Source organism: Artemia sp. Qi Xiang Cuo, chromosome 3, assembly GCF_049724085.1.
Source record: "Artemia sp. Qi Xiang Cuo chromosome 3, ASM4972408v1, whole genome shotgun sequence".
Lineage (NCBI taxonomy): Eukaryota > Metazoa > Arthropoda > Branchiopoda > Anostraca > Artemiidae > Artemia > Artemia sp. Qi Xiang Cuo.
This window is the reverse complement of record NC_142796.1, coordinates 2,683,430-2,747,855: the sequence shown is the minus strand read 5'-3', so window position 1 is coordinate 2,747,855 and position 64,426 is coordinate 2,683,430. Positions and strand designations below refer to the sequence as shown.

At 35.6% G+C, this 64,426-nt stretch overlaps 2 long non-coding RNA genes across 2 annotated transcripts; one reads left to right on the top strand and one right to left on the bottom strand.

Annotated features, from left to right (window-relative positions):
- Positions 1–7,596: 7,596 nt before the first annotated feature.
- Positions 7,597–49,641, bottom strand: LOC148953652 (uncharacterized). Its single transcript, XR_016141591.1, has 2 exons — positions 49,533–49,641; positions 7,597–7,782 (listed from the first exon to the last, which is right to left on the bottom strand). It is a non-coding gene; the product is annotated as an uncharacterized LOC148953652 (long non-coding RNA).
- On the top strand, positions 11,815–48,433 carry LOC148953653 (uncharacterized). Its single transcript, XR_016141544.1, has 3 exons — positions 11,815–11,859; positions 17,021–17,274; positions 48,146–48,433. It is a non-coding gene; the product is annotated as an uncharacterized LOC148953653 (long non-coding RNA).
- Positions 49,642–64,426: the final 14,785 nt, after the last annotated feature.

Below are 64,426 nucleotides of genomic sequence, written 5' to 3'. Positions count from 1 at the left end.
ATTGATTCTCAGTCTCTTCTTTAACGACCGAAGGCTATCAGTAAGGATGAGTACGTAATTATGATAAAATCTCCCAATTGTTATTACAGATTTTTACAGAATGTTTCATTTTTGATATCCTCTCAACCCTTTCAAAAATTAAAGATATAACAAAACGATCAGGCAGATCAATTTTTTGAATAAATACCAACCTAATTTCAAGCTAAACTTAACATGTTGACTTGTGAAAATAATATTTTATAGAATTAAAACCGACTCCCTCAAAGTAACCAATGTTTAGCAGTTTCTTCCGTTTTCTTATGTAAAATGAAATGTATTCCGACGAAAAGAACGACAAACGACAAATAAAAATTAAACACAAAACAAAAAAAAGGAAAAAGCTGGAAAGGAGACAGCTACCCATTCTAACACTATAAGACTATTATATACAAATATGAGACTTCAGATATCAAACAGGTAATGGTGACGAGCTGTAGGCAAGGAGCGACTTGGCTTAACACCAAAAGAATTGAATCTCCATTTTGATTCCAAATATATCGAGTTCATCAAGTTAAATGATACCCATCAAAACTTATGTGGGAAATTTGTCCAATTTTCGGAAAGGGGAAAAATACTCCAAAAAAGTGAAGGGACCATAATGAAAATAACACAATTAGATGCAGCATATCAGAGGACCTTATTGCAGAGGTTTCATGCTCTTATATACAAAAATCTGGAATTTACATTTTTTTCTGCCCGAAGAATGATCACGGATGCGGGTTTATTTGTTTTCCCCCCAGGGGTAATAGCATTCGACCAATTATCCTAGAGGATCGGGAGAGGGCTCCTCTGATCAAAAATAAAAGTTCTAATGCCATTCTACAGTGACCCAAAACATTAGAGGGCAATCAGCTCCCCTTCTACGTCTCTTTTTTTCCAAAAAAAAACCGAAAAGCATCATATATTGAGATAGACATTTTATTCAGCATATTTAAAAGGTCAAACCAGTAAGCCTTTGGGTATTACTTGACCCCCATAGTCTGTGAGAAATAGCTGTAAGTTCTGCAGTTTGGCCCCATTCACAGAAAATTTTACCTGGTAAAATTTTACATGGTAGGAGCAACATTAATATGGACAGAAATTAACTTATATATAATGGTGGGACTGTCCCGTTTTCCACCCTCCATCTTTCTGCTAAATTTTGATTTTTTTTTTTCACTATTTTTTCCAAAGACTTTTCAAACGCAGGCTCGTTGGAATTGAATGATAACTATTTTTAATAAATTTCCAGACTTAAGCTTAAAGAGCGAGGGTTGAGGAAGAGACAGCCCCCCACCTCATATATGAATAATTTCTGTTTGTTTTAGACTTTAATGTTGCTCCCTACTTTCAGTTGAAAAAAAGTTGGTTTTTGTAAATTTAATACACGTAAGATAACATATTGATACAGGACCATTCAATGCCTATTGACGCATAAGACTATGAGATACAAACAAATAAATCTACCTGTTCGAGGGCCTGATGTTAGAAAGGAAACTATAAATCGTGCGTGTTAATATGGGCTCTAGTCCTAGTGGAATAATTTCTGTATTTATCTTGAATAAAAGCAGCAGTATTTTTCAATTTACAATGTCTCGAAATTAAAAGTCGAATAGTTCTTATCAATCTTTCGGCCAATGCAGTCATCACGGGACTGTGAGTATGATAGAGCATTATATTATATTTCAACAATACCTTTCTACATGAAGATTAACGAATTCACTACCACAATCACTTTAAATTTTTCTATAACTATCTTTTTCAAGAATACTATCTATAACCTGAGCGACTTCAACACCTCTCTTTGTCAGCAATGGAATAGCATATGCATAGCGACTAAAGGCACTGATTACAGGTAGATTATATTTGTAGGGTGTATTTTGACGTCTTTGAATCTCATCTAGAGTTAAAGGATCTGGTTTCATTATATTCACCAACATTTTCATAAACATGTTTCAAAACTTCATCCGTTTTGAACGCAAACACGTAGTGTAATGTCTGCTAACCTTTTGCATACTAAAGGATGGTGATAAATTGATACCAATACGTCTTTGCTTTTGTTTAGCCACCACCGGTGTTATCAAATCAATGTTTTTACTACTGCTACTGCTAGGTGTACTAGTATTTTCCAAGATTGATTTAAAATCTTCTTCTTCTTTTTTTAAATGGTGTTGGTGTTGTTAGAGGACTGTCACTATGTTCATTTTTTTCAGAATTTGCTTATTGGTAACAAGACTTTTCGGGAAGATTTATATATTTAAAAAGATGTAAAGATGATTGTCAAATAATAAAAGTCCTTTGCGATTTGTAACCATATCATAAATTAAATCAAGTAGATTATAATATTTCCCTTGAATTATAATTCGCTTCCCGGTGCTATCGACTTAAACAGGGTGATCTTGATGACTACCACTTTCCAACATGAGATATGTTAATACTCGTTTACTCTGTTCACGATATGAGTGTGGCAGTAGGTTTCCAATAGCTGACACTATTGAATTCAATTCCTCCTTCTCCTTTGATTGTGTTGTTGTTGTTGTTCCAGCAGCAGCAGCAGCAGCAGCAGCAGAATCTTGAACAGATGTTTCCTTTTTGGGATCAATGACACTGACATTGACTGGTCTCTCACGATAAGGTTTATGTTTGTCCACTCGGCGAAGTGCATATTGAAGTAAAATTAGCTTTTTATCATCGGCAATATTCTCATCATTAATGAATTACCTTAGATTGTTCTCAAAGTGGTTGACTGGTGAAGGAGCGAGTTCTATTTGGGTCAATTTGTAGGGTTTAGCCATCTGGAGAAAACTGTTTACAAGTTCTGCAATTATTGGCAGTAAAAGTGAAAAAAAGCTACCGCCTGCCTGGAGAAGACGTTTTCTTTAAAAACCCTTTCCTTTGTTTTTGCAAGCCATGGCATGTACAATAGAATGATGTTGCTTTGTCTGTTGTCTAACACCTTCTGGCAGTTGAACATTTTCCTAGGTTAAATTTAAACAAAGTTCAGATATTAGATTAATAAATTCTTTGTCAATGCCATGTTTGAGTATGGCTTTTCTAAGAGCTGGTTTGAAAGTGCTTAGAACGGAAAATAAGTGTCTATTTTTATGTAGTTTCTTCAGTAATTAGGCTTCAAATTTAATCTTGATTTGACATGAGCCCCCTTTTCCTGGAAAGTGAACGAAAGTGAAAATTAAGGGTAGGATCCACTGGCGAAACTGTCAGTGCTCAGTGACCATTTTGAACTTGAACGGACCGTGAGTAGTAGAAACAGAGGTGAAAACTTTAACAATGAAAAGATTAGAGCACCATTTTTCTGCTAAGAATTCTAAAGACAGAACCGAGTTTACAGATGGGAACTCACATGTTGGTACCGAAACAGGACAGATAAACGAACAACGAGTACTTGTAGTTTTAGTGGTAATATTCGAGCTAGAGATGTAAATGAGAAAGAAAATGACCAAGGTAGCCCTAGTAGTAGCAATGTGTCCAGTGTAGCTCATACAGTCAGTGTCAGCGATGTTGGTAGTAATAGTAGGCCTACTACAAAGGGCAAAACATTTCAAGCTAGCTGGACTGAAAAGTACCACTGGTTACGAATCGACACTACTAAGAACGATGCTGTGTGTACAGTCTGCACAGAAGCAGTGAATATGAAAATGTCCCTTCCATAGGCTTCTCGCGATAAAGACTTCTTTGGCACATTCATAACGAAAAGGTTCAGCAACTGGAAAAAGGCGCTCGATCGCTTTAAGTCACACGAAGCTTTGGCATTTCACAAAGCAGCTATCGTAACCACAGGCTCTTTGCACCGCGGCAATGACGTGAGTCATCAGCTAAGTGCACAACACAAGCAAGAATCGCATAACTCTCGTTAAGTTCTGAAGCTCATATTCTCGTCTTTGAAGTACCTTGCCTCACAAGGAGTACCTACAAGAGGTAAGCAAGAAGAGTCTTTGAATTTCCGACACCTTCTTGAACTAAGGGCAAATGATGTTCCAGGTTTAGAAAAGTGGCTTCTCAGACCAGAAAAGTACAAGTGGTTGTCACCTGACATTCAAAATGAAATATTAGAGGATATGTGCCATGCTACCCTTAGACTTCTCATAGATCCAGTGAAAAATTACAAGTATTTTGGAGTGATAGCTTGACGAAACCGCTGCTGTTTCCTGTAAAGAACAGATTTCAGTTTGTCTTAAGAACTGTTGATGACAACCTCAACATAAGCAAAAAGTCTTTTGAATTTTATGTATCTGAAAACACAAAGAGTGAAACACAATTTAAGTGCTTGAGGGATGTCCTTTGTCGTTTCGGTCTTTCGTTACAAAATTGTCGTGAACAATACTACGTTGGTGCTGATAACTACAGTTTCTGGTGAAAGCCCAGGAGGGAAGAGCCTTGTATGCACATTGCCGTGCTTACAGTCTGAACCTGGTTGCTCAGAATGCGGTGGAAACTAAAATCAATATGAGGAATGTTATGAACATGGTTCAGAGATTTATCGCGTTTGTTAGAGGTTCCCTGAAAGGGTTGTCAAGTTTCAACAGCGTAAACCTGGATGAAGGGGTGGCACTCCGACCATTCTGTCTAACTAGGTGGATCTTAAGAAATCACTCTATCATGGCAATCACTAGCAATTACTCCGAAATAATTCACTGGCTTGACGACTTCAGCAATCACCCAGAGAACCGTAAACAGACAGCCAAATCTGATGGATTTCTTGAGACCTTCACCAACTTTGATACATTCTTCAAGCCAGAAATTCTTGGCATTATGTTTATTGCAGTAGAAGACTCCAATACTGCACTTCAAAAAGCACTGCTTTACTTCAGAGAGGCAGAGGAAATGATTGATTGCCTCTATAAGGTCTTGGAAGGTATGAACATCGCTTTAAACTGCTATGCGAGGCAGCTGTCTCATATGCAAACTTTCTGTGTCTCAATGAACCAAAGCTCCCGAGAAAACGCATAGTTCTCAGTTGCTTTGATGGAAGTGGTACTCATTATCATCCGTCTAAGCCTGAAGATACTTATCGTAAAATTTTCTATGAAGCTATCGATTGCGTACTGATGGGCTTGACTACAAGATTTGAACCAAGCCATATAACTCAACATCTCTCCAAAGTAGAAGAGTTCATCATAGGTGTATCTGACGTTTCGTAGGTGCAACACTTCTATAAAGACGATTTTGAGGACTACGCCCAGTTGCAGCTGCCCCGAGACATACTCCTTGTTAGAGCTAAAGCCAACAAAAAGGAGATCCAGAAATTTGATGATGTTGTCAGTTTTCTGAAAGAAAATGACTCCCTTGCCAAATTTGCTCACCAGATGGTAAAGTTAATTAGGGGAACACGGGGTGGAACGGGGTATTAAGTCTCAGATTATTTTTATTAATTAGAAGGAGTCAATATAAAAAGGCTACAAAATTTCATAAGAGTACATTGTATTGTTGTAAACAAAATTTCACACTCATATTGTAAAAAGTGAACAAAATTATTATTTATTTAGTAAAAATATAAAAAAAGGTCAAATACCCCGTTCCACCCCATATCCGGGGCAGAACCGGGTAGTAGTTAAACTAGTATATCTAAATAAATAAAAATGTTATTTGGCTTTTTATTTATTTTGATTACGGGAACAAAACTATTTTGAACATATTCTTTCATCAAATTAATATGATTCTGATTTATTAAATTAATTAATTAGTCTGATTAATACAAATAAAACTATAACTTGGTTTTTTATCCATTTTGTTGAAGGCAACAAAACTAGTTTAAACATATTGTTTTATCAAATTAATCTCATTTCGAATTATAATAAAATTCACATACAAGGTTAGCCTCATCGTCTTCGCTATCAATTCCCGCACGGGAATTGTCATTTTTTTACATATGGAACAGGCAAACCAACCCTCAGTTGACCTTGAGTAAACTCACAACAATATAAACATTCACAGTCGGAAAACTCGTCAAAATTACTGCCGTAAGTTTCAGGTTGTTTCTTTATCTTCTTGTTTTTTTCTTGGCACTTCTTCACTCTTATTCAGGCACTTTCCCTTTGTTATTAGAGTTTTCGTTTTGTTTTCTTTCTTAAAAAGTATCTTCAATGCTCTTTCTGTCTTGGCAATCTCCTTTTCTTTTTTTTTGGCTATTATAGCATCCTCTAACTCTTTTTTGCATGGTGAATCAGTTATAACTGCAGTCTTTCCCCTCCTTCGATTCATCCTTTTTGCACTTCCACTGGCTCTTGTAATATGAATAAAATTTTCAGGTGAAACAGTAAATGCAGTTAGAGAGTCATTCTTGTCAGTTGTCATCCAAGAAGATCCATGAGTAGCCTTGTCATCCATGTTAAATTGAATCTTTTTAGCTAGGGTGCCATAAAAACCAACGGTAGGGCTAGAAACTGTAACATCTTCATCCCTATCACTACAAGTCTGGGGATTTTCTTTATCAACAGATGAGCCAGATGAAGATTTTCCCACTTGTTCTTTCTCTGTCGTTGGAGGTTCCTCAATCACTTTTTGGGTTGAAGGTCCAGCGTGTTTGATGTCTGCAGTGTCAGCTAGTTGGAAATCTGAATCAGAGGATATGGCTGGGTTAGACGGCAAAATTCCTGTTGCTTTAAACCCTTTAATTGCAGTATTCATAGAGGAGCTCTGGATAAACGCTGATCCGAAGAGCGTTGAAATTTGAAATAGTGCTACGACTTTCCCTGGGTTGTAAAGGAGCCACTTTCGAAGCTTGTCATCATAGTGGAGGCTCAAAGACATCATGAAAGACACATCAAGCGGTTGTAACTTGTGAGAACAATGCGGGGGTAAACAAAGCAACGAAACGCCACTATCTCTTACGTAGTCTATGACCTCTAGATTCTTGGTATGGGTGTAATGTCCTTCTAATATGAGAAGAAACGGAAAGTCCTTTGAAGCCTTAGAAAATGCTACAAATTTTTTAAACCATATTAAGAACAGCTCAGTGGTCATCCCTCCAGTGCTGTGAACCTCAGCCCAACTCCCTGGAGGTAGTTCCAGCTCAAACTCCTTCTGCAGTTTCTTCCTCGGAAAAACTAACATCGGGGGCATGGATCCACTTGGAAACATGACAATACAGCAAGTTACGGTGTCCCCATTTCTGTAGAAGCTATTGCACCAACTTGTCGTTTACCCTTACAAAAAATGGTTTTTGAAGGGTTCTTAGGGTTCACTGAAACACCGGTTGCATCACAATTAAATATCTGCGACGCTGTAAGTTTGTATTTATCTGCCAATTGAGTGAGTGGCGAAAAAAAAGTATCCACAGCCACTCTATTAAATCCCATAACTCTTGCATCAGATGTTGACTCTGGCTTACGAATAGACAGAATAGGACTTCTCTTAAAAAATCCGTTGCCCCAGTCTTAACCAGCTATTTTATTTTAAAATCTATGAGCTATGCCATTTCTTTGAGCTAACTGGTATGCTAGGGTACGTAAGTCCTTCGTTGTCAGACCAAATAACCGCGCCTCCATAGTTTTTAAGTACTTCACAAGCTCAAGTTCCTGTTCTTGGGTAAAAACGGCTTGAAATTTCCCAGCAGTTTTATCAATCAGTACTCAAGATTCTCCTTTTTATCTTAACATATTTTTCAAGAGTAGTTTGAGGAACTTCAAACTCATCAGAAGCCTTCAGGCAGCCACATCGACCAGAAATAACCGCTTCAACAGCATTGTTTGTCACCTCAATAGACCAGGATTGTCTGTTTGTCTTTTTCTTATACACACGGACCATCTGAAAATAAATTAGGAAAAGTTACTGACGCAATTTTAACGACTAGTCAGATGACAATAGTGCGAGGCGGAATGGGGTACTTCCCCATTCTGCCCCACTCGTTCCACCCCAGGAACACGCCTTATTATTCGGAGGTTATGGCCACGCAAAAAACGTCAAGCAAAGAAACAATAAGGTGACTAAAACAAAGCCCATTAAACATACTACAAGTATGACTAGCTATAGTTGTAAAAAAAAGAAGCGTGTTAACCTTACCTTGATTACAAAATCAATAAAAGTTGCAATCCAACAGCAAATAACTAGACGACAACAGGTTCACTCATCAAACGAAAGGAAACCAAACCAACATGAATGCCGCAGTTTAGCTGTACCGAGCTGGAATAGTTGTAGCTATTGCCGCTGGGCGCAGTACCTTTCTTGTCTTCTGAAAATGGCCTACCCCGTTCCACTCCTTATCCCGTTCCACCCCGTGTTCCCATAAGATAGTGTTGTGTATGCCAGTTTCAAACTGTACCTCAGAAAGATCGTCTTCAGGCCTCCGAGGGCTAAAAACATATCTTCCGTCAACCATGACCCAGGAAAGACTGAATCATTTAGCTGTTTTTTCAGTGCACAGGGAGGTCCTAGAAAGTGTTGACTTCAATAAACTCAAAGACGAGTTCATCAAGCGAGCTCAAGTTCGGATGAATGCGTTTTCACTATCCCATTAGATGATGCATGCGTTAGAACTTAGAAATAAAGGAACTCTTAGTATTCGACCGACCCTTAGCATTGGTGAGTACCAATTATTCACGGCTTAAAGTCGAGAGGAAATTGTGGCACCTTGGGACAGGTTCAGTCTAAACAGAAATATTTCGCCAATTAACGGCGAGATTATATTCATATAGAAATTTTGATCTTATGCTAAAAGTATCTAGCTATTATCAGAAGAAGGCCAAAGAAGCCTTTAATACAGTGTTAAAATTTTAAACTTTTGCTTTTATTCTTGCTCGAGGAGTCTCGATGTTGTACTTCGGTTTTTTGTTCAGACACAAATTTTTTTTTTTTTTACCTCATCTCTACGCTTCAAGCTTCTAACCCGAAACTCGGCTGTGAATTTAAGAGACTTACGAGATAAAACAACATGTAAAAATACACGTCTCATCTGACCCACATCTCCCCTAAGGCAAACACGGCTTTTATGTTGCTTTGTTTTTGGTGCAAGGGCGCCCCCCCTCCCGGTGAAATCGAAACCATTCGCCTATGCTTATGGATACTGTACTACATTTTTTAATTTATGGTCTTTACTAATTTATGGTAGGATGAGAAAAAGAGTGCTATGGCAAAAAACAATTGCAATGAAATTTATTTGTTGCACCATTCCTTTTTTCCCGGTATAGGAGAATCATTACTGTTTCAAGAATCATAGTCTCTTTAGACAGTTCATTTCAATGAACTTATTCAGTTCATTTCAGTGTGTTATTCCTTTATTGTTTCTATAAAGCTTTAAAATAACTAAACTGCAAAGCTGGAAGTAAGAAACTCTTAAGCTTTAAGGTTTTTTGCCCACCACAGATGAAGGTACTATCTACATAATTACAGTATCAACGTAATCCTTTTTATCAGGCACCTCAATTCTAAGTATTATATACGAAGCGTAAATTTGCTTTAAGAATCAATATCCTATGTGCACAAAACACTGATAGAAGCTACCCACTGTTATTAATAATATATTCAAAATATAACACTTGCATTCAATTTAGCCCAGAGGCTGCCCAACTCAAGATTTGTAATCTTGCATTTTCCTTAAACTACTAAGCCGTCATGCTTAAACTTAGTAAAGGGAACAATCTTTGACTAAATTAAAAACTAAACACCGGTTTCTATAATAATACAGAGATATTGATTTATATGAATTTCTGTGTTTGAATTTCTGTGTTTCTGTAGTAAGTATTTTGTGTTCTGCGCCAACTATTTTTCATTCTGTTAGAACAATTTTAGAGTTGTGTAATGAATTTTTTTGTATTTCTTAAGAGTAATTTCTGTTTTGTAGGGATGATTTTGGATTATGTTTGAACATTTGTATATTGATTTATATCCTAGAAGATTTAGTGTTCCAGGATAAATAGAATAATTAGCTGATTTAATATGACCCTCCTAAGAGGGTTTAAAATTTAATAAATTAATAAACGAATGCATTCGGCCAGGGCCGGTTTCGGCCTATGATGGGGAATGATCCTATTTATTTTTTTCGAAATCTTTTCCTTGGTTTCTTTCTTTTGGGCCTTTATTCACAGAAGTTACTTGTTGGGAACAGACCGAAGCAAAGCGTAAGAACGACAGATCTTCTGAATATTCAGTGCTTAGATCCTTTGAGAAGAACCCAAATAGAAACGGGAACCGGCGATGTTTTTATTAAACAAGCGGAGATGAATTTTGCCAATTTCTTTCCAAGCTTTTTAGAATAAATTTTAGAAGCTTTTTTTAAAGTAATGCACCCCCCCCCCCTCCAAAAAAATCTTGAGTTTGATACAACTCCTGTTAGGCCTCCGGCACTAAATTAGTTTGGTGGTTTCTAACGTTACTAGAGTAACCTGCCCCATAAACGACAATCCATGAAAAAATAGACCCGGTTTTGTCAAGCAGCTGATATACCTTCGTTCAGAGGACTTAATAAATAATTCTTCTTAATTGTATAGGCTAAAAACTGAACAGTAGTCCCAAAGCTAGTATAATGAAAACAACAATAAGAACTCTTAATCAAACTAGAAGAATTACCTTTCCCTATCAGGACCTCGTTAAATGTACCCCTAAAAATGTAATGATAAAGTGGACCTTAAGAAGAAATTTGTTCATTCATGTGGCTAGAATGACAACTGACGTATGGGCTACAGAAGAATAAGCAACTAGAGATTTAACTTAAGATTGTCGACTATTGGTGTTGGTAATCTTTCTATCTCTTCCTGATTTCTCTGTTTTGTACCAATTTTTCTCTATCAGATTTTCAATTTTTTTTTAATAATTATAACTTGGAATTTTAGCCTATTTTGTCCCCTAAAAACTTTTATTTTATCTAATATTGATTTATGTTTGATAATATTAAAAAAAAGAACAAACCCAGCTCTGTTTTTTTTTGTCTTGTATAGTTTATTATAATATTTGTTCCTCTCCATGAGGTGCTTCCACAATTGGATTCTGGCACCTGTTCTTCCTCTATTTCAATTCTAATAAAAACTTCTAAGACTTCTTGATAAGCTTTTATGGTTCATTATATAACTAACCTATTGTATGATTTTTATAGAATTCCCCTTCATTTCCTTCACACAAAATTGTTCTGCGCTTGCGTTTTTTTCCCCGAGCCAGGCTAATTCTTGGGAAGAGCAAGCCGTTTATGTTTGATATGCATAAAGTGCCATTAAGAGCAATATTATGAATCCATCATATATTGCACTTAAATAAGAATTCTGAATGGCTAAAAATTCATAATTAAAGTACATTTTTTACACTTTAATAAGGAAATAGCGACGAAGACCACACTGCCTTTCCATAACAAATACACTTAGACACAATAGAAAAAATGTTCTCAGCACAGTGGAATTCAATTCAGAAATTTTCGGCTCTATGTCCAAGGGCCGTCCTCAGCATAACACAAAAAAAAACTGTATATATAAGACTTACATTAAAATGCAAACTTTAAAACCAAAAATGCTTTTAATTTTTTGAACCTCCGAAAAATATACTTTGTCCTTACTCCCAAAGCCCCCCCCCCTCCTCTCTTCTCCTTAAAGACAAATACATATTTTATTGGCTAGAAAAATAACAGATCTTACTCAGTTTAATAAACATGTAAGTTTAAATATATGCAGCTAACAGAGTCAAGGAATTATAAAAGTTTAAGACAAATTCTTTAGCATAAACAATGTGGCTGGGGAGATTAAAACATGAAATAATAGTAAGCATCTTTGAAAAGTCAGGTTAAACGAGTTTGAATGAAACAATTTTTCTTTTGTTTCTTCTTTCTGTTCGTTCATATAATGTACTAGTCTGATTCGAGTTCTTGTGAAGTGAACATTAGGTGAAGAGCATCCCGATTATTTAGTAAGTCCTACTTTGGATGATTTTGGATTGGGGTTATGAAAAAAGGATACCATTAGCTTCTCTGTTGACTTTTCTTTCCAAATATAATTGCTATTGTTGTTAAAAGTCTCGCAGTAACCCAGCGTATGTTTTTTTTTTTTTTTAATTATTAGCCAATTTTTTTCAGTTACTTAATACTTGACTTGACTTGACTTGCTTTATTTACTACTAAATACAAAATAAACTATATACAAGCAACCGCCCGGAGAAGGCTCGAAAATCCTGATGAAAGACGGCTGCAATCGTCTAATTCTCAACCTCTCAAAATTCTAATTCTCAAAAAAAAAAAAGACCTGAAAAAATAGTAAAGCTTTAGTGCCAAGAGCATAGGATTGGGGATAGCGATGACCCCCTCACATAGAAATGTCACTTTTTCTTGGTCTACATCTTTAATGTTGCAATTTCAATTTGATTTTACAAAAATAGTGTATTTTAGTTTATTCCGCCACATAAGATTCGCGAAAAGAGACAACAATCGTAAAAATGGAAGTTCTTAAAACTCAATTTTGTTCCTGGATTTGGTACCCTAAAGTTTTAAGGGATTTGAAAACAGTGGTACTGATTGCTAATTTTTCTTATGGTAAATTTGATATATATGAAAATAAATCAAGCAATATAACACACATGTTGGTGCCTCCATCTAAACAGTATATCAGAGAGATCTGCCGAAACTGTTTATCAGGGGAGTAGAAGCCAATAGTATGTATAGAAGAAAATGGTTACCCCGACTTTGGATGACTTTGGGTTTTGAAACTAGCAGGCTGCTATTGTGACCTTGCATCCGAAGTGGCACGAACCAAATTACCAATGGTCAACTTTTCAAGAACCCTATGAGTGTTCTCGGAAAAGTTTTTGACAAAAACTTACTCAGTCAATTCACTAACATAGAAGGAAAAGAAAAGAAAAACTTTATGAAGGTTTCAAGAGAAGATTAGTTTCAAGAAAATATTAACAACAAAGATAGGAGGGTCAACCCTGGTAACCCCCCTCCCTCTGGGTCTTCCTAGAAAACTTCTTGGCAATAAATCATTCGCTTTCAATTCACTGGTAGAGAAGAAAAAGAAAACAAAAATCATAGCTTGTCATAATTCATATAGTTAAATAAAATTTTACTAAAATCGTAAAAAATAGGCAAGTGCCTATCTCCTGATACTCTGCCCTCGGCCGAATCTAACAAATTTGTTATCCTATTTTGATTTACTTAATAAGACTATCTCTACATGACCATTACGCAAAAAATATGGGTTGTAAATAAAATATGGTTGCATATTCAAATGCAGTATAAAAATACACACAATCCCCCACTGCCATCAGAACAAGGGTTTTAAGTTTTGCACTGGGGGCATATAAGGTTTTTATGGAAAGATTGGTCGTAGGAACTTTGAAGGGGGCTCATTGGATTGGTAATCAGAAGTTCTAGTGCCCTTTTTAAGATTCAAAGTGATCAGAGGAAGGATGACCTCGCCCCCCACGCCCCACACAAAATACACACCATATTACAAAATCTTTCTTGAGGATTTGTCAAATTTCTGATGCACCTTGTTACCTTTAATTCATTTTTTATTCATTAAATTCAATCTCAGTTCACTCTGTTATTCTCTGTAAAAGTTTGATTTTATATCTGATTATAAGTCTTTGGCCATCAAATGAACATTTACAATTATATAATTATTTATTTAGTACAATTATTCATTAAGTAATATAATTTAGTACATTTACAATTAAAGGAAACAAAAAAATTGAAAAACGGGAAATAATAAGACAGTGAACTTCAGCAGAAAAAAGAGGTATTTTTCAATGAAAACACTCCAAGAAAGGTATCTTTTAAAATCTAGAGTATTTATTCAGATATACAGAATAAAGTAATGGGGATTAGTTAGAGAGCTTTCTTAAGCTAGAGAGAATAGACAACATTTTTTTTCATAAATTGTCGCTAGATATACAAATTAAAGGTTTTAGCGCAAAATAATTTTTGCCATATAATTACAGTGTTGAAAAAAGGCGACTATTATTTTTATATAGCGTAACAATAATGGCCTTTCCTACTAATTGAATAGGTAACTGTCTGTAACTCAAAGGCAGTTAGTATTATTATTAAAGTCACCTTTTGCAACGGTATCTGAAGTACTTTCGCCTGAAGCCTGAAGGCAAGCAAATACATTTCATTAAAGAGATTGTAAACAGTCAGAAAGCCTCATTAAAAAGGCGCCAATTTTGTAAAGATAAGATTCAAGGAATCTAAGATAAGAAATCAAGATAAGATTCAGGATTTGATTAAAGCAAGGATGAGGACAAGGCGAGGAATGTTTGAGGCGTAAGGATGTTTTTTATATGAGTGAACACAATTCAAAGAAAATTCTTTGGTCCTCTCAAAATAGTATGTCCTGCTTTCTTTCTATTTTATGACTGTCTACTGGTAGGTTCAATCGCTAGTTGACAAAATATATACCAATTGAAATTTTTCGTAAGCAGCAATAATTTTACTTCTGGCGAAAAAATTCCTAATTTGAGATGGAATGCACGGGTTTTTTCTTTCTCCTCTGTGGACCAGCCAATTATTTTCCAAGTAAAAAGTGACCTAAACAACAGCATGATCAAGGAGATACATTTTTAAAGGCTTGAAAATATAAAAATAAGTAATTGATAAAAAAAATTTAAAGGTAAGAACGAAGAACAATCTTGGCCGAATATTTCATTTACTAAAAAAAAGAACAGTTAAAAATAATGAAGTATTAATCCGTTCTTGGAAACACAGAGAAATCACGTCCTTTTCTCTAAATCTAGGACCGTATATACTACGCAGAGAATTTGGGCTGAAAAATCTTATTCTTTAATTTCAGTTGAAAAACTTGTGTTTTATCCTTTTTCTGGCCGTTTTTTAAATCAGTTCAAAAAACAACCCCCTGAGGAAAATTGCCTCCAGAAATCCACCCCCCCCCCCATTTTTCATATATTTTTCAATAGCAACTCTATAATTCATTTCCGAAGACATGATTATTGGACCTAAATTTAATGCTGAACAAAATAAATATCTCGCATTTTGATTGAATTTGTTTGATAGCAAAATAGCGTGGGAAGGAAGGCTAGAAGCAATCCAATTTTACTGGCCAATTAATAAGCGCACTAGAACTTTGAACTTTTGTTTGAGTAGGCCCTCTCCCAAACTTCTAGGAGTATGGTTTGGAAACGATCACTCATGGGAAAAAAACAGGTATCTGTGATCTTTTTCCTGACAAAAATGCAAATTGCAAATTTTGTAAAAAGGAACTTGAAACATCTACAGTAGAGTTTTCTGATATGGTAAATCGGACGAGGAGATTTACATTCAGATCCTTGACTTTTGGGGATGTTTCATTCCTTTTTTGAAGGTTAGGCAAGTCTTCTCAGGCTCGTAGTTCTGATTGGTAAAATTAAACTGAATTAATTTCACATATTTGGAATCAGCATTTAAAGCCAATTTATTTGATCTATTTAATTAAAAAAAGAAGTTCTCTCCTGAAATAAAAAGCAACATTAAAAATTATAACGAGCAGAAATTATTCCGTATATGAGCGGAGCTACCCCTTCCTCAACCCTCGCTCTTAATGCTAAAGTCTTGAAGCTATTTAAAAATACTTGTCGTTTAAATTAAACGGTTCTTGTGTTTCAATTTCAAATCTGGGAAAAAACACAGAAAGCGTTACATGATTTGCCCCCCCCCCCCCAACCACGCCTTGTACTCCCAGCCGGAGGCATCGAATCAGGAGATTGGTACCTGTTTATGGCAGATCATTGGTTGGCATGCAAATGTTTTCTTTTTTGTGTGTGCGTGTTTCAGGAATCGTTTCTTAAAAAATTACGACAACAATTATACTATTGCATCAAAAGCAAGGGCTGAGAAAATTGCAGCCCACCTCATATTTAATAATTCTGCTGGTTTTAAGCGTAATCTTATTCCTTACTTTCAGTAAGAAGAGTTTTTTTTATTTCCGTCCTCTTGTTAAATTTCACCAGGAAGTCCCCTTCCCCTTTAAAAGTTCACCTTGAAAATTTCCCTTGGAAACTTTCCTTTTCATGGAAATTTCTCCCTCTGGAGAAGTTTTCCCACGACAAAAGCCCCCCAAAAATATTTCCGCTTATTTCAAATAAATATTTTATGTCAACAATCTACAAATTGTTTAGCTTATATCCCTTTCCCAACAGACCATGGGGGTTGAGCCATCCCCAAACGCATAAATATTGGACCTTTCAGAATAAAAAAGGGCCATGGTTATCCCTTCGCTTAAAGGAGGTCTGAAGATAGATCTTTCGAGCTAACCGATCTTTCGATGACCGATTTTGATGTTGTCTTTGTTTTCAAAGCCATATGAAAAGGTCATACATAGAAAATTGTATGACTATCTTAATCATATGGATTTCTTGCGGAAACGCAGTTTGGATTCAGGAAAGGCCATTCTACAATGCATGCAGTCCACCATCTCACAGCCTTTGTTAACTCTGCGCTTGAACGTAGGGAGCTGGTGCTTTCAATTTTCATAGATTTTAGCAAAGATTTCGATACTGTTGTTTTTAAGATCTTATTGTGCGATCTTATTATGTGCGATCTTGTGAGATCTTATTGAGATCTTATTTATAAGATCTTATTGCGCGGGCTGCGTTGCTTAGGTGTTCAGGATGTATCTTTGAATTGGTTTGAGTCTTATCTTGGAGGGAGAACGCTTAGAGTGAATGCTGATGGCTGCATATAAATAACGATGTAATGTATTACAATAGTGTTATGCACTATCGAGCTATTATAAGCTATTTATTATATATCCATGAGATATTATGAATATTATGAGCTATTTATTATCGTCCTTTTCGTTAGAAGTGTAGTTTTGTATTTTTCAGTTTTCTTTCTATTTATTTCCTATACTTCTCTGTGTACATTTATGTATGTATAAAGGGCATAAATAAACTTATATATATATATATATATATATATATATATATATATATATATATATATATATATATATATATATATATATATATATATATATATATATATATATATATATATATATATATATATATATATATATTTTGGTCTAATCCCCAGAAAATGCGTGTTTTTCATCCCAAGCTATATTGTCTTCCGTAGGGTAAGACATACCAGTAGCTGCAGAGACTGGAAACGAAACATTTTTGGAATTACTTACCGACTGGTGCACGTGTTCACTTAATGTTCTTGTCACATGAAAAGATATGCTTGAAGGAGTAAAAACGTCAATTACACAACTTTTCACATGGTTAACAGACTAGATTATTGGCTGACAGACTGCGCTTGTCATAGGACCTGGTACATTCGTAGATACAGAAAAAGGGAATATAAAAGTGTTCAGATACTGTTTTACTGTAAGTAAGTTTATTCACCAATAAATACAATTCTGATTTGAAATACAATCCTCTAATTACCCTTCGAAAGGCTCCATGGCCAGGGATACTAAGGGGATATATCCCTGGTGGACAAGACCTACTTGAATTATTATTTGCTTTTTCTTATTTTTTTTAGAGTCAATGTATTTTTTTTTTTTAATTTTTAACATCTATTCAGGAACCTATATCTGCTGTTTGTTATCTTGGATTGAACGTGAAATTTCTTTTCTTCGTTGGCCTACTGATGTAAGTATTTTTTTTTTTTGAACTCATGTTCTAGCCCAGAGATTTGTTTCTTTGTGAATTATGTACGAAACCTTTTGCTAGGGAATCCTTCCCCCCCCCAAAAAAAAATCAATTTAAGAATTTTTATTCACCGAATTATTGATACAAAGTAACAAAGATTTTCAATCAATTTAAAAAAAAATCAATTTAAGAATTTTCATTCACCGAATTATTGAAATAAAGTAACAAAGATTTTTATTAAGTGACAGAAGCAATATACCAACAATACGCAAACAATATATATATATATATATATATATATATATATATATATATATATATATATATATATATATATATATATATATATATATATATATATATATATATATATATATATATATATATATATATATATATATATATATATATATATATATATATATATATATATATAAGCCTTATATAATCTGATAAGCCTTAAACTGCCATAAAAAACGTTAAGAAAATTTCAACTCTAACAAAGAGATTTATAAACCATAACAGAGAACTGAGATTAGCCGCTATTTAAGGGCTTAGCAATAGATCTTACAACACGACGTTGCTATTAAAATTTAACATATGCAATTTTGACGATAATAATACCATAGTTGTTAAAGGCTAGCAAAATAAAGTTACAACTAAATGTGTTTTCAATACTAGCTAACACGATTATATACATTAATTATTCGCATTTTTGTAGTCCTTTTTTGAATAATACCAGGTTTAACAGTTATAATTCATTGGTCCAAGGTTTATCGTTTTCTAAACGAAAATATATAATAATAATAATAATAATAATTTAATTACCCACCATCTACAAAAAGATTATAGTGGAGCACAACAAAAAAGAAAAAGGAAACCAACTTACAAAAAAATAGAAATTAAGATAAGAAACTCAAACAAATGCAGGTGAAAAACGACGTCTCATCAATCTGACTTTGAACACTGAATTGTCCCGAATGGTCGACCATTGCTTGGATGGCTCCGGAAGTCCATATTTTTCCAGTCGAGAATTCCGGTATCGCTTGGATATATACAGTAAAAATTTTGCATACTTATAGTAGCACTTTCGGATTTGTTCTCAGAGTCTATCACTGTCAGCACATGGGCTGCAGCGGCAAGGTAGATAGCACGTAGCTGGCAAACTGAACGATAAATTGAGGCTAGAGATTTCCTGGAGTAACGTCCGCGATTCGGCACTAGAGACCCGTAAGCACGTTTAATGGCGGTGGTTTTTTGCTTGACTATGGATTGCCTGGTTTTACCGATCGTTTCTGCAATCACGATACCCAGATATCGTAGCTCAGACACTGCAGGGACTGCATGATTGCTGAAGGTCCAATATCCCCTTTTAGGTGCGTTGAAGGTTAAAAACTCGCATTTCTCTATATTAATAGATAGCCTGATAGAAAGAAAGTCACTGTGGAGTCGACTCAGGTTATCCTGTAAGTCAGCTTTCGATCTACTGAGTAGAAGGACATCTTCAACATATGCAAGGTAAGACAGGTCGGAACCGTGAATTAGAAGGGAGGGCGAGATACGGTCCAGAATCTTGGAAATCGGATGGTTCAAAATGAGAGGACTAAGAACGCTCCCTTGCCTCGCGTCTCTTTTGATTTTGGCGGGATCTGATGTTCTATCTTTCCATTTGGCAGAAACAATTGAATTTTCGTACCAGAATTTCAATGTTTTCACTATGATCGCACTTACACCACTCAGCAGTTGAGCATTCATTGCTTGCATGTGGTTGACGTTGTCGAACGCTTTTGAAATATCTATAGTACACATATAGAGAGGCGACTTGTTTCTCTCTGAGTCCATATGTACGTTAGCAAGAAGGTGAGGAGCCTCTGGACAACCGAAACCTTTCTGGAAGCCAAGTATAATCCCCAAAATCTCCAGCATCTAGTTCAGACAAAATCATATGCTCATAAATGTTACTCAAGATGAAAGAGACTGTAATGGTTCTGTAAAATTTAGAGTCATTGGGATCTTTTCCTTTCTTGGCGATAGACGTGGTGACTCTTCTCAGGAAACTGTTTGGTACATAATCCCTGGTGATGCACATATGGAATATCAGCTTAAGGTGGGAATAGAAACTTTCAGGTAAGTGCTTGAAATGTTATGTTGGGAGACCATCGCCCTCAGTCCCATTTTTTCATTTGGAAATTCCATTTTCAACCGTAATTTTGATCGTTTTCAGCGATATGGGAACAGCACAGCGCTGTCCCAAGAAGCGTGCAAGCCAGCTGGTAACTTTCTTTTCATACTGGTTGGTTACGACAAGATTCCCGTCTCTGTATACCGAAGTATAGTAAGAGTGCCAGTCATGCAGTGTCAGGGAAGTATTAGGTGCATGGTCGTCCGGTCTAATTATAATTCGCCATGATTTCTTGTTCTCAGTGAACTGTTGCCCGATTATACGGTACTTTTTCATCTCAGTTTTGTATTTGCATTTTGTACTCCGTTTCAGCTCGAATAAAGTCCCGCGTAACGGTCTTCCGCAAGCAATCCAAATGTTTAGTCACATTTTAGAACGTCGTTTAGACGTCCGGAGTTCGATGGAATCGGACCACAGTGGTTTGTTTGTCCCAATTTTAACTTTTCTTGTAGGAACCTCTTTTGATTTGACACCTTTAAGAGCGAGGGTAACTTGATGATAGTAAGTGTTGAGTTCAATAGAGGCTGCCATGTTGGAAGGACAAGTATAGAGTAGATGAAACGGAACCTTTATGCAACTAAGGACCGAAGCAACAGTGGCAATATATAGGGCAATATTACACTTCTGCAAGTTTTGCTTGTAGACCAACCTTCTGGAACAGGCGCTATTAGTGCTCTGTGCTGAATGCAGGTGGAACGAAATTCCGGCATGGTCACTAATCGGATCGTCAGTACACACTATAACTGGGAAGCCAGGGATGGATGTGGACAAAAGTACATGGTCAATATTTGACGTATGAACACTAGTATAGGTGTACAGAAAATCCAGGGACTTCGGCCAGATATTATAAGAGGCTGTGAGGCAGTTTAGAAAGATATCAGACAGGATATGGTCCTTGGTAGGGTCGCAGTTGAGGTCCCCAGCTATTAGCCACTTACTCCTACTACGCTCAAGAGACTCCAAATGTCGTCCGAGGGCATCTGCTGCTTTTGCGAATTTCGTTAGAGAGACAGCATTATTGTAGTTAGTGGGCATGTATACTTTGATGAACTCGAGTCCCTCAGCAGAGACACATAATGGATTACTGCCTCTAATCGAAGGCTTACGCAATAGTGCCTTCCTAGTGTATATTTCCAGGCCTCAGGACGGACGCCCTACTGTTGATCTTTTGAGCTGTATGAAGACATCGTGATACCGGTATCTGTTTAGTAAATTTGAATTCAGTCCAGAAATCATATGCTCCTGGATGAACATGACGTCATAAATCTGGAGAAGATCGTCTGTGACTTTTTCTTTATTGCAACAACCATTGGTATTCAGACTAAGAGCTTTAAGAGACCTGTTCATTGTTTATTCTTCTTTTTCAGAATTTCTCTTACTTAAGGGCATGTTAGACTGAAGCAGACATGAACTCCTTCGCATGAAACGAATTTGGTGTCTTCGTTCCGTGGCGCGTCTTTGTTACTAGTGTGAGATCCAGCACATCTCGAGCATCTAGGACAGTTCTTGCAGATTTCAATGAGATTGTTGCAGCTTTGACATCTGAAACATCTTCTTGCGGCCTCCTTGTACTTTGTTACCTGGAAAAAGTTATGTCCAGGCTGGATTCCATTAAACATGGCAAAGTTCAGGGTCAGTTTATTTTTGAAAGTCAGTCTGACCGTTTCCCTTTGTCGAAAACGGAGAGCTTCCTCTACAAGGCCTAGATTATACTTTTCAAGTTCATTAGCATCCACATAAATATAAAGTCCTGTTATTGCGCCAGAAAATTTTTCTTCCCTCAGTTTGCATTTTATGCTGTTTTGGCTTCCATTCGGCAATTTTGTGGAAAGAATGATAGGGACTTCACTTCAAAAAGCTTTGGATTTTACAATGTCACTGAATTTGACTTGAGGCCTATTATTTCTCAGTTACCTGACCGCTCGTATGCCCTCTTCAGACTGCAGTTGACAAAATGTTTGTACTCTAGTCGGTGGGTTCATAGATGGAACGTCTTCGGCGATAACAGGCCAAATTGGTTGCTTGTTGTTTGCTGCTGCTGTAGCGCCAGTGTCTGGGGAGGCAGTCAATGTAACCCCAGTCATACACTGATTGACTAAGGACATAGTGCTCTTCAAATCCTGTATTTCTCCTAACAGGATAGAGAAATTGCTCTAGGGGACCTCTGGGACTTCAGAAAGATGAGTGATGACTAACGTTGGAAGTTAGGTGTTGTTCCGGTGCCATTAAGCTAGGAAATCCAGGATTTCTGAAGCCGCTGAATTTTTTGTTCGGCTTTTTATAGCTAGAAAGGTTCTTGCAGGGAATGTTATCTGAATGAGCTCCAATTTAGTGTCGCGTAATGCTGTTCACTCGAAGAAATCGCAAGTCATTTTCGACAGCAACGCTAGATCCAGCTTTCTGTTTGACAGGAGAAAGTTCAGGGTTGGGTTGAGATGTAAATTCGTCTGTGCCATATTCAACGCCGATAAGCAAGGGAAGCGTAGGTTCTTGCTACCTATTCCCCGCAGTTTAAGGGAGACCCCACTCCCGGCAAGTACGAAGGCACTTGCAACAAGAAACCTCCCCTCTTCTGCTTGCTTATTCGGGAAATCGGCACTGTCGTCTTTTTTTGGGCTTTAGACTTTTGTACAATCACTACAGCCCGTGGCAACACTGCAGTGTAAAATTCGGGCACACCTTCAAAAGTTCAAAAATCAGTCTCTGACAACACTGCTCAGCGGAGTAGCCATTTTGTTTGAAATGAAAAATCCAGGAATGAGACGAGATGGAGCTTTGCAGTCGGGAATTTTATCACAGTCGATTCACTGAATTTTAGGGAGTCGATTGATATTTGATTCACGCGAAATCGGTAGCTTTTTGCCGTTTAAACAATTTTATTTCGCAAGGAATATATAAATATATAAATATATATATATATATATATATATATATATATATATATATATATATATATATATATATGATATATGTATATAAATATATATATATATATATATATATATATATATATATATATATATATATATATATATATATATATATATATATATATATATATATATATATATATATATATATATATATATATATATATATATATATATATATATATATATATATATATATATATATTATTGGACGTTTAACGTGCGGGGATCACCACTTTTAAAGGGGAAAATAGTACAAAGAGTTGCTATGCCAGTTACTGGAAGGGCAGATCCCTCTTAGGCCCCAAATTAGTGGGATTTACGTGGATACTCTAATGGTTTTGTGTATACTAACGGGACTGGATGATTCAAGGTCACATTTAAAACCAAAGTTTACCGAAAACATTTCAAGCTATCTCTTTTAGATTCGACCTAAGCTGAAAAGTTAAAAGAGTACATAAAAAACAAATCTTACTGTATTCACTACACGTTGTATAACAGAACTGATTTCAAAAAGCACTCTTTCTCCCAGCCCGCTATGCTAGACGCGTGCTGCGACAGGGGTTACGAGGGTGGTAAATGAATCTTTCCAGCCAATCCTAGGACTTACTAATTTACTGGTCAACCTCCCTAACTGCGCAATTTATAACCTCGTGGTCTATTAAGCACGGATGCCATTAAGAGGACCCAAAATTGCGTCACAAAATTAAAGAAAATTAATATTTATTATTCGGGGAAGGAAAATAATTAAGGGGCCAAAAGAAAGGAATCTGGGAGGGACATTTATCTGAACAAACTGGGACCAAGGGTTCCAACACCTCCCTCCTAAGATAACTGGCCCGCATCTCCGGTGGATTGGCTGGAAACTCAGACATAAAATCAAATTAAAATAAACACTAAGTTGTTCTTCATCTTGCTCCGGTCTTCCTGTTTATTTCTTCCCTATAGCTCCTGCCGTGCGGGGGTTTCTGCTTTGCCGAGTAGTGTGGGGTACTATGAAGTTTTCCTCATTTTTCAGTAGCTTCTCTTTCTCCTCCGTTGGAAATAATTGCAGGATGTCGTCCTCAGGAGTCTCCTGACGGTCAACGAACATGTCGAGGAGAGCCCTATCAGTTAATTTTTCTGGGGGGATTAGGGGGGTTGATATAGGGAGCAGAGGTTTTATTTCCTCGGCCGGATATCGAATATCCGTGGCGGGATAAATAATCTCTGCTCTGCTTGTAGTTGCAGTAGCAGGATACCGAATATCCATAGCGGGGTAATGAATCTTTGGTTCGGCTGCATTAATAGCTCTTCCTTTCGAAGGTTGCTTTTGCAAGGCCACTCCAGATGAGGCTGGTGATGAGTTGGGATTGTGAGAGTTACGGGGATTGTGGTGGGGTTTTATTGGGGTGCGAATGGATGCAGAATGCGGTTGGTAGTGACGATTTGGGGAGGGGTGTAAATAAGGAGTGGTGCTTGGGCAAATGTGTGTGATGGGCGGACGGGTGTTACGATTTGGAGGGGGAAGAAGAGGTTTAACGTAAGGGTGCGCGGGCTCAGCCTGCGGCCTTCGGGGTATTTGAGAGCTGAATATTGGTCGGTCGATCCCTAATAACGATGGACGGTCAGGCACAGCCCCCCGTCCAGTCTGACGTGTCTTTATTTCTTGTGAATGCGGTGGAGGGTTTTGGGATCTGCTTGTTTCTGCTCTGGCGTGGGTCCCTACCTCTCTTTTTCCTTTGTGATGGGACGGTAGCTGGCATTTTCGAAGGGACTCTTCCTTCCATGCCGAACAGCCACACCCCTCCACCGATTCCTTTAAAATTCGATTGAGGCTTGGAATATGCACGTATTCTTTTATGCGGTGAAACATCTCCTTCACCGCTAGATGATTTCCGCTCCGGTGCAGGTGTTTCGCCAGTTCCACAAGCCTTCCCTATGGAGGTGTAATTTTCCACGCGACAATGTCGGCTTTAAATATTGTGTACCCTACAATGGGTCCCCCATTACTACTCGGTCTGGCATTATTACTGGTTGCTTTTGTTTCATTTCTACCATTGGGATCATTTCTGGTTTCGTCCAATTCTTGAGACATCCTTTGTCCTGTGTCATAAATGCTTTGACCTCCTTCGCCGTTGGCAGACGTTTACCCCAAAATATCGACATCTATTCAATGGAGAGAAAATACAATTATTCTCTTCTTCGTATATATACATGGTATTAGGTAGGCAAAGCCCACCTAATTTAACTTATATTATTCTTTTTTCACAATCGGGACATGCCGTCAGCATTTCCGTTATCTGTCCCCGGTCTTGAATTTATTTCGAAATCATATTCTTTTAAGCACAGGGCCCACCGTGCTAATAGTCGGTTATCTGGCTTCATTATATTCAGCCATTTCAATGGGTTGTGATCCGTTATTATTTTAAATTTCCGTCCACATAAATAATAGTCCAGTTCTTTGACCGCATAAATTATCGCGAGGCATTCTTTTTCAATTGTGCTATAATTTAATCCTGCTTTTGATAACTTTCTGGATATAAATGTGATGGATTTTCCCCATCTTCAAAATTTTGGGATAAAACTGCCCCTAATCCGTAATTTGAACTGTCAGTTTGTAGCACAAATGGTAAGGCAAAAATCTGGATTTCTCAGTATCCTCTCTCTACAAAGAGCATCTTTTAGTGTATCAAATGCGTTTTTTTCAATTTGTGACCATTTAACGGGGTCTACGGCCCCCTTCCTTGTTAACTCCGTCAAAGGTGTAGCAATCTTTGCCAAATTTGGTATAAATTTTTGATAATATCCTGCCAACCCCAAAAATGACCGAACTTTTTTCTTTGTGGTCGGAACTGCTGCGTTTCTAATTTTTTCTGTTTTTTCCCTTAATGGGGCTATTATACCGTTTCCTATTTTGTGTCCCAGGTATTCTGTCTGTGTCTGTACTAATTTACATTTTTCTACATTCAAAGTTAGTCCTTCTCTCCTCAGCCTGGTTAATACTTGTTCCGTATGGATTAGATGTTCATTGAACGAGTTCGAAAATACTATAATATCATCCAAGTAGGGTCTTGTATATGGTAAGGAATTTAAAATATAATCTACTAGCCTTTGGAATGTTGCTGGTGCCCCTTTTAGTCCGAATGGCATGTATCTAAATTGGTACAACCCACATGGAGTAATAAAGGCAGTTTTGGCTGAATCATGTGGGTCCAATTTTACTTGCCAATATCCCCTTCTCAAGTCTAAAATTGATATAAATTTTGCGGAGCCAACTGACTCTAGAATTTCATCCATTCTTGGCATTGGGTACGCGTCTGATTCGGAAATATTATTCAGTTTTCTGTAGTCTACGTAAAATCTAATGGAGCCATCTTTCTTCGGGACTAATACGACTGGTGCTGCATATTCTGAATTTGATGGTTCTATCACCCCTAACTCGAGCATTCGGTCAATTTCTTTTTTCATTTCTTTTCTTTTTGCTTCCGATATTCGGTACGGGTATTGTTTTATTGGTTTAGTGTCCTATAATAGTATCTTATGTACTACATTTTCTGTTTTTCCGATTTGGTCTGTTAATACGTCTGCAAATTCCGTGAATAACTTATTAAATTGGGATTTCTGAGCTTTGCTCAGATGTTTCTCTGGTGAAGCCCTTTCAATGGCCTTTATATTTATTTCTGCAGGGTCAATTGTATCTAACGGGACAGTTTTCTCGTCCTGTTTTGAGGTACAAATTATGAGAAAGCGCTTTTACAGACCCTTGAGGTTTTCCTTTTCATTTTCCTTGTTAAATTTCCTCAGTAAATTCAATGGTAAACTTCTTCCTTTTTTCTTGCTCCATCTAATTCTATCATATAATTTACATCATTCATTCTTTTTCACCTTAAACGGTCCCTTCCATCTTACTTCCAGTTTATTATTTCCGTCCGGTAATAAAATGAGGATTTCCTCCCCTTCCTTGAATTCGCGCATTCGGGCGGATTTATCGTACCATGTTTTTGTTTTCTCTGCATATTCCCCCTGTGCTTGCTTTGCAATTTCATGGTATTTATGCAGCTTTTCTTATAGTAATAGCAAGTGGGTTATCACTGTTTCTTAATTTTTCTCTTCGTTCTTCCATGATTCCTTTAAAGCGTTTAGAACCCCCTTGTGTTTGTTTCATATAGTAATTAAAATAGTGAAAAACCCGTAGCTGGGTGTGGGGTTTCTTTACATACAAAAAGAACTTTAAGAGACATTTAGTCCCTTGTTTTACATCGTCTCTTACAAAACGTCTCAACATGCTAATTAGGGTTCAGTTAAATCTTTCTGTCACTCCATTTGTCTGAGGATGGAATGGAGTAGTTAATAATTGTTTAATACCGAGAATTTCGTATAATTTTTGGATGTATGTCCATATAAAATTGGTTCCATTATCTGTTAAAATTTCCTTCGGGATTCCGTGACGCGAGACATATTTCGCTAATTCTTCTGCGAGTTTTGGTGATCTTTCTGTTCGCATTGGGATAGCTTCTGGGTATCTCGTAGCCAGATCATTAATAACAAAAATGAATCTGTTTCCTGCGCGAGATTTCGGGAGTGGACCTACAATGTCCATTGAAATTCTCTCAAATGGTTTGCCGAAAATGGGCATTTTTTTCATTGGAACTTTCTCATTTGTTTTTTTTTATGCGACTAATTGACAATCTTTGCATCTTTTACAAAAGTTGATAATACGAGGGTGGTAAATGAATCTTTCCAACCAATCCTAGGACTTACTAATTTACTGGTCAACCTCCCTAACTGCGCAATTTCTTACATAGTAGTCTATTAAACACGTACGCAATTAAGAGGACCCAAAATGGCGTCAAAAAGTAAAAGTAAAATTAATATTTATTACTCGGGGAAGGAAAATAATTAAGGGGCCAAAAGAAATGAATCTGGGAGGGACATTTATCTGAATAAACTGGGACCAAGGGTTCCAACACCTCCCTCCTAAGATAAATGGCCCGCATCTCCGTTGGATTGGCTGGAAACTCGGACATAAAATCAAATTAAAATAAACACTAAATTTTTCTTTATCTTGCTCCGGTCTTCCTGTTTATTTCTTCCTTATAGATCCTGCCGTGCGGGGGTTTCTGCCTTTCCGAGTAGTGTGGGGTACTATGAAGTTTTCCTCATTTTTCAGTAGCTTCTCTTTCTCCTCCGTTGGAAATAATTGCAGGATGTCGTCCTCGGGAATCTCCTGACGGTCAACAAAAATGTTGAGGAGAGCCCTATCAGTTAATTTTTCGGGGGGGATTAGGGGGGTTGATATAGGGAGCAGAGGTTTTATTTCTTCGGCCGGATATCGAATATCCGTGGCGGGATAAATAATCTCTGCTCTGCTTGTAGTTGCAGTAGCAGGATACCGAATATCCATAGCGGGGTAATGAATCTTTGGTGCGGCTGCATTAATAGTTGTTCCTTTCGAAGGTTTCCTTTGTAAGGCCACTCCAGATGAGGCTGGTGATGAGTTGGGATTGTGAGAGTTACGGGGATTGTGGTGGGGTTTTATTGGGGTGTGAATGGATGTAGAATGCGGTTGGTTGTGACGATTTGGGGAGGGGTGTAAATAAGGAGTGGTGCTTGGGCGAATTTGTGTGGTGGGCGGACGGGTGTTACGATTTGGAGGGGGAAGAAGAGGGTGTATGTAAGGGCGTCATCTTTTTAAAAATCGTTTTAAAAAATACAACCGAACCGTCAACCAAATTGAAATGTCCAAATCCATGCAAAGTCGTCATCAATAAATGTAAGTCGTTGTAAATTTACAAGGAAAAGCATCTTACACCTAGCGAAATATTTCCAAGTAGTAACCTTACATTAGGGCTCATCAGAAGAATACCACCTGCCTTAACGGGTTTTGACACTTTACTTTTTGTACCCGGCACAGTGGAGCGTCTACCATAAGATCTTTATGGTATCCCCATGTTATGTAAAACTTGTGAAATACATGGATACTAATAAAACTATTCACAATAGACACACAAAATAAGATTGGTTCTATCCTTAATGAAATTGCATCGGTCAACGAAAGATAAAAACAATTCTGGAATAATTAAAGACTGGTCCGGACGTGAGTTATAAAACAAAGTGTTTTATTAGCATCTGGAACCAATTATAAATTTAAAGTCCTTCAAGTTTGTTTGAAAACAATGTGCAAATACAAAATTCTAAAAAAGAAAAGTGAAAGAGAAATTATATTAAAACATCATTCAGTATTCCTTTATAATTTTTTTTTATATTTACCTAAAAGTTCATGATACAGAAAACTAAATCTTTCAAATTGCCAACTAATTTTATTTGCAGAAAAACCTCGTTTTTCTGACAAAGAACAGTTTTTGGCTAAGCGTTTTACCTCTATTTTTAAAATCTCTGTAATTACTGCAAATTCTTGCAAACCTATATAATTGGGAATAATACCCAATTATACTAATATATTATACTAATAATACCCAAATAAAAACTAATTTATTATTATCTGAAATATTAATATTTAAATATAAGAAATGGGCAGAGCGTCCTGTCCCATAGCTAGGCTCCAGAATTAACTCTTTTGGATAAATATTTTTTGAAATATCAATAAACTCCACGCAATTTATTACTAAGAGATCATCCAGATATCTTTTATTATTTGAAAGGTAATATTTTACATTACTTGGGCTATTTTTATTTATCATATATTCATATTCTAATTGACTTAAAAACAAGTCCGTTATATATGGACTAGCATACCCACCCATAGGAATGCCAATAATTTGTTGATATAAATTATAATCTAACCTTATAAAAGTATTGAACAAAACAAATTCCAATAAATCATATACCATATCCAAGCTATAACATTTTGAACTAATAGTACTTCTAAAGAAATTCGTCCATCGGGCTTTTCTTATTAAAAGTATCGATTTTTAAAAATCCGATATTAGACAAAAGAAAACATTTTCTTAATGACCATTTTGAATTTTTCGAATACTAAATTAAGTGACAGATTTGAATAGAGAGTAGTAAAATCAAATGAATCGACTCTTTTAGCTGAAACAATAGCCAAAGAATCAATAACTTGTAATGAATTACTAACCCTCCAATATGGATTAAAGTTAGAAATTTTTTAATTCCAGAGCAATATGCTTTTAAATTTATTTCTAATTTCTCCTAAAATTAAAGATAGGTCAGTGGCAGCAATTCTGGTTGGACAACTTGCTGTCTCAGCAATAAATCGTGGTTTTGTTGGATTTTTATAAAATTTTACCGAAACGGTTCTATCGTAATTTTACCGAAAGGGAACTTTTTATCATTATCATTAATTTTAATATTGAACTTTTTCAAAATTCTTTCTTCTATATTTTCAATTAAACTACTCTCCTCTATATGTGCCTTTTAGTATGTATTTGTTGTTTGTAAATCTTTTGATAAGATATCACAGTAGAGTTTCTGACAAATTATGGCAAAATTATTGCTAGCTTTATCAACTGGTACAATTACAAATTCATTCTGTATATTAGCTATTGCCAGTTTCATATTTGCATTATAAAATATTGAATTTCTCTCAGAATCTGTTGGATTGCTTCTATATATGCTATTTCGTGCACTAGTCAAAATCAAGTTCATCCTATTCTGAAAACTTTCTTTAGTAATTTTCTCCTTCTTGCACCATTTATCATTAAATAAATTTAAATCATTCTTTAATCCACTAAGAATACTTGCTGGCGTTATACGGTAGGAAAGATGGAATTTAGACCCCATCTTCATTATATCTTGAAGATCAAGATGCTTTATAATGGACAAATCCCCGATTACAACATGGTCGTAACTTTGATCCACATATGGTAAAAATTCCTCACAACTACAAACCGGTTTGCAATTACTTTCCTTGTCAAGTTTTTTAAGTATTAAATTACAGTTAAATATCATTTGACCAATCGTTTTTGAAAATTTATATGTTAAAATTGGACTATCTTTATACACCAAATCACATGGAAGGGCATTTTTCACTCTCCGCTGGTTTAAGAGTCCGGGTAAATTAATATCTTCTATTGGTTTAGTACTAAAATTAACCGACAAATATAATCTATTATCCTTATTAACAATCTTATCAGGTTTATTATACTTTGAATGGGGGGCTGGGGGCTAACCATCCTGTGCTTTCGCACAACCTTCCTGTTTACCTTCCCGAGATTTCGCCAGGTACCCATTTAGAGCTGGGTTGACTCTGGCTGAACTTACAGAGAACATAATTTGCTTTTACTGAAAAAACATAAATGTTTTACTTTTTTAACTTTAATAAATCAAATAATATCAACATTTTGATTACTAAATATCAGTATATGTATATTAAACGGACAATGCACATTCATTTTTATTTTTTCAGTAAAGTGCAAAATATGTTCTGGCCTTGGGATGGCATAGGGATTTTGAGCCCTACTCCTGTTAATTTCTGCTCGTTTTGAGTTTGACTAGGTTATTTATTGTAATTTCTGTTCGTTTTGGGTTTCATTAATTTATCGATGCTGATTTGTGTGGCAGTTTCACGCTTGGTAGATTATTTGATTTTTATTTTTGCTCATTTTTGGTTAAATGGAGTTCTTTACTTTTCTTTGAAAAAAATTATTTTGTGGAAAAAGTTTTTTTTAATTAATTTCTGTTTGTTTTATTTTAACATAGTCTTTTCAGGGAAAAAGAAAGTAATACATTAAATGTTTTCGTTTTTTAGGACTTTATAGTTTGGCCTGTTATTTCAATGCTGGAGAAAAGTTTTCAGCAATTTTTAACAACATACACCCTTTTAAAAATCTGGACACAAATTGCAGTGTTTTATTTAGTTTTAAACCTCCTCTAGTCGACCTGAAATAGAAAACTTGGTACAATTCGCAAAAAAATCTGTTTACTTTCTTTGATTGCTTGGATACACTTATGCCATTTTGATTTGGTTGAATTTTAAGAGCAGAAGTAGCCCCGAAAGTTTAAACATAATACCCTCATTCGTTCTTGGGATATTGCTGAGATGCCCTATTGGGAATTAGCATTAACAAAGTGCGTTTTGATTTAATCTTAAGGCAACATTTAGTTTTTAAACATAATGGGCAAGTGGGGGTGTGGACGTGGGAGGGTTATTAGTTGCCCTCCAATTACTTTCGACTATTAAAAAGGGTTAGCCCTTTCTATTTTCAACCGAATGAGACCTTTTTGAAGTTCCTATGACCACTCCTTCGATACGAAGTACCCTGGTCTAAAAAAAATAAAATAATAATAATACATTGTACCCACACCGATCTTTGCTATAAAAATACCAAACCTTCCAATCACTTTAAACTATTAAAAGGGAACAAGCCCTTAATTCGAAGCCCGTATTTCGAGTGTTAGTTATTCGTAGCTTCGATAAACTCAATTTTACTATTTATAGAAAATCAACATAAAATAATACATATTTGTATTTTAAATCAAACCACCCCCCAAAGGTTAAAAGAGCTGTCGTAATTTCTCTAGTCGATCGTGCCCTAAACATTTGTCCTGATTCCCACATCATAGCAGAACTAAACTTTATCAGGGACATATTTTTTGGAAATGGGTATCCTGTTTTATTTATTAATAATGCAATTAACTGTAGATTGAAAAGATATTCCCGTAAAATCCATGATAGTTCACCATGTGAGATTTCTGACAAGCCCTTAAACATAATTTACCTCCCTACATCTCAAAAATCACTACAAATCTTTAAAAAGTTTGCACAAAAATAATCTGTACGTAGTATTCATAAATAATTTTAAAATCATAAATTTTCTAAATTCTGGTAAAGATAAAACCCCAGTTACTCGCCAAAGAGGGGTCTATCAAATACCACGTGATTGTGGCAAATATTATGAAGGTAGAACACACCAGAATTTAGAAAAGCGCATAAAACAGCATAAAGATGATATAGTCATACCTCTAAATTCTAATATTTCCGCTGTTTCATTTGATTCTGCATTAGGCAGCCATATTTTTGAAAATCCTAGCCACAATATACTTTTTGATGAATCCGCCCCTATTAGCAATGACCTAGGGATAAAGCAGGTATTCCGAGAATCAATTGAAATCAGACTTAAGATTAATAATAATATTTCCTTAAATAGGGACTTGGGGGAATATACACTAAACGCTCTATACACAAATTTAATTTCAAATGATCTTACAAAATACTTTAAAAGACCAATAGACATTAACACAGAACCGGTCACAAGAAGACCTTTGAGGTTAGCTGCCAAAAAGGCTGGATTAGCAATAAGAACGTGTTTTTAAATTATTTTACTTTTATCTGATTGAATCGCCTTGTTTTACCTTACTTTTTGTCAGTCCTGGTTGAACTTCGCTGAAGTAAGGTTGCTAGGACTGCTTTGAAAAACTTTTAATTTTTGGTTTTATTGGTCGTATGTTGCGAGTCTTTTTTCATATATATATTTTTGTCTTGCTGAGGACGGCCCTTGGACATAGGGCCGAAATATTCATTCAAATTATCTCCACTGTCTTGCAAAAAGATTTCCCTATTGTTCTTCGTGTTTTTGTTGTTTCTACGACAACGCTTTCTATAAGCAACTTATATGCCCCCAGGGCATAAATTACAACCCTTGCCCTGAGGGCTATGAGGGGGCTGTCATCCTCAAAGACCAAATGTCCGGAACTTTAAACCATGTTAAACAAAATTGTTATCTCAAAGTTTTGATTGGATTTGTTTGGGGAAATGGTGGGCGTGAGAGGGGCGTTATTTGCTCTCCAATCACTTTCAACTGTTAAAAAGGCGATAACCCTTTCAATTTCCAATCAAATGAGCCCTTTTGAAGTTTCTACGACAACACTTTCAATAAAAACCTTATATGGCCCCAGGACATAATTTACAACCCTTTCCCTGAGGGCTGAGGGGGGTTGTCATCCTCAAAGACCTAATTTCTAGAACTTTCAACAACGTTGAACAAAATAGCTCTCTCAAAATTTTGTTTGGATGTATATTGGAAAATAGTGGGCGTAAGAGGGGATTAGTTGCCCTCCAATCACTTCTGACTACTAAAAAGGGCACTATCCCTTTCAATTTCCAATTGTATTAGCCCTTTTTGAAGTTTCTACGACACTACTTTCTAAAAAAAACTTAAATGTCCCAAGGGCATAACTTACAACCCTTGCTCTGTGGGTTGTGAGGGGGTTGTCATCCTCAAAGACATAATTTCCAGACTTTTAAACTACGTTGAACAAAATGGCTGTCTCAAAATTTTGATTGGCTTTGTTTGGGGAAATGGTGGCAATGAAAGGGGGATTACTTGCCCTCCAATCACTTTCGACTATTAAAAAGAGCACTAGCCCTTTCAATTTCCAATCGAATGATTCTTTTTTGAAGTTTATACGACAACGCCCTCTATAAAAAAAAACCTTATATGCCCCCAGGGCATAACTTAGAACCCTTGCCTTGAGGGCTGCGGGGGGAGTTTCATCTTCAAAAATATAATTTCCGGACTTTTTAACTACGTCAAACAAAATGGCAATCTAAAAATTTTGATTGGATGTATTTAGGGAAAAGGTCGGCGTGAGAAGGGGGTTAGTTGCCATCTAATCATTTTTGAATATTAAAAATGGCACTAGCCCTTTGAATTTCCAATAGAATGAACCCTTTCTAAAGTTTCTACGACAAAGCTTTCAATAAAAACCTTATATGCCCCCAGGGCACAACTTAAAATTCTTACCCTGGGGGCTTTGGGGAGAGTATCATCTTCAAAAACATAATTTCCGGACATTTTAACTACGTCGAGCAAAATGGCTATCTAAAAATTTTGATTGGATGTGTTTGGGGAAAAGGTGGGCGTGAGAGGGGGGTTAGTTGCCATCCAATCACTTTTGAATATTAAAAAGGGCACTAGCCCTTTGAATTTCCAATAGAATGCGTCCTTTCTGAAGTTTCTACGACAAAGCTTTCAATAAAAACCTTATATGCCCCCAGGGTATAACTTACAATTCTTACCCTGAGGGCTCTGGGGGAGTGTCATCCTTAAAAATATAATTTCCAGACTTTTCAACTACCTTGAACGAAATGGCTATCTCAAAATTTTGATTGGATGTGTTTGGGTAAATGGTGGGCGTGGAAGGGGTGTTAGTTGCCTTCCAATCACTTTCGACAATTGAAAGGGGCACTAGCCTTTTCAATATCCAATCAAAAGAGCCCTTTTTGAAGTTTCTACGAAAAGCTTTCTATAAAAACCTTATATAACCTCAGGGCATAACTTACAAACCTTGCCCTAAGGACTGTGGGGGACGTCCTCCTCAAAGACCTAAATCCAGAACTTTCGCCTACGTTGAACAAAATGGCTATCTCAAAAGTTTGATTGTGTGTGTTTGGGGAAAAGGTGCACCTGAGAGGGGGTTTTATTGTGCACTAGTACCAAATACTGCATCTTAACAACCATACAAAACCTCATCTACACCTAGCTACTTCAAATAGTGACATTCAGGTTTATTACCCAGCTCATATACGGTGTGCAATTTTTGTTTAAAGTGGAAAAAAGCAAAAATTAATCCAAAATCACAGTTTTCGTATGATCGTAAAGAACTTTAAAAAAGTCATAACTTTAAAAAAGTGAAACTTTTCGATTCGTAGGCTTTACAAAATTCGGCAACACTAAACTCTACAGATTGCAAATAAACAATATAGGACCTTTGCACAACAGAAACATAAAACGGCTCTCTGCAATTTTTACAATACAAAAATAAAGCGTTCTTGTTTCTTAAGTTAGACTTTTGTGTTTTCAGTAAAGAGCAAGTTTTGCAAAGTTTAACAAACATAGGAAAATATAGTCAGTAGGTTAATTTCCATTTTTTCTGATATACATTACATAGGCTGTGAAGCAGAGCCTCCGACAAACAAACCTCAGAGTACAAAAATGCTATAAGAAATAAAAAACTTAAATAAATGAATTGTGACAATGGACATTTTTCAATACAGATTTGAAAGTGGCATCAAAAATCGAATAAAAACTAATCGTTCATAGTTTCATTTAAAAAAAAAAAAAAAAAAAAAAAAAAAAAAAAAAAAAAAAAAAAAACGGTATTTTAACTGAAAGCAGGAGCGCCATTAAAATGTAAAACCAACATAGATTATTTCCTATATTAAAGGGGCTGTCCCCTCCTCAACGCCTCGCTCATCACGCTAAAGTTTTTTATTATTTTAAAAAATGGAGTTGTGAGAAAGAGCCAAACTTTAGCCTAAAGAACAAGGCGTTGAGGCAAGGACAGCCCCATTCATATACGAAATAATTTTTGTTTGTTTTAAGTTTTAATGTCGCTCCTTACTTTCAGTTTTAAAAAAAACTTGTATTTTTTATTTAGTTTCTGAACTGTTTTGATTTTGGCTCACCGTACATGAATAATTAAAACAGAAATTTGCTTATTAATTTTACTTTTTTTTTGGTTAAATAGCTTTCTCGAAAATTGCTTAATTCTATTCACGAACGTTTTTATTAGTAATAAATATACGTAACTTACGAATTAACTTATGAAACTAACTTCTATATTTATATATTTTTAACACGTATATTAGGGGGTTCGCCCCCTAGTCAATACCTCGCTCTTTACGCTAAATTTCGAATTTTGTTCCAATTCTTTAAAAATGAAAATGACCGCTTAATCACAAATGCCGTTAATTAGAATAAATATCTCTTATGAAAGTACTAAAAAAACTTTAGCGGAAAGAGCGAGGTAATGACTAGGGGGCGAACGCCATCATATACGTAATCATTTATGCTTGTTTTAAGTTTTGATGTTGCTCCTTACTTTCAGTTGAAAAACCTGTTTTTCTAATAAATTTCTGATAGTTTTTTTAAATAATGCTGGGAAATCCGGCGCCCCCTTCATAGCAATGTCCCTTCCCCAATGAAAACTTCCTCCATTGAAAGATCCTCCCACGTAACCCCCGAACCCCCACCCCCAACTACCAGAAAAAATCACCCCTGAAAACGTCTCTATACTTCCCAATAACCAATATTATATGTAAACATTGGGTAAAGTTCATAACTTGCAGCCCTTCCACCGGGGACTGTGGGGGATTAAGTCATCCTCAAAGACACAGTTATTAGATTTTTCGACTATGCTGAACAAAATGACTATCTCAAAATTTTGATCGAGCGACTTTGGGAAAAAAGAACGTGGGAGGGGGCCTAGTTGCACTCCATTTTTTGATCACTTAAAAAGAGCACTAGAACTTTCAATTTTCGTTTGAATGAGCCCTCCTGCGATACTCTAGGACCACTGGGTTAATACGATCACCCCTGGGGAAGAAACAAACAAACAAACAAATAAACGCGCATCCGTTATCTTTCTTCTGACAATTAAATAAAAAAAAAGTTTTTTTAACTGGAAGTAAGGAGCGACATTAAAACTTAGAATGAACAGAAATTATTCCGTATATGAAATGGGCTACCCCCTCCTTAACACCTCGCTCTTTACGCTAAAGGTTTTTGTTGTTTTAAAAATAAAGTTGTGGGACAGAATCAAACTTTAGCTTAAAGAACGAGGCGTTGAGGAGGGACCACCCCCTTTATATACGGAATAATTTAAGTTCGTTTTAAGTTTTAATGTCGCTCCTCACTTTTAGTCAAAAAAACTTGTTTTTTTTATTTAATAAATGAACGTTTTTGAACTAATGCCGGTTTTATTTTCGATCACCGTACGTGAATAATTAAAACAAAATTTGTATATTAATTTTATTTTTTTTTGGCTAAATGGCATTCTTGAAATTTTGTTCAGACGTAACTTACGAATTAACTTACGTAACGAAGTTATATATTCATATATTTTTATTACGTATATTACGGAGTTCGCCCCCTAGTCATTACCTCGCTCTTTACGCTAAAGTTGGAATTATGTTCGAATCACAAACCCCTGAATCGCAAAGGCTGGTTAATTAGAATAGATAACTCTTTTGAAAGTATTAAAAAAAAAAATTTTGCATAAAAAGCAAGGTATTGACTAGGGGGCGAACCCCCTCATATACTTAATAATTTCTGTTCGTTTTAAGTTTTAATGTTACTCCTTACTTTCAGTTGAAAAAAACTATTTTTTTTTAAAATTTAATTTCCAATCGTTTTTTAAATAATGCTGGGAAATCCAGCACCCTCTTCATAGAAATGTTCCTTCCCCTTAAGAAACATCCTCCATGTGTAGATCCCTTCTCGTAACCCTCTCCTCCGACTCCCCCCCCCCCACCAGAAAAAAATCCATCCTGAAAACGTCTGTTTACTTCCCATTAACCAATACTATATGTAAACAGTGGGCAAAGTTCATAACTTGTAGCCCTTCCCCCTGGGACGGAGGACTAAGTCATCCTCAAAGACATATTTATTAGATTTTCAACTATGCGAACAGAGTGGCTATCTCAAAATGTTGATTGAATGATTTCGATAAAAAATGAGCCTAGGAGGGAGCCAAGTTGCCCTCCAATTTTTAATCACTTAAAAAGGGGACTATAAATTTTAATTTCAGTTCGAATGAGCCTTCTCTCAGTATTCTAGGACTACTGGACCGATACGATCACCCCTGGGGAAAAAAACAAACAAATAAACACGCATCCGTGATCTTTCTTCTGTCAAAAAATACAAAATTCCAAATTTTTGCAGATAGAAGCTTGAAACTTCTATAGTAGGGTTCACTGATATACTGAATCTGATGGTGTGATTGTCATTAAAGTTCGATGATTTTTAGGGGTTGTTTTTTCCTTTTTTCAGAAATAAGGCAAATTTTCTCAGGCGTGTAGATTTTGATTTGTATAACTGCACTTGATGAAACTTATGTATTTGAAATCAGCATAAAAATATGATTCTTTTAATATACCTATTGGTATCAAAATTCAGTTTTTTAAAGTTTCGGTTACTATTGAGCCGGATCGCTCCTTACTTACAGTTCGTTACCACGAACTGTTTGAAAAATACAAAATTCTGCATTTTTCTAGCTAGGAGTTTGAAACTTCTACAGTAGGGTCTCCATACATAAATGCAATAGTAACTCAATTACTCGACCATCTTTCACAGTTATTTCCTGTGTGACTAGTGTGTTATGGACAAAGGAAATCGAGTTAAACAACAAACAACTAAGAGGTTTACCCGTAGCATAGAAAAAAAAACTGGTGTTGTGGTTGAGGATAACATATTAGAAATGTGTCAATTAAGGGGAGAAAGAAAACACCTAACTTAACCGGCCCATCCTTGCTGTGTCACGCACTTATCCAAAGTGATCAGTTCTTGTTTAACCGGCCATCCTTATTTTCAAATGAACTGAATAATCAGTTCTAGACGTTTAACCCCCCCCCCTCCCCCTAAAATACCCCCTCCCCACAGAAAATAAGGTTTTCAAGTTTGAGGTTTTTTTTAGTTTCGTTGTGAAGTTATAAGGAAAGGGAAAAAGAAAAATTTACACACCTTAATTATCTTAAAACTTAAAACCACAAATCCATTTTCTGGGAACTTCTGTAATTTTTGGCAGTAGCGGGCGCCCAATTGATAAAAAAGAAGAATAAAAAATCATCAAAATTAAGCAAAAAACATACGGTACCATAAAGTTTAAGAATGTTTAGCTTGCCTTTGAAAGGATAGTTGACTTTTGGAACCAACAAGTTCTTACTGTTTCAAGTTTTTACAGACGAAAGCGTAGTCAAATTCAACGAGTTTATTACGGGCGGTGGCAAAGTTTTGTATAGAATTAAAAAAAAAAGTTGAAAAATTAAAGAATTAAAAAAAGGTTTAAAAAAATGATTTGAATTAAACGGTTATTGTGTTCCAGGAATCGCTCTTAAGGAACTGAGACAAAAACTCAAAACTTTAACGTAAAGAGAAAGGTCCTGAGGAGAGGCCAACCCTTTTTATATAAGTAATAATTTCTGTTCGTTTTAAGTGTTGATATTGCTCCTTGCTTTCAGTTGAAAAAACTTTTTTTTTATTTAATTTCTGATCGTTTTGAATAATACCAGAAGATCCGACTCCCCCTCCAAGAAAAATTCCTTTCTCCTACGGAAAATTCTTCCATGGAAAGTCCTGTTAACGTAAAATGTTCTCCCCCTCCCACATCCTTAGACAATTCAATTCTAGCTGAAAATTCCAGCGAAAAAATTTCTTGCGGATGAACTCGGGTGAAAATTTTTTCTTAGCATACTTTAATTTGCAAAAAAAAAACACTTTTGATGGTTTTTAAAATCATACCGGTAATTCCTCTCCTCCATGGAAAAGTTTTCCACTAAAAACCTAGCAAAAGGGTGTTTTCCAGCAAAGGGTTTTTTTAGGCGGGGGTGTACAACAGAAACTTTAAAAAACGCATCAAAACCGTGAAATCAATATCTGCTCCTTTTTGCTTTCAGGGAATAATTCTGGTTTCTGCTGTTATTATGAAAGTAAAGAGTAGCATTAAGCCCCAAAATGAGCAGAATATACTCTGTATAGGAGGAGGACTGGCCGTTCCTCATCCTTTCCTACATTCATACATACCTCATGATCGCAGAAACTTCGAAGTGTGCTCATTAGATCAGAAATTGAGAATTCTAGTCTTATTTTTAATGCAAAGGGATTAGAGACCAACCAGTCGGAAAGGGGTGTTATTTTCCGAGGGGAGATTTCCGCAGGGGAGGGGTATTTTACACAAGGGGGCGGGTTAAACGTTGCCCACCAAATAATCGAGTTTCTACTGCTTGTACAATAAAGTAAAATTATTTCCTCTGTTGTTTCTGTTTCAGCAATTTCAATCTGATCTCTAATGAATGCAAGGTCATTGTAGTACCACAGGGAAGGTTGTGGGATGTCATCTTTTGACGCTCCAGACTTGTTTTTTTTTTTTTTTTTTTTGCTCAATCGCCTTGTATTTACGATTTAAATTTTTTCTTAAAACATTAAATTTCTTTTTTAGTACAGAAATTGTATAATCTGGTTTCAATGTCTTTACCCCAAGCAATATCCTGCCAAATGCTGCACTATTCTTGTTTCGGTTAAAATAGTCTTTACTTTTAACTTTCCATATCTCAGGGTGGTCCCGGTATAACTCTATTAATAAACAAATAAACTCGCGCTCCACACTTTTGTTTTTTTTCGGTATATCTTCCATTGCGGTTGGCGCGTGACTGTCGCAATACTTCTACTATCACTATTACTAACAGCTCACCGCAGCACCAAGCCGCCTGAGGCCAACACAGCTACACACGGTCCTCCTCCACCCCAATCTATTCAAAGCCTCCCTTTTTACACCCGCCCACGAAGTTTCCATTTCCTTTAAATCTTTTTTATGACGTCCTCCCACCCCAGACGGGGAAGAAATGCTTTCCGTTTAGCCCTAGACGGTTGGCCGAAAAGAACAATCTTCGGTAATCTGTCATCCTTCATCCGCACAACGTGCCCTAGCCACCTCAACTTTTCTTTCATTATGGCCCTAGAGAGCGGTATTGAGCCACATTTTTCGTATAGCCTATTGTTTGAAATACGGTCAGTAAGCCGGGTACCCAGAACAATCCTTAAGCAACTTCTCTGGAAAAGATCTAGCAAATCTTCATCCGCTTTTCGGAGCGTCCATGCTTCACAGCCATATTTTACCACTGTCATCACTGTAGCTTCTAATATTCTAATCTTGGTTTGCAGACTTAGCTTCCTATTCTACCAGACTTTTTTTTAACTGTGAAAAACCCCCCTTAGCCTTGGCTATTCTACTTTTAACGTCTCCACTGCTCCCACCATCTTTACTAATAATACTACCAAGGTAAGTGAAGCTGCCCACCAGATCAATCTTTTCATTACCCAACGTCACCTTTTCATCTTCACTTACTCCTAGCCTTAGTGACTTAGTCTTCTTAAAATTAGTTTTCAAACCTATTCAAGCACCCTGAACTCGCAAAACCTCAAAAACTTCATTCATTTTGTTCAAACTTACATCTAGGATGCTCAAATCATCAACTTAATCTAAGTCCAGGAGACTTTTTCCTCCCCCTTTGATTCCAAGGTCTCCCATTGCCTTTCCTGTGCTCCTTAAAACAAAGTCGATCAAAATAAACCATATACAGGGGGATAGAACACAACTCTGCTTAACTCCTGATTTAATACAAAACCAGCTGCTAACCTCAATTCCTACCTTAACCGCAGCAGTGTTATTCTCGTACATAGCACTAATCACTTTAATGTATTTTTCTGGTATACCATACAAGGATAAAACCTTTATTAAAGCTCTTCTATCAACAGAATCGAACGCTTGCTCATAATCTATAAAATTGAGGACCAAACGTGTTTAAAAACTCAGGCACTTCCCAATTATTAGCCCAAGAGTGAAAATTTGGTCGACACATCCTCTAACTTTTCTAAAACCACACTGTTCTTCTCTTAAAACTTTGTCTACGGCATTTCTCAGTCTAAAAAGTATCGTATTACTAAGTAATTTACTACCTAGAGAGACAAGACTAATGCCTCGATAATTACCACACTTACTTTTATCACCTTTCTTATAAAGTGGCTTAATTTATATTTTCCTAAAATCATTAGGTACTTCCCCTTTTTCAAAAGTCATATTCATAATCTTCAGTAACTTATTTCTAACCTCGGAGCCATCATATTTAAGAAACTCATTACCACCCAATCAGCACCAGGAGCCTTATTATTTTTTAATCCATTTAGTACTGTCGCTAATTCCACCTCACAAAATAAATCTTCCTTCACATCCAAGGTATCACAAACTTTTTCATTTTTCTCTATATCTTTTCCTGCAACTCTATCTCGGTTAAGCAAACTTTCAAGATGTTCGGCCCATCTCGTTTTAGTTTCTTCCTTATCGCTAATTGCGGCCCCATTCCTATCTTTAACTGGGCCAAGTCCGGATTGACTACTCCCTCTCAATTTGTAACATGCCAGTACAATATTTTACTATTATGCCGTCTAGCTTTATCTTCCAGATCCTCGGTAATTTTATCCTTGACCTCCACTTCACATCTCCTTAGTTCATATTTTAATGCTTTCTCCACTTTCGTTGCATTCCTTTTATTTTCATATGATCTATTACTAAGATAATTCTTGTACAAGTCCTTTCTCGTTTCTATTAAACATAAAGCTTTTTCACTAATATTCTTAGCTGCAGTTCTAGCTTTCTTCCCTAATACACCTTCAGCAATTTCACAAGTTATTTTTCTAAAATTATTTCAACCATCTTCCACTTATCAAATTTTAAATTCTGGAGTTTAGTGTTCAACTGTTCCTGGAAAATTTCTCTCAAATTCTCATGCTGGAGTCTATCAACATCATAACTTCCCGGGAGGTAGTTACCCTTCCGATATTTCAGCTTTAAATTAACCCTTGACACTACTAGATGGTGATCTTTACTTTTAATATCAATAACGGCACTCCTATATACCATAGTATCATGTATTGATCCTGCCAGTCTTCGGTTTACTATAAAATAATCAATAAGGCTTGATGTCTTACCATCACGTGAATACCATGTTAACTTATGAGCCATTTTATGACCAAACACCATATTAGTTATAACTAGATTGTTATACCTACAAAATTGCAAAAGTCTGTATCCATTACTGTTCTTCTTTCCCTACACCAAACTTACCCAGGCTAGGATACCATCTGTCTCTATTTCTGCCGACATGGGCGTTAAAATATCCTAATAGAAACACCATATTTCTACCTGGGACCCTGTCTATTTGCTCCTGTAACTGTAAGTAAAATTCATCTGAGTCACAAGTATCTCCGTCAGTCGGTTCTACAGGGGCGTATACTACTATAACTGATACCCTGAACTTTTTAGTCATAAAATGAGCAATTAGTATTCTTTTATTAGTACCTTCCCAGCCTAAACGAGACTTAGCAAATTCCTTATTTATCACGAGCCCTGTTCCGTTTCTATGTACCCCGTCCTTCCTGCCTGAGTAAACAAATTCTATATCACCTAATTTTATGCTTCCTACCCCTGGGATATGAGTTTCTGAAACTCCTAATAAATCCAGTTCGAATCGTCTGAATTTGTCAGTCAAAATTTCGGGAGGAATTCAAAGGGGGGGGGGGGAATTCAATGCGAGTAAAAGTGAAGTTGTGGGATTTTTTGGTAATTGTAGTGATTATTAGCCGCAAAGTCTTGTGCCAGGTGATAATGTTATTGAATTTGTGCCTACTATTCGTTATCTAGGTATGCTTTTGTCAGATTTTAAAAGTACTTGTTCTATTGGCCTTTCTTTACTATGCGTTTTAAATCCCACATGTACTGTCTTTAGTGTCTTTTTGGAGGCTGTTTCTGGAAAAGGATAGTAAAAATGATTAGCAGTGGCGTCGTAAAAATTCTCCGGTGGGGGTGGGGGGGGGGGAGAATTTAGAGCCAATTTCCCAAATCAAGTGAAACGGACAGGTAAAACTGAAAAATGAGTCATTCTTTACCATAAAGGCAAAGAAATAATAAAGAAAATTGACCTCTTTTATCTGGATCCTTGGATTATGCAGGCTTATTTTCATTTTGACAATATTTTTTGCAGAAACTATATTTCAGCTGGGGGTGGGGAGCAAACTGAGGTCTGAGGGGGCAAACTTGGTTTTGGAGAGGGCAGTTGCCCCTCCTGCCCCATAGAAAATCTAGCCCCTGAAGATTAGCAATATCTTTTCCAAGGGTGCGAAGTTTTCGTTGGAAATTCTAATTTAGGCTCATAATTAAATGATTACTCGTAGATAAGCGTTAGCTAACCCGAGTCATATCGCATCGGAACGGTCTGTAGCTTTGGTAATTCGCTTGCTCAAAGCCACGGTTTTTTCAATGCAATTGTTTCTATTTTCGTATATATCTACGCAAGTGTGATTGTTTTGCTGTTTTTTTTATCCTTGTTTTTTTGCTCTGTAGTGTAATTTTTTTTATGTTTTTAGTCAGCAATCAAAGTAATTGTTTATAGCAAAATTTAAAATTTAGTCATCAAAGACATTCCCCTCGATAAAAAGTCTTTCCTGGTAAATTCTCTAGGAAACTTCCCTCCGAGTGAAGAAATTCTCCCAGTAGAAAATTACCACTCACTGAGGATTACCCCCCCCCCACCCCGTAAAATGTCTGTTTATTTTCAAATAGTAAACACTTTATGTACTTAATGGACAAATTTCATTTATACTTTTTAAGGAGCTGTGGGGAAGAGGGGGGGGGTCATATCATCACCTTCAAAGGTACAAATGTTGGACTTGTCAACTATGTTGAACAATACGTCCTTCTCAAAATTTTGATTGAATGTTTTTGGGGGAAAGGATTTGAAAGGAGGCAAGATGAATTCAATCTTTTCGGTCACTAAAAAACGTCACAGGAACTTTTAACTTCATTTTAAATGGGCCCTCTTTCTATCTTCTAAGACCATTGGTTCTATACCATCACCCCTGAGGAAAAAAAAAGTAACAAATAAACACGTGTCTGTGATATTTTTCTGGCACAAAATATAAATTCTGCATTTTTACAGATAAGGGCCTGAAACCACTAGTGGTTCTGTGATATGATAAAACTGGTGGTGTAATTTTCATTAAGATGCATTGACAATTTTTAAGGGGGAGGGGCCCACCCTTTTAGAAAATTGGGCAAATTTTCTCACATTTGCAGCTTTCGATGGGTAACATTAGACAATGTTACCCAAAAAATATGCAAATTATAGAAATTTATTGAATTCCTTATTTCGTAAAGCCAAGTACATTTATTACTCCCAGATGTTCTCCAATTTTGGAAAGAATATGAGAAAAACCTGGCAACTTATATACAAAGTTCTTCATCCCAATTCCAAAAGAAATAACTTGCCAAATAAATTAATTTCTAAGGGGGCAGTAATAACTAATAGTAAGGTCGTAATGGATGAATTTTGCCCTTATTTTGCATCCATAAAGAAATCAATTTTCTGAAGATATTTTGATTAGTGCTTCTTCTACCAGTGACTTTAAAAAGCACTTCGGCCCTTCTTGTCAAAAAGCGATGGCTTTGGATCCTGTTTCTGAGTTTGAAGTCCAGAGAATCGTCTCTGAGCCAATAGGATCTTCCTCTTGTAGACCTTACCAAATTCCTGCCAAGGCTTTTAAGTTTATGTTACCCTCTATTCTATCTCCTCTCACCATTCTTGTGACCCTATCATTTTTGAATGGAACTTTTCCTAGTGCCCTAAAATCTGCCAGATTAGTTGTTCGCCATAAGGGTGGTTCTAGAGAGGATCCTTCTAATTATCAGTCAATTTCTCTTTTATCAGCCTTTAGTAAAATTTTTGATAAATGTATGTACTCTAGACTTTTGTCGTTTCTTGATAAAAAAAAAATCATTACAATCAGTTTCGTTTTCGCCCTAAACACTCAACAGAACATGCTTGCATTACCTTGCTGAAATTCATTCACAAAGCACTTGATGAGAGTAGAATTCCAGCTGCAATTTTCCTTGATGTCAGAGAAGTGTTTGGCAGCATATCATATACTATCCTACTCTCCAAAAAGGAACACAGAGGGAAACGGGGAAACAGTTATTATTGGTCTGAAACTTATTTATCTGAAAGGTTTATCAATATTGACCCTGAGTTTCAAGATCAATCCCGTGTTGGGTTTGGTGTCCCTCAATGGTCTACCATAGGGCCTGTTTTATTCCTTATCTGTTTATTGCTGTTTCTGAACAAAGTAAATGAAGATGCTTTAGTATTTGTGATCACAATTTTGTCCCACCTAATGAGGCAGCTCAAGACCCAGTGCTTTTGCATTTGCAGATGATAGTACTGTTGGGTGTTCAGAAATTAGGAATTCTTCCATTATCAAGAAAGTGTATTATTTTCTAGAAAGAATCTTGGCTTGGTTCGATGCAAATCGCTTTGCCCTAAATCTAGTCTACTTATTTTATGCAGATCAGGTACTTCTTGTCCTTTGGTTCAAACCATTTGTACCACCCATGGTGATATAACATGTCCCCCTGATAGAAAAGTTCGATTCCGGGTGTTTTATTGGATGAAAATCTCTCTTTCAAACATCACTATGCTCTCGTGGAACTTAAGTTCTCCAGAAACCTAGGACTTCTTCGGAAGCTTCGTCATTGTTTCCTTGATTTCAATAATAAAGATATCTTTTCACTTTCACGTTCAATCCCATATATAATGCTATCCAACAGTATGGCCATCAACATTCTATTTTTGTCGCTTCTCTGTTGTCAAAACAAATAACAGAGTAATTAAAGTATTGTCCGAGATGAGAAGCCACCTCAGCATGAACTTATTGGATGGTCAATCTACATACATCTTTCTTTCTTCTGGTTTCATTTTCAAGTATTTTCATGGACTCCTCCTTAACTTCTTCGAACAATTTATATCTTTCAAATTCTGAACTACGAAAGGAATCTTGTGTTTCTTTATCTGTCAGAAACGACATGGATATTTTCATTCATAAAAACAAAAGTATAAGATCAGAATTTAATCCAGTTTTATGTTGTGTCTCAATATGGAAATGCCTTCCAGTTAAAATTCAGCTATGTTATTCTTATGGACAATTTAAGAAATAGCTAACCAACCACCACTTATACTCAAGGAGTTAGTTCTCTTCTGCCTTCTCTATTACCCTCTATATTTCCTTTTCAACTTTTAAATTCATTTATCTTGATTGGCTTGGTATTTTTTTTAAATTATTATTTCTTTTTTTTCTTCATCTTGTCTTTCTGTTTGATTTTTAGTGTTATTATTTACTGTTATGTTTAGTCTCCCACTCTCAGAGACCAAAGAGTCTTTGCGGGGAGGGGACCTAAAGTTTTGTAATTGTTTCTTTGTTTCTTTTAGCTAAATTGATTGATTGATAATGAATCTTATATATTTGGAATCACCATAAAAAGCCAATGTGAAACTATTTTGATTAATCTCTTGGTGTCAAAATTTCACTTTTTAGAAGTGCAGTTACTATTGGGCCAAACCACTTCTCAGTTACAGTTTGTTACCAGGTATTGTCTGATAATTGTACTGGCTAAATATATACGAATATTTCATGAATGTTACGCTTCACATTCGATTCACCTAAGCCACAGCCAATTTAAGGCTTAGACGTTATGCTATATTTGAGAGAGTAAAGTTCTTTCTAATTCATTAATATAACATAACTTTCAAAAGTACTACAAATAAATTGTAGGTTGATAAAACTAGCACTTTTAATAAACAGCATATATATAATAAATACATACGGGTACCATTATTTCCCCATGAAATATATTCAACTATCGCTGTAAAGGAAAATCGTAATGTTTGGGGAAGGGGGTGGCAAAATCTACATTTGCCCCCCCCCCCTTAGAGAAAAAGATTTGGCTTTGCCGTAACATGACTTCCAATCAATCTACTCAGCCCACTTGCTATGCTCGGCAGCTTGGGCCTTCGGTTCCTGTATAATTTTCTTTTCTTTGAATCCTCAGTTGCCTTTTTCTATTTTTATCTTTAGTACAAGTAATTTTTCCCTACAGTTTGTTTAGTTTCAAGGTTCTTATTTTATTTCTGTTTTCTTTTCAGGACCTAAAAGTTGCGGCTTCTCATAGTCTATTTACTGCTTATATCGCGTGATTTGAGTTATAGATGGCGCTACTTAAACACAATCACTGGATATAGCAGTATAGACTGCTTGGAACTTAAATCAGGAAATTTATCTCAGATGTATAACAAAAAAGCAGATTTGCAACACTCCTTTGAAAAAAAAACATAAAATGAAAATAGTGCTTAATGTTCACTACACAAGAACGAGGATCAGATTTGCATCTACTTTTTGTAGACATTTTTGAAATTAAATTGGTTGTAAGTTTCTCCGAGTCTTCTCCTTCAAAAGCCGAGCCATTCAATAATATAACTCTGAATAAAGCCTACTTATACATATAGTTTAGTATTCTCTATAAACAATCGCTTCGGCTAAGAAAATTTAGGCATAAACACAAGGCCGTACCCAGGATTTTTTTCGGAGGGGGCTTTACTAAAAAAAAGAATTCGGGAGGTGGGGGGGGGGGTACACAAAAAAAACGCATACAAAATTTGTTTAAATCCATTTTTGTTATGTTTTTACGAGTCAGACAAACATTTTGGGGGGTTCAAACCCTCCTAACCCACCTCTGGGTACGGCCTTGTATAAGCATCATTTGAGGCATCAGTATTATTTGTGTGTTTTAAACTCCCTCTTTACTAAGGTCCCCTGAAGGTCAGCTAGAATGCCCTTTAAGAAGACTGGGCTCAAAATTATGGTTGGAAAATTTCAAACCCCTTCCACCTAACGAATGTTAGTTGTATACACCTATGAATCTACAGTAAATTCAGATAGACTGGCCCTACTGCATAATTAAAGGAAGCATCGAGGGCCTAGAGTATCTGTCTGGTGAATTAATTTTTTCTTATGAAAATAAAAACGATAATTGAAATGTATAACGAACAAGATCATTGTTTGCTATGCTGGGTCATTTTCTCTAAAAATTAGTGAAATTACTGTGATGTGTAAAATTAGTATAGTAATAAGTGTCTGATCTCAGTTATTAACACGAAAAAAAAACAAAAAAAAATGTCAAGTATTACCAAACACTAGATGACACTTTTATTGCCAACACTAGCGCTGGTTTACACTCTTATAAGTTGATCATACGTTTTGGTCTGTCTGATAGAAAACAAAGAGTAAAACTGAAACTTAAATTAAATGTTTTTTTCCCGAAGAAATTCTTAATTAACCAAAAGAACGAGACCTAACAGCTAATATAGGCCACAGTAGAGAGAATAGAGGCAGAAAGTTCGAATAGAGGCACAAGTATAGAATATAGGCACTGTAGAAAGTTATTCTGCAGTGATATAGGCAGAAAGAGTTATTTAGCAATTCAGACTTAAAACGAACAAAAAATTACCACAAATAAAGAGAGAGGAGACCTACCATCTCACCGACTCTGATTGTCCTTGGTTTGAAACAAGAGAGACAGTAAGTCATCCGTTTCGGTTTTTCGGCCACGACAAATTAGTTTTATATCAGAAAATTTTCAATAGACTTTTCAGTCCCAGTTTTAGGCCAAAACTGATGCTTTGCAGTACAGTATGGTAGAAATAGCTCTTTGGCGCAAGATTGTCACGCAGCACAATGTCACTTATAAAATGATACTATGTACTGGATTTTCGGCTCAATGGACCACTCTGCAAATATTCAATGACATTTGGCTATATTCAATCACCACTGGTAAAAGAAGAAGATACTATAAGCTATCACATAAGGGTTTTTAACAATAATGATTGCAATGCTTTACTTCTCATGTTAATATGACTTAATTTTCGGGAAATTTCTGGTATCTTCAAAATTCTTGTCGTAACTACAAATTTCTTTTCAGTTGAATCTGATTAAAAGGTGATATATCCAAATTAGCGACAACGGAGAAAATGTTTTTCTCGAGATTTTCTTTGGTAACCCATTCTTAAATTTATTTTCAATGGCCGTATGATTAAATATATGTATATTTAAAATAAAAAAAATGCATCTATATTAAAAAAATAATTATTTATCAATGTTTTCATATTTACTTTTCCACGATTTTCGGCTTTAAAATACTAGAACCTCCAATATTTTGGAGTGCCTACAAAGCCCGGGCCCAGATATGTGCAATAAACATTAACCGGAGCCAGTAATTATATCTATCAAAATCTCATTTGGAACGAGATATCATAAGCAGGGATTTGCGCATGGATTAAAGTGATTTATTATACTAATTTGTTCGTCAGCTTGTAAAATTTATCAATCAGTTATACGACATGTTCAGTTACCGTGTTTCTTCCTTTCTTGATTCGTCCAAGTGGGAAAGTCGCTAGCCCAAAGAAAGCTAATTTTGTATATTTCTTCAGAATATATAATGTTTAATGCTTGTTAATTAAACGGAACACACTCAAGAATTACACTTAGGTTAGATCCGAGGAAACCGGTTTCATAGCCATATTATGGGAAGTGGGTGGAATTAATATATTTGCCCATTATGAGAAGGGGGGGTAAAATTTTTACAAAACAATTCATGATGCAGGATAATTGCAGCTAACACATTTTGCATGCAGACCCGCTATAATTTACCCCCTTAATGTGCAAATATATAGCCCAAATTATATATTTCCTATCTAACACTCTGTCACTTGCTTTTGTGGCTATGAAACTGGTTTTCTCAGATCTAACCTAAGCGTAATTCTTGAGTGTGTTTCGTTTAACTAAAAAGTATCCATTTTCAACTACCCAAATTGAGTAGCCCAGTCTTTGGCAGACCTAATCGAAACTTATAAATAGATGAGCATATTCAGTATAGAAGTATGACCTCATCCCAGTCCGAAAGCCTTAAGGCTTAAGTCCACATCGTAAAAACTAAAGGCTTAAATAACGAAATGTCAAAAATATAAATGCCTGAACTGAAAAACGACCAAAACCCAAATGCTGAATTTCGATGCGGCTAAACACTTAATTTTATGCCCCAATGCTTAAATTTAAGGCTGTTAAAAACGTAAATGCCTTAAAATGAAGAATATCGAAAACCTCAATCTTTTGACTTGAAATAAGTCTTAGAAGTTTTAAGACCAAAATTAGAAAGGAAAAAGTTTTAAAAATTTCATATTAGATAAAAAAAAATGAGGGAAAGTGGAATTAAAATGAGAGATTAGGGAAATCAAACAGTTCCTGGTAACGAACTGTAAGTAAGGAGCGATCCAGCTCAATAGTATCCGAAACTCTAAAAACCGGGATGCATCAATAGAATCAGATTTTTATGCTGATTTCAAATATATGGTTATCTGATACGCTGAATCTGAGGGTGTGAAATTCATGAAGATTCCTTAACTTTTAAGGAGTATTCCCCCATTTTTCAAAAATCAGGCAACTTTCCTCAGGCTCGTAGCCTTAGATGAGTAACACTAAGCTTAGTGAATCTTATATATTTGAAATCAGCATAACAATTCTATTCTTATGATATATTTATTAATATCAAAATTCCACTTTTTAGAGTTTCGTTTACTATTGAGCCGTGTCGCTCCTTACTTATAGTTCGTTAACAGGAACCGTTTGATAAAGATATGCATGTTGTGTATTAGTTGTATGAGCTAGTGAACTGAATACATTATTTTCCTTCATTTCAGCAACTTAAAAAACTATTTTGTTATATCTTAGTCTTTGTTTTTACTTGACAGTTAGAACTTGACTCTGATCAAGATAAGGACCCCATGCGCACAACTTTTCCCGGCCCCGAATTGCTGAGGCTTAATTACATTCAGCATTTTTGGCACTGAATTGCAAAGAAAATTACAGACATTCCCTCCTTAAAAATCTTTATAGTTATCAATAATGTTTGGAGATGATTTCATGATATAATCAGGTTTTTAGTCAGAATAACTCTTGGTTTTGCCTATATTTAATAACAAAAATTCGAACTAAAGAGTATTTTGAATATGTTTTTGAATAGTAATAATAAAAAAAAAAAATGATTACATAAATTCATACGATGAAAACCGATATTGGAAATTACTAAGGCTCAAAACTAAGAAAATTAACCTACTCTTATTTCTTAAGATTAAACTAAAATTGAAACAAAAACTAAACTAAAAAAATCAACACGTCAATTATTTCCCTGAGGATTGGTTATATTTTTAAGTGATTAACTAACAAATCTTGGAAAATATATTTTCTTCCAACACGGATCAGGGTATGTGACAATTGTGATGCGTGTAGCCTGGCTAAACGTAGAAGCGTAGAGAGGATTTTCAACTGAAAGTAAGCTTTTTTCAGCTGAAAATAAGTTTTTTCAACTAAAAGTATGGAGCAACATTAAAACTTAAAACAAACAGAAATTATTCTGTATATAAAGGAGCTGTCTCCTTATCAATATCTTAATCTTCCTGCTAAAGTTTTTAGCACTTCTAAGTAAGATTCCTATTCAAATTCAACGGCTTTTGTGTTTCAGGAGTCTTGTTTTTTTTTTTTTTAATGGGACGAACAGACAAACTTTAGCATAAAGAACAAAGTATTGATGAGGGGGTAACCCCTTCATATGCGGAATAATTTTTGTTCATTTTCAGTATTATGTTGCTCCTTACTTTCTGTTGACAAAAACTTGTTTTTTTAATTTAATTTTCACCCAAAGGGCTTGACCACCTTAACCCATTTTAATATGGGAAAATAAAAGGTTATTTAGGCAAGCGGGAACTTGAAATCATAGTTTAAAGGGTCAACACTCTTATATAGTAGGCCCTATGGAAATGTGAATTTGAAATTACAAGTTCAGATTGTCATAATACTAATCTTAGTGCAAAAAAACAAAACAAACAATCTTTGGGCAGGTACTTCGCTAATGAAACCATTTTCCTGGCATTAAATCGCACGTGTGTATTCTAGATGAATGGGTAAGATGAAACTCTAGGAGTCTTATCTTTACACGTTTTTAATAAAAATGTAATATTATATTTCTCCTTGAAGGATTGATGTTTTAGAAAAGAGTTGTAAAAAATATTTAAAATGTCTGATTCGGTGAACAGTCTGTATTCCCATAGAAACAAGAAAAATGATATCTAGGGGCATACATATAAGAAAACATCGCAGTATGCCCCCGAGAAATGAGGTAAAATAAACACTAGCAACACTAGCGCCATGAACTCTCTTAGCGGCATGTTTTGGAACTAAAAAGTGGCATGTAAAGCATTGGAAGGTTTACTACTGACTCAGTTCTTCCTCCCTAAGACTCTTATAAGATATTTGCCTTATATATATTCACCTTATTCTAGGCAGCATTGCTAGCTTCTGAGGAAGTGCTATCGTGGAAACATCTGGGACCACAGGATCACTCGTAAAAGATTAGGACTCAGGATCAACTACAGCAGCTAGTAACATTTCTTGATCTTGGAAGTATTATCTCCAGCTTGTTAGAAGCCATCCTAGCCAACAAAAGTACTTTCTAGACTAGTAATGCTGTGGTTCTAGAGAGAAAGGTTCGAGTCTTAGTGCAGTAAATCCTTTGGATTGGGATGGGCTCAGTGGTACTAATGTGGGAAGGCTTTCCAATCATTATATACGTTTTATTTACCCGGAAAAAAAAAGCTGAGTTCTAATGCAAGAACAATTCGGGCTTCAATAAGTATTGCAGAGCTGCGTGGAGCTTCCACTAAAAGGGTCTTTTTGCTCACCATTTGTTATTTAGTACTATATAATAACCTATTAGGAGGATTAGCACATTTTGACTATTTTGGGAGCCTTAACGTCGGCTGACTGTCTCAAAGACGAAGGGTCAATTCTCCCGGAGAAAATAATTTCTAGTGTTTTTAACTATCTTCCCGTCTTTTTCTTTAGTATGAATATTTGACGAACCCGGGTAACTCTTTTTTTCTTGCCATCTTTATCGCTTGCTTTTAGAGGCACTTGTATTACTCTTAGAAATTTTGATTCTTACTCTTATGCAGGTCAGAGGCACATCTGACGCATAAATCTACCCCTGAATAACCGAACAATAACCTGAAGCCAACACTTTGCAAGAATATTGTCGCTTGTTATTTCTTATTGAAGTTGCTCTGAAGGGCATGGCAATTTTAATTATAGGTACCCTCAGATTTTTTAGGAGGTTTCCCCCCCACTTCTAAAAGCGGGTAAATTTTTCAGAATTTGATTTTTTGATTAAACTTAATAAATTTTATATATTCAGAATCTGGATAAAAGCAGTTGTAATGTGTCAATCTATTTAACGGGTGCCCTATCCATTTTGCACATAGGCTTCTCAGAATTTCGCGAATTTCAAGAATTATGCTATATCTGATATTGCGTAATCATTCATGTTCCAGTGGCGCCAATTCACGAAAATGTAGCGGGGGGCAAGGATTTTTTTTTGAATTTTTTTAAAATTAAGATGCAAAAAAAAGAACAACATTTAGCAAACATACCTAAAACAGGGGGTAGCGGCGAGGTCGCTGCTTGGCAAAATCGTCGACTAATGTATTCAAATCCAGTTTCTTTACCTCCTCTTTTTCAACGGCCATTATCATGAGATCACTGAGTCTGTCGTTTCCCATCGTCGATCGCAGATAGTCTTTCACACGCCCTAATGCTGAGAAGAATCGTTCATTACTGGCAGTGGTCACAGGCAAAGTAGCAACTAGCTTCATCAGTTTTAGCACTGCAGAATAGGCAACCGGGAGGTCGGATAAGATTTCGATAGCTCGAAGAAGATCCATTTTTGAAATATCACTTTTTGAAAGATGCAGCTTTGCAAGAGAAAGCTGGGATTCTATGGCATGGTCATCGACACCGAAAATCTCTTGATAATGACACATAACTCTTTCCACTTTCAAAATTTTGAGAAAATTGGAACTTGAGGGGTCGAAGGCAGATAAAGCGTCGAGCAGAGGCATATTCTGCATGAAATGTTGGTCCATCTCACTCGTGAAACGATCTTGTACCTCAAAGTACAGAAGTTTGCTGCAGTCTTATTCAACTGTCTGACTGATGTAACGTTTACCGGTTGTTGAGTTTGAAAGAAAGTCTTTGAAATAAATGGAAATGGCTTGACTTCTCTGGCTTCGAGCACTGGTTTTAGATTGTGGAGACTTCGATTCCCGGATATCGTGTAAAGCCAAGAGTTCAGCTATGTTTTTGCTTAAGTTGTTCCATTCATTATCATTTCTAAGCTTTTGGAGTGTCTCATATGTCCCAGAAATCAGTGCAAGTGCCTTATAAATCAACAAACTTCCGGATTGAAGTTGCTCTGATAAACAATTTACAATGACTAATACTTTTTCCATTATGTGCAAAGTTGAAACAAAAGAGGCAGATTGGATTTTGTCCAGTAGTCCTTTTGCTTCACACGCTGCCTCGCCGTTGGAACTATCAGAGACTACGGCAAGCACAGCAACAATACAATCAAATCTGGCCTTCACCTTCGAAATAGAGCGGACTGCGTAAAACCAGCGAGTCTGGACGGTCCTCTCTAGCTCCAAGACCTTTTGCCCGCTAATACGCTGGGATTCCACAAATAGCTCGTGACGAGTATTGCTGCATGATATAAATGCATAAAGTCTTTGCACCACAGAGAAAAATTCATAAAGTTCGCTGATATTTTTTAGGCAGTCAGTCAAAACCAATTTTAATCTGTGGGCGTGACAGCGTACAAAAACTGCATGAGGCACCTTCTCCCTAAACTTTGCTTGAACTCCGTTAAATTCCCCACTCATAACGGATGCGCCATCATAACATTGGGCAATACACAGCATTGAATCTACTCCAAGCTTTTCTTTAGTTTCACAAATCGAAGTGGATAAGCTCTCGGCGTCTAATTTGTGCATGTGATAGCAGCCGATTGGTCGCTCCACTACTTTTCCATTTGATATGTACCTGAGTAGGATCGCTAATTGTTTTTTTCTAGAAACGTCTTTTGTCTCGTCGACAAGAATAGCAAAGTAATTATCTGATTTTACTTCTGAAATAATATCTTGGCGAAAGGCATTTCCTATCAGTATAACTGCGTCATTTTGGTACTGATGACTGCAATAGTGACCATATCGGCGGTGTAACTTGGCCTTCAGCTTTTCGTCACCTTTAGAAGATAATTTCTTAAACCACATTGGCCTGACATCACATAAGGAAAGAAAAACGAGCAAAAATGGGGTTTTTATAGGCCAAATGAAGATCCTGAAAAAACAAAGCGAATATTTCGAGAGGACAAACGCCTCTCTTCTTCAGCGCGAAACGAAACGATGTATCAATAAAAGCTAAAAAATTAGAAGAATTAAAACCAACTACGTAACAACAATAAAAGCAAGTTATTCACCAATATCCTCGATTTGCAGAAAATCCAAAAAAACATGTAATGCCATCGACGGATACTAGTGAACAACTGAACAAAGAGAAGGAAACCAATTCATTCCCTCGAAAAAACAAAACAAACCAGCAATTAAATAAGTTGGAGAACTATGTAATTTGATTTCGGATTTTAATTAATACATTTCTTGCAGACACTCTTTGAGACCTAAGGGGTTGTTAACGTGTTTGATTAGATGACTGGGAAAGTGGTTCAAGGTTTATTTCAGGGATTACTAAAGTATCGGCTTCTCTTTTGAGAAAACCGAAATACGACTCTTTTATTCTTAAATCACCGGAATCTCTGTTTAAAGCTAGACCTAAATGATGGTATTTATAAATTTCAAAAGCTTCTCTGTAGTGCTGTACAATACCTTTATCGTGCGAAATTAGACTAGCTTGTTTAAACAAAATAGTATGGTCTGGTTTTTCAAAAATGTGCTCTGCAAGGGCAGAGTCGAAATTGTCTGTTTTTTTTCGAGTGAATGAATTGGTTTCTTTCCTTTGTCAGTTGTTCGCTAGTATCCGTCGATGGCAGTTCATGTTTTTTGGATTTAGTGCAAATTGCAGATATTGGTGAATGACTCCCTTCTATTGTTGCTAGATAGTTGTTTTTAATTCCTTTATTTTTTTAGCTTGTATTTATATGTCGTTTCGTTTTGTTCTGAAGAAGAGAGGCGTTGGTCCTATCGAAACATTCGCTTTGTGTGTTGTCAGGATATTCATTTTGCCTATAAAAAACCCATTTTTACTCGTTTTTCTTTCCTTATGTCACCTTTAGACATTTCCTCCATCAATTCAACCAAATTACCCCCGTTTGCAGATGTTTCTGATTCGTCATGACCCCTCAAAGCAAGACCCTGGCGGCCAAGAAAGCGAATAGTGCGAAAAATGTACTTCACATAATATCTGTTTTCTTGAACTTCTAGAGATTTGGATTGAATTAGGGTATTTGCTATAGATCTTAAAGTATCATAGCTCAGTGTCTTAAATTCTTTCGATGCTGAAATAAAATGTCTATGTCTTTTAAAACCATAATGTTGCTTTAATAGAGCAGAACTGTCTTTTCTCTTGAAAAATCCTGACTCAATGAAAGCCCTTTTTCCAGAAGTTTCTCCAGCCCTTAGAGTTCCCATAGAAAAATGGCGGCAAGCAAAAACAAAACACAGAATTCAAGTTTTTTTAGTATTCAATCCATTCATAAGTCTTATAGTAATGTGCACTGAATTTCCTTCCGTTAGAAGTGGAAGCCGGATATCTCTCAAGAATAGGTTGAGCTGGTTTGTCATGACGCGTCCTAGAGATATCTGAGAGAGTTTCTTGACTGCTACTGGAACCCGCAAGGGGTTCAGCGATGCAGACCGAACTTTCATGTTGATCTCAGCCATTTATTGTTCCGCTTGTTTCCGAAATTCTGTCACAGGTGGTGGAATTTATCTCAACTAACCCGAAACTTTTGGAACTGACACTATTGCCAGTTTCTTGCACTAAAGTTTCTTCATTTTTCTTCCTCATATTCACCAAAAAAAATCCAAATTTTGTTGTCACTTTTTACTAATAGTTAAAAGAGTAGTAGACAATGACATCACTCAGACACGGCAAGAGAAGAACTGAAGAAACACGTAGAAACTCAGTTAGAAAATCACTCCCATACTCCACGGTGAAACTACCCCGCTTAGAAACCCCATAAACCAATCACTTACATTTCCTGTTCACGACAGTCCCATACACTCCACTGGGACTAGTCATCCCATAAACTATTCAATAAAGTCAAGAATCTGCTGACCAAAACCCCCTTGAAACCCTAGAACACATTTCCTTTCCCAGCTACTAAAAAAGGCAATATACAAAACTCATAGTTTACAACGAATTCTTCACAAGAACAATAACGAAACGGGTACTGACCACATGAAGCTTAGTTTTGAATGAACCTTACTCGGAAATAAAATAGTGTAGACGCGCTCGCTCTTAGATATTTCAAAACAAGATTATATAATTAGGGCACCAGTTTGTTGGTCGTATTTATTGGACTAGTTGTTGGTTTAATATAGCACATGGCTAAAATAGAAAATAGCTGTCAAATATAAATAAAAAGGTAATTTTCAAAGTCTAGGGTCCCCCCCCTAATTGGCGCCCCTGTCATGTTCTCGTTGAAACAATACAGTGAATACAAGCGGTTTTCTATCCTTTTTGCACAAAGGTTTCTCAGAATTTTGTGAATTTCAAGAATTATGCCTTATCTGATAGTGCGTAATAATTCATGTTCTCGGTGAAACAATACAGTGAATACAAGCGGTTCCCTGTCCCACCATACAACAAATCCATCCATACAACAAGACATATATCACAAAAAGATACATATCCCAACATTCCAAGCGGCCATTGGAGACATCAAGTCTGTCAACATCAAGTCGCCATTAGACACCAGGCGGTCATTAGAGACATCAAGTCGTTCCGGAACGATAAGGAAAATTCTTGGAAATATTATTATCAGAGTTTCGATCTCCAAAAATCTCGGTCAATATTAGAAGTGACTTTAAAGTAAGATTATGTATAATAAATGAAGTTTTTATATGGATTCTAATAAACAGTCGGAAGAGATCTTTTTGCGCTCTAATGGTTGTTTAGAAGTGGATTTTAAGCGACATTATGTCTTATAAACAAAGTTTCGTCATGGATTATAATAAACAATTGGATGAGATCTTTTTTTGTACTCTAATGATGATATGTTTTCTTTTCCAACGACATGTTTTTTAGCTTCTAAGCAACTTCCCGTTGATTTTATGAAACTTATGTTTGATGTAGGAATCAAAAGCGAGACCCATGATTTCCTAAGGTAAAAGAAAGACACGTTACTCGACTGATCCAAAAAGTCATTGAAAATATTATGATTTTAGAAATACATTCTAATGCATTCAGTGTATTGTTTTCGGGACGTTACCCACCTGATATTAAGCTTCACAATATAGTAACAAGTTAATTGCACATACGATTTATCAATTGAATTTTTGATGGGTGTTAACCGTGGTCTGTTTCGGGAAGTCATTTATGGTATCCTCCTGAGAAAATTTATGCCAAGATGATTTGAGATGCATACTGGACAGACAAATTCTTCTCATGGTTAATGGAACAGTGCACATCAGTTTACCATTACAGGACATGCGCATGATTTTGGGCCCCCAAATTCTCATCCAGGGCACCATGTCCCAACTCCAGGACCCTAAGTCCCCCACGAGGGCCCTGAGTCCCCACTCTATGCCCCCAGGAGTCCCAACTACGCCCCTCTAGGCCCCGACCCCAACTTTGATTTTTACATAGATTTTTTTTAACTTTCTTTGATGTCTTAAAATCAGATCAAATATACATTTAGCAAAAAAAAAGTCACCTGTTATATTTTAAAAGTACAAAATAAGGACGATATAAATGTTTCGATCGTGAGTTTTTCTATTAGAAAAATAATGTTTCTAGTGACGTTTTTTTCTTTACTTAGTTTTTATTATTTAACTGGAAATGAAACTTTACAACTTTTTATTCCAGGTTTTAAAATCACATTAAAAAAAGAATAATCATATCAAAAAAGAATGACACTTTTGAATTAAATTTTAGGTCACATTCTTGTGGTTACCCCACTCCCTTTGATGATGACTGTTGGTTCTCATTTCAATGTTTTTTTTATAAAAAAACGGAAATTTTTTTCAAGGATGTCCCAGCTGGCCATGATTTCTACAGTTTGGTACTGATTTCTATGGTTTGGTATGGATTTCTAGGGTTGACCCTGATTTATACATTTTGATCTTGATTTTTTGGAATATATCCGGATTTTAAGATGATGGCCTTAATTTCTACAAATTGATCTTCATTTATATGAATTCATCCGGATTTCTACGTATTGCTCGTGTTTCCTACAGTTTTGTTTTGATGTCATTGGTATGGTCCTGATTTTGAGGGTCTACCCCGGTTTTCATAAATTTGTGTGGATTTATATGCAATGCTTATGATTTCTATGAATTCATCCAGAATTTGTAAGATAACTAGTCCAGAACTTTGAAAAAAAAACTCTAAGGTGCAACCCAACAAAACAGAAAACACTTTTGGACAAAACTTTTCAGGTGAAATGTAACAAAACAGAACACTTTGAAAAAACCTTTAATGTGAAACGTAACAAAACAAAACACTGAAAAAAATCTTTGGTATAGTCCGGATTTCCAGGGTTGACCCTGATTTTCATGAATTTTTGCGGAGTTCTTTGCAATGCTTATGATTTCTATTAATTCATCCAGAGCTTGTCAGACACTTGTCCAGAACTTAAAAAACACAACTCTAAGGTGAAACCCAACAAAACAGAAGACACTTTTGAACAAAACTTTTTAGGTGAAATTTAACAAAACAGAACACTTTGAAAAAAATTTTAAGGTGAAACGTAAAAAAACTCAACACTGAAAAAGAACTTTGGCATGTTCCGGATTTCCAGGGTTGACCCTGATTTTCAGGAATTTGTGTGGATTTCTGTGCAATGCTCATGATTTCTATGAATTCATCCAGAATTTTTAAGATAATTGTCTAGAACTTTGAAAAAGAAAAAACAACTCTGAGATGAAATCCAACAAAACAGAAGACATCTTTGAAAAACTTTTAAGGTGAAACGTAACATAACAAAACGCTTTAAAAAAAACTCTTAAGATGAAACGTAACAAAACAGAACACTGAAAAATAACTGGTATGGTCCGGATTTCCAGGATTGACCATGATTTTCATGAATTTGTGTGGATTTCTATACAATGCTTATGATTTCTATGAATTCATCCAGAACTTATAAGAAACGTGTCTAGAACTTTGGAAAAAAACAACTCTAAGGTGAAACCTAACAAAACAGAAGAAAATTTTGAAAAAAATCTTTTAAGGGGAAACGTTACAAAACAGAATACTGAAAAAAATTGGTATGGTCCAGATTTCCAGGGTTGACCCTGATTTTTATGAATTTGTGTGGAATTCTATGCAATGCTTATGATTTCTATGAATTCTTCCAGAACTTGTAACACACTGGCCCACAACTTTGAAAATAAACTTTAAGGTGAAACCCAACAAAACAGAAAACAAATTTGAAAAAAATTATAAAGAAACGTAGCAAAACAGAACCTTTTGAAAAAACTTAAAAAAAACGTTTAAGGTAAACCGTAACATAGCTGAAGACACTTTGAAAACAATACATTTAAAGTGAAACCCTACAATGCAGAAAATACTTTGAAAAAATGATTTTTAAGGTGAAACCTCACAAACAGAAGACACTAAAAAAAAAACTTTTATATTGAAACGTAACAAAACGGAAGACACTTTGAAAAAAAACTTAAGGTGAAATATAACAAAACGGAACATTAAAAAAACACAGTTAAGAAAAGAAATTTAAGGTGAAAGCTAACATAACTCAAGACACTGAAAACAAAACATTTAAGGTGAAACCCAACAAAGGTGAAGACACTGAAAAAAATTAAGGCGAAACCTAAAAAACAGAAGACAGTATGAAAATTTTTTCTTAAGGTGACATCTAACAAAAAAGGAACACCTTGAAAAATTTAAGGTGAAACTTAACAAAACAGAAGACTGAAAAAAAAACTTTTAATATGATACGGAACCAAATAGAACACTGAACAATAAACTCTTAAGTAGAAGCGTTACAAAACAGAACACTGAAAAAAAAATTTGGTATGGTCGAGATTTCCAGGGTTGACCCGGATTTTCGTGAATTTGTGTAGATTTCTATGCAATGCTTATGATTTCTATGAATTAATCCAGGACTTGTATGAAAATTGTCTAAAACTTTAAAAAAAACTCTAAGGTGAAACCCAACAAAACAAAAGACAATTTTGAAAACAAAAACTTTTAATGTGAAATGTAACAAAACAAAATACTTTGAAAAGGAACTTTTAAGGTGGAACCAAAGAAAGCAGAAGACACTATGAAAAAAAGAACAACAAATTTTAATGTGAAACGTAACAAAACATAAGACACTGAAAAAAACTTAAGGTGATAACTAACAAAACAGAATCTTACAAAAACCACTTAATAAAAGAAAAAAATAAGGTGAATGCATACATAACTGAAGACAATTGGAAAACAAAACATTTAAAGTGAAACCCAACAAAAGTGAAGACACTACAAAAAAATTAAGGTGAAACCTAAAAAACAGAAGACACTATGAAATTTTTTTTTTAAGGTGAAACATAAGAAAACAGAAGACCCTTGGAATAAAAAAAACTTTTAATGTGAAAAACCTAACAAAACAGAAAACTGAAAATAAATATTTAAGGTGAAAAGAAACTTTTAAGGTGAAACTTAGCAAACCAAAACACTTTGGAAAAGAACGTTTAAGGTGAAACGTAACAAAACAGAGGACTAAAAAAAACTTCTAAGGTGAAACCTAACAAAACAGGGTGAAACATAACAAAACAGAACACTGAAAAAAAATGATATGGTCCGGATTTCCAAAGTTGACCCTGATTTTCATGAATTTGTAGTGATTTCTATGCATTAATAATGATTTCTATGAATTCAGGCAGAATTTGTAAGACATTCGTCAAAAACTTTGAAAAAAACTCTAAGGTGAAACCCAACAAAACAGAAGACACTTTATAAAAAAAAAATTTTAAGGTGAAACGCAACAAAACAGAACACTGAAAAAAATACTTTTAAGGTGAAACGTAACACAAACGAAGACACGTTGAAAAAAAACTTTTAAGGTGAAACCTAACAAAGAAGAAGACACTTTGAAAACAAATTAAGGTGAAACCTAATAAAACAGAACATTTAAAAAACACTTAGGATAAAAAAATTAAGGTGAAAGCCAACATTACTGAAGAGAATTTGAAAACAAAACATTTAGGGCGAAACACAACAAAGCTAAAGACACTGAAAAAAAAATTATGGTGAAACCTAACAAAACAACACACTTTGAAAAAAAACTTTAAGGTGAAACGTAACAAAACAAAACAATTTGAAAAAAATTAAGATGAAGCGTAGCAAAACAAAACATTTTGAAAAAATAAATTTAAGGTGGAACGTAACCTAACAAAACATTCTAAAAACAATACATTTGAGGTGAAACCCAAAAGTGCAGAAGAAACTTTGAAAAAAAAACTTTTAAGGTGAAACCTAACAAGACAGAAGAAACTCCGAAAAAAAATAATTTTAAGGTGAAACGTAACACAACAGAAGACACGTTGAAAAAAAAACTTAAGGTGAAACATAACAAAACAGAACACTAAAAAAATACTTAAGATAAGAAAAAGCAATTTTGAGGTGAAAGCTAACATAACTGAAGACACTTTGAAAACAAAACTTTTAAGGCGAAACCCAACAAAGCTGAAGATACTGACAAAAAATTTAAGGTGAAACCCAACAAAACAGAAGACACTATGACAATATTTTCTTTTTTAAGATGAAACGTAACAAAACAGTAGACACTTTGAAAAAAAAATTAAGTTGAAACCTAACAAAACAGAACAATTTGGACAAAAAACATTTAAGGTGAAAAAAACTTTTAAGGTGAAACCTAACAAAACAGTTTGAAAAATTTTGACACTTGAACACTTTGACACTTTGAAAATTTTTTTAAGGTGAAACATAACAAAACAGAAGACACGTTGAAAAAAAAGAAAAACTTTTAAGGTGAAACGTAACAAAACAGAAGACACTTCGAAACAAAATTTTAAGGTGAAACCTAACAAAACAGAAGACGCTTTTGGAAAAAAAATAATTAAGGTGAAACGTAACAAAAGAGAAAACTGAAAAAAATTTAATGTGAAACCTAACAAAAAAGAAGACACGTTGAAAAAATATTTTAAGGTGAAACGTAACAAAAAAGAAGACACTTTGAAAAAAGAAAAAATTTCAAAGTGAAACGTAACAAAACAAAAAACACCAAAAAAAAATTAAGGTGAAACCTACCCAAACAGAAGACACGATTGAAAAAAAAACTTTTAAGG